The following is a 72089-nucleotide window of genomic DNA, read 5'->3' as shown; positions in this document are numbered from 1 at the left end:
GAGGGAACCATGCGGCCTGGCAGAGTGGGGACCCCCACAGCTTTAGAAGGAGGAACCACCACCTGGTTTTAGCAGAGATCCCGGCGACTCAGCTGAGGGTGCCGGGAACCCAGGGAGGTCTCCCAGTCGAGATGGAGTACTAACTGTGAAGAACCAGAGGACTACCTAAGCTATGGACTTCTATTTCCTTTCTTGAGATACGGTACTCTGGACTGGGCAAAGGGGGAAGGAAGGAAGGACTGTGTGTTTGTGGGTGTTTTTAGGGACTTTAGGATTATTTTGGTGAAGACATTAGGTCACTACTTTAAGTTAGTATAGCATTAAATAAACATTTCCTTTCCTTTTCACGAATCTCTGGCATTGAGAGACGTCTTTCCTAGGGTGGCGGACATAACGGACCCGGGGCCTTCTTTAATAATAGTATATCATCCCAGGCCCCCCTTGTTGTGTTCTGTAACATAAGCACTAAGTATTAGCTCAGTTAGTCCTTTTGACTTTATGAGATACATGCCATTATTACCTGGCTGTGTATGTGTGTGCTCAGACCCTCAGCTTGCTTCACCTCTTCATCTTCTTTCTAACAAGCTTTCTCAGAATCTTTATTCCCTCCTAACTTGTCACACATATGGCTCCTTAGTGGCCACTCAGTGGCCACCACTGCCCTCCCCCTCAACCCCCCACCCCTGCTCACAGACTAGAACCTGCAATGTCCCTTTGTGTCCCACCTGCCATCAAATTCTGCTCCCTGTGATAATCCTCTTCTCTCTTCTCCATCACTCCCCAACTCATTAACGACCTTACCCCTGGTTCACTGCCTTTCTCTATACTCAGTACTTCTAGACTCTATACTGAGTACATCACTATACTCCACATCCCTCCTGGTCCCTTCAATGTCTCTTAGATGACCTTTCCAACACTCTGCCTCCCCATTCATTAATCTACTAACTACCTTTCCCTTCCTTCCCAACTCAGCCACCTACTTCCAACATCTTATCCTAGATCATCTCACCCACATCAACTGACCCTATTTAAAACTCTCTATTTCAAGTAGCTCTCTCTGACCACTACCTAAAATCAATCTGCTTCCCATTCCTACATTTGTTCATCCCCTCAGGGACCTCTCTTCCATTCAGTGGTTGTCGAGTCCCTTTATCATCCCTCTAGACCATCACCTCCCTCCCTTCTCAGCTTAAAGCCAATAGTCCATCACAATAAACATACCTGCATATACTCTTATCATTTGTAATAATGTTAAAATATGTCCATGAATTCTTTGACATCTGTATTAGTCGTTTGGGGCTGCCATAAAATATCATACAGTGGGTGGCTTAAACAACAGGAATTTATTTTCTTGCTCTTCTAGAGGCTAGAAGACTAAGATCAAGATTCTGGCTCATTCAGTTTCTGGTAGGGGTTTCTTGGTTTGAGATGGTCACCTTCTTGCTATTCCTCCTTGTGTGTGCATGAAAAGAGAGCAAGCGAGCAAGCTCTGTGTGTCTCTTCTTATAAAGATGCTAATCCTATTGGATCAGGGCCACATTTTCATAAACTCATTTACCTTTGAACTTCCTTAAAGACCCCATCTCCAAATACAGCCACACTGGTGGTTAGAGCTTTGATATATGGTTTTTGTATTGTTTATAATGAACCATAACCATAACCATCCAGTCAATAACAAAACTTTTCCCTTCAAAAGGTGGAGTCCAATTACCCTCCACTTGAACATGGACTGGACTGACTTGCTTCTAACAAATAGAATGTGGCAAAAGTAATACAGTGTGACATGAGTTGAGGTCATGAAAGGATAGCTTCTGCTTGGTTCCCCCTCTAAGATCGCTGCTCTGCGATAGGCCATCTGTTACGTTGTAAGGACATTCAAGCAGCCTGTGAAGAGGTTTCACATGGACAGGAACTGAGTGTTTGCCAACAGCTGCCTCTGGTTTGCCAGTCATGGAGTGTACCACCTCGGAAGCAGATTCTCCAGCCTGGTCAAGCTCTCAGATGACTGCAGCCCAGCTAACGTCTTAACTGTAAACCCATGGCAGATGCCAACCCAGAACTGTTCCTCCAAGCTGCTCACAAATTATAAGTTCTGTCTCACAGAAGCTATAAGATAATGAATGTTTGTTGTTTGAAGCCACTAAGTATTGGGATAATTTGTTCGGCAACAATAGATAATACAAGCATTTTGACCTTCATTGCTTCCCATCAATGGACCTAGCAAAACCCCAAGTCTGTCTAATCTATCTTTCAGCTCTTCTATGACTGTATTCCAGCTGCTGATTGTGACTAGAAAAAAATATGTGACTGTTCTGAAAGCTCAGCCTTTAAACCCATAATCTTTGACCTCAGGAGCACCACCATATTGTTGCCCAGCAATCCTCCAATCTCACCCTGGGGTGAGAATTGATAGGGTGATAGATCACACTTCTATCTTCTCAGGTCTTCACACAACTCCCCCTTCTTCTCATTTTCAGCCAATGGTGTAGTTTTTTCCCCACTGAGAAAACAGAAATCAGAAAAAAAAAATTCCTCTTCTCCCACCACCCAAAATATCATCCTCTAGTATTCAGGCTCTTACACGCCTCCTTCCTTCCTCTTATGATGAATGGACTGTCCGTGTGTCTGTCTGAGGCCAGCCCTCCCACCCCCCTGCTTGTACACTGGATCTCTTCCCTTCTTATTAAAAGCCATGACTCCAGCAATTATCTGCTCTCTCCTCCACATGGTCAAATTTTCTCTCTCTATTGGACCATTCCTATTAGCATACTAATGGAATATAACTCTCATCTTAAAAAAAAAATCTTGACCCTACCTTCCCCCTCAGTTATTTCATCATTTGTTTGTTAACCATTCATAGCAGAACTTAAAAAAAAAATTGCCCATATGTTTCTGTTTCTTCCTATTCTGTCACACACACTCCAGTCAGGGTTGTGCCCCTCCCATGAGTGTGAAACCACATTTATCAAGGTTCCCAGTGATTTCTATGCTGACATAGTCAATGGTCAATTCTCTGTTCTTATATGACCCATCAGCAGCAGTCAAAGTCACCTGATCACTCCCTTCTTGAACATTTTCTTCGGTTGCTTCTAGACACCAGAGTACACCAATCTTCCTTTTACTACACCAGCTGTTCCTTTTCTGTTTCCCTTTTCACGAGCTTTGAGATTAGAATGCTCTAGGACTTAATTCTTGAATTGCCTCTCCTCTTCTTGCACTTCCCTTCTTCTTGCTTCCTCCTGGGGTGGCCTTATCTTGCCCTATGGCTTTAAACATCATACCTGTGCTGCAAGCCCCCTTGTTTATATCTCTAATACAGAGCCTCTCCCAGAATGAATGAAAGCAAACTATGTCTTCAAATTTCTCCCTTTTTTGGGCACATTTCTCCCCACCTCTCTATGGGTTCTCTTCTCCTGATATCCAAATTTTTCATACTCAAGGGTAACTGATAGGATTAAAACATTAGCTAGTGCTCAGCTAGCCTTGCATATAATAGAAATATTAATCAAATGTAATGAAATGATTTCTTTCAAGGAACAATATTTACATTTGGCCTACAGGCAGGGTTATGCCTCTCTACTGATGAAATTTCAGCTATGGGCATATAGGATTTCATTCTAATTAGGCCTGGCATAGAAAAGAGGATGTATGTGGATTGTTGAGGGTGAGAAACTGTTTCAGAATCCCTCAAATGTTGATCACTGACTCAGTCTTGCTGTAGAATGTACTTGTGCTTATCTTTTTTGGTCTTGTAGTAAAGATCAGCAGAGCCCCACCCTAAGTTTTAGTGGTTCCTGCCTTGCTGTGGTAGTGCCATAATTAGGTCATGGTAGTAACAATTTGTGGATTCATTTTCACTTAGTTTTTCAGATACACTATTCTTAAGCTACTAATTAAACCTTTTACTTGGCCCACAATGGTGATATTCAGTCTAAAGGTGCAAATTAGACATTTGCATCTGAATCATTTTCAAAAGTTTCACATTAGAATTTCCATAAATAAGAATGTAATTTTACTTCCCTCCATTTTACAATGATAAGACGAGACTCAATGAAGTGACGACAGTGTGGAAGTCAGGGGCATTGAATCAGTCCAGGTCCTGTCACTCCAGACAGTGAGAGAGTTGCATGAGGGGGCTGTTTACAGGGTTTAGGTAGGCAACAAAGGTGAGGAAGCAATGGAATGTAGTAACAAGTTCCAGAGACCAGCAACAACAGAGACTTTTTATCACCTCTGGGCTCAAGGGACAAATGTGGAGTAGTGACCAGATCCCAGGGGCAGCTGTAGCTAGAGAGGGTTTTGGACAGCAGCCTTAACCAACCATCAGCCCAACAGGGATGGAGCTGGCAGAATAAACATCCTGACCTCCTCCTCCTTCCCTTCTCTCATCATGCCTCCCATTGGCCAAACTCAACCAGAAACCAGGGGGCAAGGTAGCCTTTTGGTATATAGACCATATAGATCAGCCTCCTGGATCTCAGAGCAGGGTGGAGAAGGCTGGAGAGTAGAGCTGGGAGAGCCAATGGAGAATATCTTACAGACTTGTTCTGAATAACAACTTCAGGAGACAAAGCTATTAGAAGCCAATATTCTCAAGATGGATAGTTCATGACCCCTGTCCACACTAGCAAAAACAACTAAAGCTGATGGTCTACTTCAAGGTGAAATATGTGATGGTTAAATTTATGTGTTAACCTGACTGGGCTAAGGAATGCCCAGAGAGCTGGTAAAACATTATTTCTGGTGTGTCTGTAAGGATGTTTCTGGAAGAGATTAGCATTTGAATCATCAGACTAGGTAAAGAAGATTGCCCTCCCCAATGCAACTGGTGTCAATCAGCCAACCTCTGAGTGCCCGGATAGAACAAAAAGATGGAGGAAGGGTGAAATCTCCCTCTCTCTTCTTGAGCTGGGATGTCCATCCTCTCCTGCCTTCAGCCATAGAAACTCCTGGTTCTAGGGCCTTTGGACCCCATGACTTATACCAGTGGATCCCTGGGTTCTCAGGCCTTTGAGCTTAGACTGAAGGATACCACTGGCTTTCCTGTTTCTCCACCTTGCAGATGGCAGATCATGGGACTTCTTGGCTTTCATAATCATGTGAGCCAATTCCTATTACATATATATATATATATATATATATATATATATATATATATATAGTTTCTCTGAAGAATCCTGATTAACATATAGTATTAGAACAATCTCTATGTATATAAGACTGGAAGTCTGTTCCCCAGCCTTGCTTATGTGACAGGGACAAGATTTATTGAAGTGTGAGTATTCTAGGCAGAGTTCTGGCTTAATAACTGTGATGTTTAGATCTTCTGGGATATAGAATTAGGAGAATGAGTGGAAAGAGAGACTGGAGGAAACAGGAAAGGACTGGATACAAGAGGCTAAATTACCCTCCATAACAAAGAGCTCAGAAAGAGGGGAGACATTTGGGTGCTGGAGAAAAGATAGGAGGTCTTTACAAGACCATGACTTATAAAGGGCCTTGAGTAACTCTGGATATGAAAGAATTAGGGAGGAGAAAAGAGGTTTTTAGGAAAACCTTGCAGTGTTTATATCTCTTCAAAAGGTATGAATAAATACTGGAATTTCTTTTAAAATGGCTTTCAGTTGCTGGGCCGTGTTTCTTTATGTGATCTCCAAATGCGCCAAGGCCATGTGGGACCCATTCCTTTATTGGAGTTACACTAAAAGGCCTGTGGACTGTTTTGGCAATTGAGGTCTGGCCAGAAACTACTCTACACACCATCCGGTCCATCCTCTGCACAGGACACAAGTACAGGATCTTCTGAGGACTCAGCTTCCTTCCAGGCTGTGGTACCTTACATAGGATCGCTGTGAAGTGGGAGGGATAACCATTTCACACAGAGGCCAGAGAGGATAAACAAGTCATTCATGACCATCCACCAGGCTGCCTAAAGGAGAAAGGAGGCATAAAACCCCCAGGTCTCCCACTCTGTGTGGCCTGCCTCCTACTGAGCTGAGACTGGCTGTAGATTCTGTTTCCTTCCTTTCTAGAAAGTGAAGAGCCATCTCCTCTTTCTTTCCAGAGAAGGCTCAGGCTTTTGCCAAGGGCCTGTGTGGGACAAGACTAGAGCCTGATCATTTACAAAATCGTTTCTTTTGAATCTTTCATTCCTTTCATGAAAGCAGTTTAAATTGCACCAGAGTGAGATGCCAAGCCCAAGGACCAGGACTTGGGGGTCTGAGCGTTAAGGTATGCCACCTATACCATATTCTGAACTTGGTATGAAGGCTGTGATTGGGATGGGATGTTTCCCAATGTGGGCTAATGAAATGTGGGGAGACAAGGACTGACGGGTCCTGGTAAGAGGCTTCCACTTTCTTTCACAGGAACTATCAAACTTTCATTCCCATGAGGGGGAATGAAAGTGCACACAGCTTTGACTGCTGCTGGTGACCAGGTTGCAACCTTGAAGGCTGAGTCTTAGGATGAAGTTGACACCTTGGAGGAGGGTGGAGAGACAAAACAAACAAATGAACAAACGAACCAACAAACACACACAGAGTCGATAGATCAGACCTTGCAGAAAGCCCACCTACCTCGAACTTTTCTATTGTCATGGAATGATAGCTTCCTTTTATTGTTTAAGCCAGTTTGAGCTGTGTTTTCTGTTATCGCAATAAAAATCATCCATCTTCCTGATGCTTTATGGCAGCTCAGACTCTGTGCTGCAGGCTCCAAAATGCGAAGGCACAGTCTGGTCTGGGGAGATTCTGGCCTGACATAGGTGATGTGTCACTGCATCACTGGATTTTAATCCTTTTGGGGAGCGACGGGAGGTCAGGCAAGCTCATCTTGAAGCTTAAGGGGAGGGAGTGACGAGTCCAGTCATTCAGCAAAGCCACAACTGAAAGCATACCTCCTGTGCTCGAACGTGACCCTCTGGGAGCTCAGAGGGCATGGGCTGCTAGAGCCAGGTCAGCCATGTGTTCTTTGCCTGGGGTTCCTAGGGATCCATGGAAAGGTATAAGGAAGTCCATGAAACCCTGACAGTGTATGAGGAATTTTGTGTGTGTACATTTTTGTTTAAATGGTATAAAGTCCTCTACATCCAACTGCTTAGGTTCCCCCTTGTCATAACCCCTCTTCCTTCTTACTCCCCAGAACGGATGAACTTCTGAAAGATCATAGATGGCAGATAAACCCATTAGACAGAAAAAATATTTTTTAAGTTACTGGGGACTTTGCCAAGCTACTGGAAGAGGAGAGCAGGGGACATGTCCTGAAGTGAAAAAGTCCATCAGGAAGTGAAAACAACCACAAGCTTAGTTGAAGAAGAATAATGAAGATTAGACCTGCCCTCTGGGTAGAAAATCCAGGTGCATGGATGCACATGAACATGTACCCATGTATGCTACATACCCCATGTAAGTATGGGGTAACAATTAATACTTGCATTGTGTGATGGTTTTCAATGGGCATTTCCATCACTCTGCCTCCTGTGGGCCATGGCCACTAGATCTCGTGTTTTCCCCAGGTTCACAAAGTGCAGTGCCCAGGGTCCCTCAATAAATGGTGACACTATAACTCAAGGTCAGGTATTCTGACTCTTTTGGTGCTCTAACCTCTACATCAGCCGTTTATAAACCCTGCTGATTATCAGCATCACCTGGATGTTTCCCTACAATGTAGAGTCTTAGGCTTGGCTCCAGCCCTAGAAACTCTGATTCAGTCTGATTCATATCCAGGGCCTGGATATCTGCATTTTGGGAAGCACCCCAGGTGAATCAGAGCATCATTTTGGTTTTTGGAACAACTATATAAAGAGCACTGTGTGTGTATGTGTGTGTATATGTACTCCCCCAGGCAGGCTTAGAAAACCTGTAGAACAGGTAACCCGTCTTGGATGCCTCTCATTCCTCTTTTAGGGCTCTTCTGCCCTTTGGCCATCCTTCCTGATGCCTCATGGTTCTTTTCCTAACCTCTTATCAGATGGTAGCTTAGTCACATTTAGGGTGTGGTACATTGTCACAGTGGAATATTAGGGATGAACAATCATTCAAGTTCAAAAGTAGTAAATCTCTAATGGTAGGATTTTAGGCTTTGGGACAGACAAATTGGATGCGGGAGATGTTGTAGGGAGGGGAGCCATCTGACCACACTGTGTAGTGATTGTGCATTTGCCATGACAGCTCTCCCTCACAGAACTCCCACGTGTATATCACATGCTTGTATGCATACTATACAAACACAATACCCACAAAACAGAATGAATAGTAAACACACAACGAGCAGGTGGGTTTTCAGAGCATGCAACCATTTTCAGGGGGAAAAAATGATGAAAGCATTTTAGTGTCAAGTCTCACCAAGAGGCATGCTCTTGAAGCTGGAAAGAGAAGCCTGCAGAAATACAAATTTGTCACGGAAACGCTGACAGGGCTTCATCTGAGGGATGCTCGCAGGTGCAGCCCGGAATGGTGCAGCCTCTTGTGGCTTATTTACATCCTGGCCCACTGGATGAATTCTCTTTTCCTGTTTCCGGGCTCTTGGAAAGTCAGCTGGCCTTCCAGGGAACTGGGGGGTTCTTACTAGGGGGTGGTTGTGTCTCTCTTGGTGGTGGTTTTCAGATTTCTGAAGCAGGGTATAGTGGGGGGGTGGTCTTAGGATCAGTTTCATACCTAGGAGGAGCAGAGAAAGGAAGGAAGGAGGGAGAGAAGGAAGGAAGGGAGGGAGGGAGGGAGGAAGGGAAACACTGACTCTAAGTGGCAGGCACAACCCTAGAAACACACAGACGTCATCTTCATGTCTTTACCACCATTGCTGTAACCCACTGAATTCTAAAAGGTAATGTCTATGTGGCAGAAAAAGAAACAGGTTGGCAACACCCAGAGTGGGAGCTTACAACTGCATCAGGTGGCTGAGTAGTATAAGGATTGGGAAGCTGTCCTCGAACCCACCACTTTTGTTGATGCCAAGTCCTCAAGCAGGGCCCAAAGGCCCTCCCGTGACAAGCAGTGAGAAAGATAGAAAGGGAGTTCCTTCTGGGAGAGGATGCATAGTCACCACTCTCAGTCCTGTTAAGGAGTAGATGACTGGCCACAGACCCTGTGCCATGGACAGTCCCAAGGGTGGCCACTGGGTCCCTAAAGATATGGATTCTCTCTTTTTCCAAATGAGGCCCCAGGAGTCCTGGCAGGAGCCAGAGAAGGGTGTCAGCTGCTTTATGGAGCAAATGGGCAGGGCCTGAGGAGTCTGGGGAAAGGAAAAGGTAGTTTCTGTCTGTGGGAAGTTTCCATTTGGTGGGGAAATTGGGGTTGCAATAGGGGCTCCCAGTCCAATCTGACAAGGGAGGCAAGAGCTCTGCACATGAGAAGTCCAAGAAAGATAGAAGACAGAAGGCACAGCCCATGCATTCCAAGGCTCACAGTCTAGAGAGAGAAGATTTATTTCTTCAACCCTGGCCCCCAACCAACCAATTCAGAAACTGAAGCCACCAACCTTGCCCTGGGCCATGGCAAGAGCTAGGATGAGACAGACCCCGTAGACCTCTCCTCTGTGCCTGCCTGGTCTCAAAGCTTCCTCTGCAGCCCTTTCCATCAGAGCTGTCTGCTCCTGGGAGACCTGCGGCTTTGGCCAGGCCCAGAGGCTCTGCTGGGAGGCTGGTTTGCAATCAGGGCTGTTGTGATCAAGCCCACCTTTCCTTTCCCACCAGGAGCTTCAGGAGCTTGGGAGACATCCCAGGACTGGCTCTGACATGAATTTGCTGTTCAGCGTGCCAGGCGATCAGAGCTGACTCCTCTCCCTTCTCCCTTGGAGGTGTTGATAGTAACAGCAGAGACGAGCTGCCAAGTTGGCAGGAGAACAGAGAACAACAGAGCGACTGTGCACTGCGGATTGAGGGGGGCAGGGAGCAGTAAGCCAGCTGAGGGCTGGGCCAGAGTAGCAGTTTGTTTATCCTGAGATCTGAATCGAAAGGGTTCCTCCAGTCTGGGCAGCCAGCATCTTGTAGAGGGGGGTGAGACTATGGGGAAGGAGGTATCTCCAGGGGAGGCCAGGAACAGTGGTACAGGATGAGAACACTAGTAGGCTCAAGATCTGGGTGCTGTGCGAGTTGGTGGGAAGGGCCTCTGGCTGGGCCCAAAGCCACCAGCCAGCCTGGACCCTAGAGGCATTCTAAGCCTCAGAGGCAGGATAGAGATTCACCTTTGTTCCTGCTGTTGATGAAGCAGCTGTGGAGTTTCCAAATAGAAATGGATGGGCGGTGGGGAAGGGGAAGTGGGGGAGCTGTGAGTCTGAAGCTGCTTGCTCTGAAGAGAGCCTTAAGAAGACACCCATGTTGTCAATCATTTGACCTCATTGAGCCTCAGAGATTAATATCAACTTCAGAGCTTTGTGTGAGGATTCAATAAAGTAGTGATAGCAACAACTTACCTGCTGCTCACTCCATGGTAGACACTGTTCTAAGAGCTTTATGTATATGAATACACTTAATCTTCAAATGACTTTATCAGCTGGGTACTATTATTTCCATTTTATTAATAAGACAACTGAGGCACAGAGAGATTAAGTAATTTATCCAAGGTCACAGAGCTCTCACCATGACTCCCCCAAAACAGTTGTAAACAGGAGACCCAAGCTCTGACCTCCTCCTCAGGGACTCCATGAGGCCCTGGCGTTGTCTTCCCTGCCATCTTTGGTCCTCACTACCTCGCTTATCCTAGGAGCTGGAATCCTTTCTCCTTTGAGAATCCCTGGCCTTCCCTGTTCCTCTCCTCCTCCCCATCCCCATCCTCCTGCCTGAGACAGAGCAGAGGAATTCTCAGCTTCCTCTAGTTACCCTCAGCCTGCAAAGAAAACAATCTGCTGTGTCTGCTGCTAGTTCTTCTCTCGTGACAGCAACACGCCATTTGCTTGGTGCCACCCCCAACCTGTGCTGTAGGTAGAGCTGGGAGCCTAGGGCTGGTCCCCACTGTCCTGCATGAGACTCTGGGCCAGTCACCTTAAGGCCAGGCCCTGGTGGACACTGAAAGGGAGAGGCCTGGGCCAAATAATTTCTTGAAGACCTTTTCGGCTCTAAGAGCTATAACTGAAGGTTGATGTACTGCATTCACAACTTCTTCCTTGGGTAGAAAGCCCAGTAGATAGACATGTTCCCTGTATTTTGGGGGACTTCATGAATGTAGTCTTGTCAATTAGTAACAAGCTTTACAAGTCCACTGAACTCTGCTACTGGCCACCTTTGCCTCTTAGGAGGTACCTTTGCCGCTTTCTGGGCAGCCAGCCAGAGCTACCTCCTGTCAGCTGGGAGAGAGCCAAACCAGAGCCAGGAGCCTGGATTATTGACTGCTTCCTAGGCCCGAGTTCCTCCCTGGGACGATGAAACCCTAATTGTCAATACACTGTATAGATGTCTGAGAACAATTCTGTTTTGTCTGCGTGGGTACGCTGGCTACAGACTCACCTTCCTAGTTGTTCCTTTAGGTAACGATGAGGACAGGAGGAGACCAGGTGGGGTTGGGAAGCTGGGGTGGAAACTCTGCTATGGATAACTCAGAAGGAACTGGAACGTTCTAGATTTTATACTTGGAGAACAGAGAAAGCAGGGATATGGTACAGTCTAGTCAGAAACTTGTAATTAAAAGAATGTTCAATACCCAGGAATCAGCTGGAGCGTGGTGGTCACTAATTCTTTCATAGCCCAACAATGCTTTTCTCCCTGCTCACTGCCCAAGCAGTGCCTAGGAGCCCCCAGGCATGGGAGTGTCCTTTGTCTGGGCCTGGGAGCTGGAGGGAAGAGTGAGGCATCTAAGCAGAGGAAAGGTCCTGACACATTTCAAGACACACCTAGAGGTAGTTGCCCATCACCACACAGAGCTGACCACCATCCATCTTGGTCTTTAGGGTCCAAAATATTGAACTTGCTTTATTGGAGATTTGCTTTTGCCTATTAGAAAAACATCTCCATTGTTGTAATAGAAGTCAGAGGAAATCAACTTGCTGGCATACATCTGTTCTGGAAGTTACAAGAGTCTTTTTTTATTGCTTCCAGAAATGCATTTACTCTTCCAGACAGACCCTGAAGGGCTCACTGCTGATCAATGACAAGGAGTCCGAGGGGTAGGTACAGAGGGAGACTGCAGGGGGTGGGGAGCAGCTCCTTTCCTCCTGCTACTGATTCTGTTTAGCACCAAGCAGTGGTCAGAAGAAAAGTGTGAAATCAGGAGAGGTGAGAAGCAAAGAGCCAGAGCTGAAAGGACAGGGAAAGTTTATCAGGGGAAAGAAGATGAAAGTAAAGAGCCAGAGCTCACAGTGAGAGAACCTCAATGGAGGGGGGAAGGGAAACTGCAGGACAGAGAGGGCCTTGGTGGGGACAGGGAAGAAAAGACCCACCCGAGTCCTTGACCTTCTAGGATGGCGTGCATGGCAGGCCAGCCCAGAGGCAGGGTGATGCCTAAGATGACCTGTAAGAGTGTCTTCCCTCTGGAGACCTCTCTAGAAATCCAGAATGGGTGAGTCAGAAGTGGGTCAAGGTTCAGTTTTCCTAAAGAAGCCCTGAGCCGGAGACAGGATGCATTGACTCCTTATTTATTTATGAGGCTATCGATTATAATGCAGCTTTTCCACAGGATCCTGAGGTAGCTGGAGTTGGGAGAAGACACCTTTTACCAGTTAGCTTCCTTTGTCCTGGAGATGGCAGATGCTGTCCCCTTCCCTCCCCTTGTTTTTCCTCCTCTCCCCACCTCTTCTACAGGCTTGACCCCTGTGCACCCTGATGACTGGGGGCTCAGGACAGCCCCTCTAGTTTCCTCTTCTCCCAGGTCTGGCTGTTCTGGGTTTTCCTCAATATTTAGGACATACTCCAACACCCCACATCCTAACAACAGGGCATTGCTTAACTCGAGTACAGAGCTGTAAAAGCATCTGGGATCCTCGTGGCAAAACCCTTATGTTTTACTGAGAAGAAACAGAGGCCAAGGGGAAGGGATTTTTTCCCAAAGTCTACAAGGAGAGACATAACCTGGACAAGAACCCTGGTCCCCTCTGCAGTCTGCCAGCAGGGCCTCTCCTTAGTTCGTTTTGCACTTGATGAAATCTTTGCTCTCAGTCAGCCCTACTCCAAAATAGGGCTGAAGGAGGTTCTGTATTACCCCAGAGGAAAAGAGGCTAGAGATAAACTAAGGCTGATCAGCCTTACTTGGCTTTTCTGCCCTCCTGCCACCTTTCCTGAGGCCTCTCCCAGCCTTGACATCCCAACACCAGTCCTCTGGTGGGCAGAGATGCCCATGAACACTGGTCCTTGTGAAAGAAAATGGCTCATCTCCCTCAGTCCCAATTCTTGGGCTCCATCTGACAAGAGGCAGGGATAAGCCTTTCCTGGTGGGTGGAATCCAGGAGACAGGCCAACACACTGCACCAAGCTCTGAAGGCTGGCTCCTCCTCATCTTTGGAGACCCTGAAGTTTAGTTCACCAGAATGTGGCTCTATAGATGAGGACCATTGCTTGGGGCTAGGTGAGCAATCTGCTCTATCAAAGTTGTCTGTGCCATTGTATGTCTCCTTAAGTTCATTTTGGCACTGTGTGTTCCAGAAGTTAACTCCAACCCAATTTACCGGCTTCACTTCTTTCTTCCTTTCTAATAGGCTATGCTGTATTCAACTGGAATTCTATAAAAATACCACATTTTTTTTTCTGTGCCCTGCCTTCTAGAATGCCCTACCCTCATGCTCCACATATACAGAAAACTCATATTCTGCATTACGTTCCCTGATTGACATCCATTGAGCTCTACCATGTGTTGGACACTATACTTTTCTCCATAACCTCAAAATTGTCCCCATTTCTCCATTGGATTAGACAGTTATCATTAAGGGGCAAAGTTGGGATCTGAGCCCAGGCCTGTGTCTCCAGAGTCTGCCTCAGCCACTATACTACATTACCTCTCAAGAAATAGCCACCATTTCCCACATTATCTCTCTCTTATCTAGGATCTTATCTTCATTTCTTTATTATGCATCACTTTTTGATTTTTTCCTTTTATCTACTTTTATACCTTAACTTCCTTACTAGACTGGGAGCTCTTCAAAAGTAGGGCATGGGTCATATTTGGTGTGTCACCAATGCCAGACCCGGCACTAGCACATAGTAGGGGGCCATTAAATGTGTCCTGGATGAAGGAATGAACACATGACTGAATGGATCTGAATTATGGTGAGATCTACCACGTGCCCTTGGTGGAACAAGGATTTGGAACTCACTTTTCTGAAGAGCCCAGCTTCACATTTCATTTTCTAAGGCACCATGGGACATGAAGGGAATGGAAGCGTTTCATAGATGAGTAAGAACAGCAAGGCAAACCCCTGCCTGTCTGTAATTACGGAGCCTCTTTGAGCTGGTTGCTGTTGGCAGCATGCTGGGGAATGTGTTTTCGATTCTCTAGGTTGGGAACTGCAGGTACTACGGATTGCTTTGTGAGATCTGACCTGGCTGTGAAAGGAAAAGAGAACGGAGAATAATAAAAGCTGTGAGCAATGGTGTCGTCAGCTGTGGGGTCTTCTCCAGGAGGGAGGGGCTCCAGTGGGCATCCCACCTTTAAGACCCACCTGTGTAGGGCAGAGGGGAATCTAGCCACCCTTTCTGTGATGGTCTCTTTTGGGATCAGGAACTCCACACAGAGCTGCCCACGGCAGGGTGGTCTCTAGCTGGGTTAAGGGCAGTGTCAATCCACTGGGAGTACTTCCAACTTGAGAAGGGATAACAAGAAACTCTAAGGTGGTGTGAGGGCATCAGCTACAGAGGGTGTGTGTGTGTGTTCATGTTCACCCGAGTGTGTCAGGAGCAGTGAGGGGTCCCAAAATGGGATTGTACTTCTTTCAGGATCTTGAAGTTCCTGCCTGGGCTCACTTTCTCTAAGACTCTGTTGAAGACTCAGCTTTCTGGTCCAAGTTTAGAACAGGAAGACTCAGCTTTTCTGGTCCAAGTTTAGAACAGAAAGATCAGGTTCCCAGCCGGTCTCACTTTCTCCAAGGCTCTGTTCAAGACTCAGCTTTTCTAGTCCAAGTTTAGAATAGGAAAATCATGGCTAGGAGAATGGTTTCCAGCTTTACCACTTTCATTGCGAGAAAGTGAGCTCCCACCCACCACTCCCAGCTGCATTTCCACAACTGTATGTTCATCTCTTGCCCACACAGAACAATAGTCTAAAAACTTTGCCTTTGCATGGTACTTTTACCATGGTACTTGTATTTTTCAAAGCCCATTTATATCCACTGTTGCCTTCCATGCTTACAACAGCCCCTCCAGAGGTGCAGACAGCTGATTCTTTTGATTATAAATGAGGAACTAGGTCCCAGAGAAGCTATGTGACTTGGGTCACACAGCAAGTTAGCAATGGAGCCCCAGGGAACCCTTCTCTGGCTTCCTGACTCCAAGTTCTTTCCTGTCTTCAGCTGATTCCCCACTCCCTCATCTCCACCTCCTGTCTCCTGAAAGGAAATCTCCATAGAGAGGCTCACATGCCATTAGCAACACATGCATCAATTCTCCTGGTGCTAGGTAAATAGCAACTCAAAACAGGCACCCTCCTCACCTCCTCCCTGCCCACCCCGCCCTACCAACCAGGAGAAAGTTCACATCATTACACTCTTTCTGAAATGGTTGGGGCACATGCCAGGGAGCTTTTCTGGGAGGATAGTCAGGACTGAAGACTGGGCAATGTGTGTTCCCTTTTTCTCACCTCCCGAACTGGGAACCTAATGGTCACTGGGTGGCCATTTCTTTGAGACTTAGAGTTCTCTAGTCTGACTTTACCCTCCATCTGAAACTCTGTTTATCTGGCTTTAGGGTGAGTCATTCATTGATTCAGCAAATACTTGTTGACTACTGACCATGTGCCAGCCTTTGCTCATGGTGAGATACCATTGTGAACATGACAGGCAAGATTTCTACCAGTCTGGGGAAGGACACTGTTCACTGGCACACTATTATATGGGGTTGGAGTGGTGTGAGGTCAGCATAGAAAAGTAATGGGAGCTCAGAAAAGCAGGATAGCTAGGAAGGCCTCCTAGGGAAGAGACATGTCTAAGATGAGGCTGGAAAGATGAGTGGAGCATTAAGTCACCCAAGACAGGAGAGTGTTCCAAGCACAGGGAATAGCATTGGTGAAGGCCCAGAGGCTAGAGAGCAGCTGGTGCATGTAAGAAGCTGAGAGAAGTGTGTAGGGCTGAAGCATACTGTGCAAGGGGCAGGTGAAGGGAGGAGGTGGTGAAAGATAAGGCTGGAGGCAGAGTCTGGGTTTGAGTCACTGAGGGTTTGAAAACCATATTGAGTAGAATGAACTTTATCCTAAAGACAATGATAAGTCGCTGAAAGCTTTTAAGAAGATGTGTGACATGTTCAGATTTGTGTTTTAGAAAGATCCTTTTTGCTTTTGTAGGGAGCCATGCTGTTCAATGGAAATACAATGAGAGCCACAAACATGAGCTACATGTGCAGTTTGAAATTTTCTAGTAGCCACATAAAAATGTAGAAAGAGACTTCCAGATAAGATGGCAGCCTAGGCAGACAGGGCTCGCCTCTTTGCACAACCACATCAAAATTACAACTAAAATATAGAACAACCATTACTCAGAACCAACAGAAATCGAGTTGAATGGAAGTCTGACAACTGTGGAATTAAAGAAACCATATCCATCCAGACTGGTAGGAGGGGCACAGAGGTGGAACAGGCTGGTCCCTCATCCACGTGTGTTGGATAAAAATTCAGGAGGGAGGCCCTGGCTGGGGTGGCCCAGTGGATTGAGTGCCAGCCTGCAAACCAAAGGGTGTCTGGATTGATTCCCAGTCGGGGCACATGCCTGGGTTGAGGGCCAGGTCCCCAGTGGGGGGGCATGCAAGAGGCAACATACATTGATGTTTCTCTCCCTCTCTTTCTCCCTCCCCCCATCTATAAAAATAAATAAATGAAATATTAAAAAAAGAAAGAAACAATATATTGGACCATGTCATCTAGACCACACACCGAGCATTTAATTAAAACAAAAAATTCTGGAGGGATATCTCAGGAACGAGGAGTCCCAGACCCACACTAGGCCCCACAGCCAGGGTTCCAGTGCCAGAAAGATAAGTCCCCATAAGTTATGGCTTCAAAAACCAGCAGGAATTGAGTCAGTGGAAGAAATGGTTGGAAGGGACCTACAACCAAGATTGCCCTGTCCAGGAAAGCTATCATTTAGAATTGAAGGGCAGATAAAGAGCTTTCCAGACAGGAAAAAATTAAAGGAGTTCACCATCACCAAACCATTATTATATAAAATCTTAAAGGGACTTATTTAAAACTATGAACAACAAAATGGCAAAAATACCTATCAATCAACAACTGAATCTGAAAAACAAACTAAGAAAACAAGAACAGCGACAGAATCATGGATATGGAGAGCGCTTTGATGGTTGCCAGATGGGAGTGGGGTGTGAGGGAATGAGTGAAGAGGTGAAGGAATTAAGAAGTACAAATAGGTAATTACAGAATAGCCAGGGGGATATAAGGTACAGTATAGGAATTGGAGTAGCCAAAGAACTTATAGGTATGACCCATGGACATGAACAATGGTGAGGGTATTGTTTGAGGGAGTGGGGGTTGCTGAATGGGTGGGCAAATGGGGAAAAATCAGGACAACTGTAATAGCATAATCAATTAAATTTAAAAAATATAGAAAGAAACAGGTAAAATTAACTTTAAATAATACATTTTATTGAATTCAACATATCAAAAATATTACCATTTAACATATAATCAGTAGAGAAATCTTAATAAGTTTACTTTTTCATATTAAGCCCCCAAAGTCCAGTGTGTATTTTATACTTACAGCACATATTAATTTAACTGGCCACCTTTTCAGTGCTCAGTGGCCACATTGTTTAAGTGGCTCCCATGGTGGACAGTATAGATACAGAGAATTCACTTGAGCGGAGCGAGAATGACAAAGGTTTTGCAGTTGACCTAGAGGAGGATGGTAGCTCGGGGATAGAGACAAAGGGACAGATTTCAGAGATATGACTCCCAGGTTGTCATCCCAGGCCTGGACTTAATATCTCTGGACTCCTTTTATCTAAAAGAGAAATGAACTCCTGCCTTGTTTGGGCCATTTAACTTGGGGTTTTCCTTCTACTCACGGCTGGACCTAATTTTAATGAAGATAGCACCTAAATGGAGATGTCCAATGGACAGTTAGAACCAATGGGTCTAAATAGAAAGATCTGAGAAAGCTATATATAAATTTGGGAGTTCCCAATCCATAGCTGGTCACTGAAGCAATGGCAACATGTGAGATCTCCAAGGGAGAACTGTCTAGTGGACAAAGAAAAGGATCTAGAACAGAACTCTGAGGAACACCAACATTTAGGATGAGCAGAGGAAGAGGAGCCTGCTCAGGCAGCCAGAGAGGTAGAAAGGAAGTCAGGGAAGTGCTATGCCATGGAACCTTAGGGAAGAGACAGTCCCAAGGAGGGGTGATCAATAATGGTAAAGGCAGCTGTCTCTGCTGTTTCCATGGGTGTGGATGGCACCATAGCACCTGAATAAAACAGCATAGGTTTCTGTTGCAGCCCACATTTCTACATAGGCTTGTCATGTCATCCTCTAGCTCATGCCCCTCAGTGGGTCCCAAATTTCCTTCTTTTTCTTTTTTTAAAATCCTCACCCAAAGATATAGTCATTGATTTTAGAGGGAGAGGAAGGGGGAGAGAGACACACACACGCACACACATACACACACACAGAAATATCTCAATGTGAGAGAGACACTTCGGTCAGTCACCTACCCTATGCACCCTGACGGGGGTCTGAACCCACAACCTATGCATGTGCCCTGATTGGGAGTGGAACCCATGACCTTTCAGTGTACAAGACAATGTCTAACCAATGAGCACGTAGGCCAGGGTCCCAAGATTCTTAAGGGTAATGTTCTAACTCCTTAGCACACTATTTAGACCCCTCCAAAGATTGGCCCTAGCTTTTCTGTCCAGCCTGTTCCCTTCCCCAGCACACTCTGTCCTTGCCAGGCCTGGCTTCCTACCTTGCCTACCTTGGCTTGTGTGCTTCTCTCTGACTGAAGAACTTCCCCTCCCTCCATCGTCTTTTTTCCCTTGAATCCTACCATGCTTTAAAAGACACACTTCAAGTGCCAACTCTTCTGTTCCCTAACTCTTCCAGACAGATTAACTGCCTCCCAACCCCATGCCCCCCATAAGTGTTTTGCTCACAGTCAATCACAGCCCTCATTGTAGTCTGTCCTGTGTTAAAGTTGGTTTTACATGTGCATCTCCCCAACTAGACTGTGGGCTTAGGAAAGTCTGTGGATGATTCTGGCTACTCGTCCCTGCCCCCTTGGTGTCGTCTTCACAGCTGGTTAATGGTTAAGAAGTGTTTATGGATCTAATGGAACAGCTGTTCCTCACAGCTCCCAAGTAATAGTGTAGTCTCTATTTTCTTCATCATATCACTCTAGGAGTCATGGGGATGAGGGAGACACTTAAGTAAAACCCTATTTAGAGTGAAATAGACAAGCAGTTGAGTTTGAATCCTGCTGCTCAAGAAATAGTCCCAGTCTGAATGAATGTCCCCTCACCCAAGTAGCTTATATCACCCTATTAACAGAAAAGCAGTAAAAAAAATTAATAAAATGAAAAGTTGGTTCTTTGAAGAGATGAACAAAATTGACATATCTTCAGCTAGACTGACCAAGAAAAAAAAGAGAAGACTCAAGTTACTAAAATGAGGAATGAAATAAGGGCTATTACTACAGACCTTAGAGAAATAAAAAGGGTTAAAAAGGAATACTATGAACAAGTATATTATTTAATACTATCAAATTAGATAACCTAGAAAACATGGACAAATTATTAGATACAAAACTACCGAAACTACCTCAAAAAACAGGTGGTCTGAATAAACCTAAAAAAAGAGATTGTGTTAGTATTTTTAAAACTTCCCACAAAGATGCCCTGGCTGGTGTGGCTCAGTGGACTGAGTGCCAGACTGCAAACAAAAGGGTTGCTGATTATATTCCCAGTCTAGGGTATATGCCTGGGTTGCGGGCCAGGTCCCCAGTTGGGGATGTGTGACAGGCAACCACACGTTGATGTTTCTCTCCCTCTCTTTCCCCTTCCTTCCCCTCTCTCTAAAAATAAATAAATAAAATCTTAAAAAATAAAACGTCTCACAAAGAAACATCGGCAGTAAAATTTCAGATAGCCCATGCAGCAATATTTTCACCAATACATCCTCTAGTACACAGGAAATAAAGGAAAGAATAAACAAATGGGGCCACACAAAATTAAAAAGCTTCTGTACAACTAAAGAAAGCATCATCAAAATGAAAAGGGAACCAACCATATGGGAAAATGCATTTGCCAATGATGATACCTCGGACAAGGGTTTGATCTCCAAAATATATAAAGAACTCATATGGCTCAATGCTAGGAAGACAAACAATCCAATTAAAAAATGGGCAAAGTACCTGAACAGACACTTCTCCAGGGAGGACATACAGAGGGCCCAGAGGAATATGAAAAGATGCTCAACATCACTAGACATCAGAGAGATGCAAATTAAAACCACAATGAGATGCCACCTCAAACCAGTCAGAATGGCCATTATTAACAGGTCAACAAACAAGTGCTGATGATAAGGAGAAAAAGGAACCTTAGTGCACTGTTGGTGGGAATGCAGACTGGTGCAGCCACTGTGGAAAACAGTATGGAATTTCCTCAGAGAACTAAAAATCGAACTGCCTTTTGACCCAGCAATTCCACTGCTGGAACTGTACCTTAAGAATCCTGAAACACCAGTTCAAAAGAACCTATGCACCCCAATGTTTGTAGCACCACTATTTATAATATCCAAGTGCTAGAAACAGCCTAAGTGCCCACCAGTAAATGAGTGGATCAAAAAATTGTGGTGCATTACACAATGGAATACTACACAGCAGAAAGAAGGAACTCCTACCTTTTGTGACAGCATAGATGGAACTGGAGAGTATTATGCTAAGTGAAATAAGTCAGGTGGTGAAAGACAAATATCATATGATCTCACCTATAACAGGAACCTAATGAACAAAACAAACGAGCAAAATAGAACCAGAGGCATGGAAACAAGGAACAAACAGGGACAAGAAGGGAGGAGGGAGGGGGATAAAGGAGGAAAGAAGAGGAAGGGCCTAGTTAAAGAACAAGTATAAATGACCCATGGACATGGACAACAGGGTGGGGACTGACTGTGGGGGGGGAGGAGGTGGGTGAGGCAGGGGAGAGCAAAAGGGGAAAATTGTGACAACTGTAATAGAGCAAGAACAACAACAATAATAATAAAAGAACTCCAAAGCAAAACAAAAAAACTTCCCACAAAGAAAATTCCAGGCCCAGATGTCTTCACTAGTGAATTTTACCAAATGTTTAAAGGATTAATGGTAATATTTCACACTCCTCCAAAAAAAAAAAAAAAAGAATAGGAGGGAACACTTTTCAACTCATCCCATGAGTCCAGTATTACTCAGATATCAAAACCAGACAAAGATATCACAAGAAAAATATGTATCAACATCACTTAGATGCAAAACACAGATGTAAAAATCCTCAACAGAATACTAGCAAAATGAACCCAGCAACATATAAAAACACTGGGATTTATCATAGGAATGCAAGATTGGTTTACTATTTGGAAACCAATATAATATACCATATTAACAAAATAATGGGCCAAAACCACACCATCATTTCAACAGATGCAGAACAAGTATTTGAAAAAATTCAATACATTTTCATTATAAAAACACTAAAAAAATTAGGAGTAGAAGTGCATTTTTTCAACTTGATAAAGAGCATATACAAATCCCCCACATCTAACATTAGACTTAGAAGTGAAGGACTGAAAACTTTCCCCCTAAGATCAAGAACAAGATGAGGATGTCCGCTCTCACCAATTCTATTCATCATATACTGAAGGTTCTAGGCAGGACCATTAGGCAAGAAAAAAACAAAAGGCACCCAGATCAAACAGGAAGAAGCAGAACTATCTCTATTCATATATGATATGATTTTGTATATAGAAAATTCTAAACAATACACACACACACACACACACACAATTAGAAATTAATTAATGAGATCAGCAAGATTGCAGAATACAAACTACAATATACAAAAATCAATTGTATTTCTATAGACCAGCAATGAACAATATGAATATAAAATTAAGAAAATAATTCCATTTACAATAACAACAAAAAATGAAATATTTAGGAATGTATTTAGCAAAAGAATGATAAGATATGTACACTGAAAGTTGTAAAATTTTCAATAAAAAAATTTATGTACAACTTTCAGTGTACATACAAAATTTTCACGATTGAAAAAAATTAAAGAAGCCCCAAATAAAAGGCAAGAAATCTATGTTCATAGTCAGAAAACTTAATATTGTTAAGATAGCAATACTCCTCAAATTGCCTACGATTCAACATAATCTCCATCAACATAATAGCTGACTTTTTAATTAAAAATTAGTAAGCTGGTCCTAAAAGTCACATGGAAATAAATGTGAAGGACTGAGATTTGACAAATAATCCTGAAAGAGAAGAGCCAAGTTGTAGGAGTCAACACTTCCAGGTTTCACAACTTACTACTAAGCTATGATGAGCATGTGGTACTGGCATAAGAATACATAAATCAATGGAACAGAATTAGGAGTCCAGATATAAACTCCTATATTTATGGTCAATTGATTTTTGATAAGGATGCCAAGACAATTTAGTGATGAAAGAATAGTTTTTTCAACTAAAGATGTGGGACAATTGAATATCCACATGCAAAACAATGAGGTTAGATTCCACTTCACATTATACATAAAAATTACCTCAAAATAGATCATTTAGCAAGAGCTAAAACTCTTGGAAGAAAATATAGGAGTAAATCTTTGTGATCTTGGGTTAGGCAGTGAATTCTTGGATATGACATCAAAAGCACAAGGGACAAAAAGAAAAATAGACAAATTTGTATACTTACCTAGAAGGGGAGATACATGATCAAGAAGGTGGTTTTCCCAGGGCGAGGCTCACCCATTGCACTCCGGATGTGCTGACCCCTGAGATTTCCCCAAATGTGGGAAACTCGACTGCATAATTTGTGCTAGTGGGGGGTTGCATTCATGCTCTCCCCCTAAAAGAAAAAGAAAGAAAAATTACTTTTCTGCTTCAAAGTTTCTACAATCTTCAGAAAGGGAGAAATTGTAAACTATATCTCTAATGAGAGTCTAGTATCCAGAATATACTACACTTCAATAATAAAAAGATAATAACCTATACAATTTGAACAAAGGATCTGAATATTTTTCCCTAAAGAAAATATACAAGTTTCTGATAAGCACATGAAAAGCTGCTCAACATCATTAGCTACCAAGAAAATGCAAATCAAAACCACAGTGAGAGATTTCTGGGCAAGATGGAAGCATAGTCCTCCTTGCACAACCAAAAAAAGGACAACAAATTTAAAAACCGAAAACAACCAGAACTGCCAGAAAATCAAACTGTATGAAAGTATGACAACCAAGGAGCTCAAGAAGAAATATTCATTCAGACCAGTAGGAAGGGCAGAAACAGGTAGCCAGACTGGAGAGGACTCGAGGCAAAACCACAGATGGTGGACAGGGCAAAGTGGTGGCTGCTGGACTGGGAAGTCCCACATTTGCATGTGGGTAAACTGGGAGTAACAAATGGGGAGTGAGACAGATCAAGCAACCCAGGGTTCCAGTATGGGGAAATAAAGCCTCAAAACCTCTAACTTAAAAAACCTGTGGGAGTTGAAGAAGCAGGAGAAACATCCAGCCTCATAGGAGAGTTTGTTGGAGAGGCCCACGGGGACCTAAAACTACACAAACCCACCCACCTGGGAATCAGCACCAGAAGGGCCCAATTTGCTTGGGGGTGGTGGAGGAAGTGACTGAAAGCCTGCCCAGACCTGAGCAAGTGGCATTGTTCCCTCTTGCACCCCTGCCCCACATACAACGCCACAACACAGTGATGTGGGTTGCCCCGCTCTGGCGAATACCTAAGGCTCCACTCCTTACTAATAACCACACACTGAGGAAAAAAAAATAAGGCCCAAATGAAAGAACAGATCAAAGTCCCAGAAAAAATACAACTAAGTGACAAAGAAATAGCTAGCCTATCAGATGCACAGTTCAAAACACTGGTCATCAGGATGCTCACAGAATTGATTGAGGATGATCACAAAATAGAGGAAAAAATGAAGGCTATGAAAAGTGAAATAAAGGAAAATGTATGAGAAGTAACAGTGATGGGAAGGGAACTAGGACTCAAATCAATGGTTTGCACCAGAAGGAAGAAATAAACATTCAACCAGAACAGAGTGAAGAAACAAGAATTCAGAAAAAATGAGGAGAAGCTTAGGAACCTCCAGGACAACTTTAAACGTTCCAACAGCCAAATCATAGGACTGCCAGAAGGAGAAGAGCAAGAAATTGAAAACTTATTGGAAAAAATAATGAAGAAAAATTTCCCCAATCTGGCAAAGGAAATAGACTTCCAGGAAGTCCAGGAAGCTCTGAGAGTCCCAAAGAAGTTGGACCCAAGGAAGCACACACCAAAGTACATAATTACATTAGCCAAGATTAAAGATAGGGAGAGAATCTTAAAAGCAGCAAGAGAAAAGGACATGGGAGTGCCCATAAGACTGTCAGCTGATTTCTAAAAAAAACCCAAACAAACCAAAAAAACTTGCAGGAAAGAAGGGTCTGGAAAGAAGTATTCAAAGTCATGAAAGGCAAGGACCTACATCCAAGATTACTCTATCCAGCAAAGCTTTCATTTAGAATGGAAGGGCAGATAAAGTGCTTCCCAGAAAAGGTGAAGTTAAAGGAGTTCATCATCACCAAGCCCTTATTATATGAAATGTTAAAGGAACTTATCTAAGAAAAATAAGATAATCAAAAATAGAAGCAGTAAAATGACAACAAATTTACAACCATCAAAACTGAATCTAAAACAAAACAAAACAAAAATAAACTAAGCAAACAACTAGAACAGGAACAGAATCACAGAAATGGAGATCACATGGAGGGTTATCAGTAGGGAAGAGGGGGGAATGAGGGAAAAGATACAAGGAATAAGTAGCATAAATGATAGGTAGAAAATAGACAGGGGGAGGTTAAGAATGGTATAGGAAATGTAGAAGCCCAAGAACTTATGTAAGATACATGGACATGAACTAACTGTGTGGGGGGGTGGGCAGGGAGGAGTCCAGGTGGGAGGGAGTGCAGGGCAGAGGGGAATAAAGGGGGGGGATGGGACAACTGTATAGCATAATCAATAAAATATATTTAAAAAAACACAGTAAAGTATCCTTTGACATGAACTACAGTGGCTATAACCAAAAAAGACAGACAACAGTCATTGCTGAGGATGTATCATACACCGCTGGTGGGAATGTAAAAAGGGAGAGCTGCTTTGGAAAACAGTCTGACCCTTCCTCAAGAGGTTAAGCACAGTGTTACCATAAAACCCCTCAATTCCACACCTAGGCTGTATATCCACTGTATATCCAAGAGAATCAAAAGCACATATCCACACAAAAACTTGTACCTGAATGTTTCTAGAGACATTATTCCCAACTGCTAAAAAGTGGAAACAGCACAAATGATTCATGATAAACACAAAAGTGTACGTTCACAAAATAAAATATTAACCATGGCCATAAAAATGAATGAAGTATAGATTCATGGGTAACATAGATGAACTTTGAAAACATTATACTAAGTGAAATAAGACAGGCACAACAGCCCATATATTCCATTCATACAAAATATCCAGCACAGGCAAATCCATGGAGACAGAAAGTAAATTACTGGAGATTAGGGGGAAACAGGGGAGTGGCTGACAGTGAGTATGGGGTTTCTTTTGGGGGGTGAGGAAAATGTTCTAAAATTAGATAGTGGTGCTGGTTTCACAATTCTGTAAATATTCCAAAAGTCACTGATACACAGTTAACTGTACACTTTGAAAAGGTGAATTTTATGGTATGTGAACTATATTTCAATAAGGCTGTTATATATATAAATAGAATTACCTTATCATGTGAAATGTAAAGGGGACCTCCATTTCCCAGTGAGAAGATTAAAAAAACAAATTGGAATATATTGCAGCATGCCTGACAAGGCAAAGTTTTCCTCCAAAATTGTCCTAAAGTGGAAGGCAAAGTTGTGCAGACCTCATTTTTTAGGGCTCGCCTAACCATTCCCCACCTCACTCTAAGGGATGGAGAGCGAAAGAACACAGCCTATGTTTTTATGACAGCAGAGATAAGGATCTCCCATGCTGATAATCTCGTCTCCCACTCCTGAGACTCTCCAAGAGCAAGTGATGGTTTCTGCCTGCCCCGGGCCCATTCTCTTGCTTCTTGTAACTGCCTGCGATTTCCCTCCCATCGACTATTTCCCTCCTCAATCTCATAAGGCCTGTCAGTCAGGATGCCCTTCACTTCCATGAGCAAAAGGTGGACTTGTGACTCAATTTGTCCACTCAGATGCCCTTCTTTGGGAATCCAAATCAACAGTAGGGTGGTGACTCAAGGAAAATGCCAGTGATTTGCCCCATGGGAATGCCCCAAGGAAGCTGCTCCATGGTTCTTGTGTCCTGGAGTCAGGGGCAGCTATTCTGGTCCTGTTTTTCCCTTCAGAAGTTTCTTGCAGCCAAGAATCCTAACTTGATCATTTGGATGTTCAAAGGCTGACAAATTCCACAGGACTATCATGGTTCTCCCATGGCAGGGGCAGGGTTCCTTGGGATTGTCCAGACAATGAAGGAGGAAGACCCCTAACTCAGGAGATGTCATGACCTAGAAACCACTACTATACTTCCACCTTCTCTTTGGTTCCTTATTGGTGACCTTAACTATGTCATGGTACTTCATTACTTTGAGGGAGTACAAAGATGAACAAAATGATATCCCAGTTTTGGAGGGTGGTGTGGGAGTGTAGAGAAATGCTCTCTGACTTCTGAGTTTATCAGATCAGAAAAAAAGAGGGCATTTAATCTTGGCTAGAGGTACAGAAATTTCTCTGACCCTCAGGGAAGGTACCATTCATGAGTAGGGCATTGAAATCGGAGAATCAGAGACTTTGGGGCTGACAGGGACCTGATAGATTATCTGGTCCTACATTGTCTAGATGAGGAAATCCAGATTCTGAGAGGTGAAATGACTAGAGTCACACTGGGCTTAGGATTTCTCCTCTGACTCCCAGGCCAGTGTTTATCTCACTAGCTCCCAGTCACATGGTTAACCTTGGCTGGCTCCTCCAGGTTTCAGGGAACTTGGGCGAAAAGGGCAATATTTGGGGCTTGGTAAATGGTTGTCTAGGGAAGTATATTTTCAAGGCCACCCCAGAAATCAGCTAGGAAATGGGGCAGATTCCGTGTTGCTTTCTTCCTTAGGTTTTCCCACTGGGGACTTGGCAGAGGGGACTGGCACCATGGTTTGTACTGCAATGGGAGTATCAGCGTGTGTGCTCCCACCCTTCTCCATCCTCCTGGAGCCCCAGAAGCAAGTAATGGCTAAACAGCTTGGTGAAGTGACCTGTGACTGGATGGCTTCTTTTTTCTGGGTGACCCAGTCAGCTGGGGTGGGTGAGCCCTTGATTGTCTTTACCTCTGAGGTGTCGATTTACCCAACAGAGAGTGTGAGGAGGAACTCAATTTAAAAATCAGGCCTACAGAAACAAAAGAGCCTGGCCATGGCTCTTTGGGTAAGAGACAGTGTGTCCTTCCAAGCTGTATTTTTCAGCCATTAATGAGCACGACCAGTTTAACTAATACTTACAGAGAACATCTCATGTTCCAGGAACCGTGCTAGGTTCTGCAGCCCACACATAATCCCTGTTTGCAAGGACCTATCGACAACCATAAAACTGACAAATTTAATAGAATGTGGTTAGAGATAAGCCCTGGATGGACCAAAGCAAAGAAGAGGAATATGCACCCCACCTGGGATTCAGGGAAGGCATTGCAGAGGACACTCAAACAAAGGAATTAGTCAAGAAAGAAAGCCACAACCTCATAGGCAAGAGAATCACATGGACAAAGGTGTGGAATCTGGGTGTGAGGGAAAACACAGGCAGTTGATGGTGTTGCTAGATTGAAGAAGGAGGTGGGAAGTGTGGGGAGATAAGGCAGAGAGGCCATGTGTGTGATGTCTGGGAGGTTTGCATTTTAGACATCACTGCAGTGTGGATTTGGGGGGGAGGTACCAAGAAATGGGGGCAGGAAACCAATTGGAAGAGATGATGAGCACCTGATGTAGGGTATTCGTAATGAGAATGAGGCACTTATAATGAAAGGAGGTATGCATTGGGGAAATATCTCAGAAGTGAGTAATGATGGAGATGTGGTCGTAAGGAAAAAACACTAATCTAGGTGGTTTGCAGGTTTCCGACTTGGTGTCTGGGTGGATAATGGGGCCATGAACTGAGGTAAGAAAGACAGGGAAGGAAAACAAGTCTGGAAGAGAGATGCTGAGAGTGGCTAACATTTATTAATCACTTATACAGACCAGGCATTGTGCTAAGAGTTTTTCATGCATTTTCTCATAACACTATGAGGTAGGTATTATTATTCTCAATTTACAGATGAGGAAAAAGAAACTGAGATGTTGAATAGCTTGGCCAGATCTGCACAGCTGAAAGAGTGGTGGAAGGCAGTGAGAATTTAGGCATTCTGGCTCCAGGGCCAATGCTCTTAACAACCAGTATTTATATGTACGTATGTGAAGAGTCTATAGAGCCTGAGGGATACTCACAGTGGAGAGGTCTGGGACATAGTGGGGCTATCAGGGCCTAGATCATGGTAAAAACCAAACCATGCACATAGATGAAACTACTCAAGTGACTGAAGCCTTGGGAAACCCCTAAGTTAAAGAAGTAGCCAGAAGGTAAGGGGCCCACAGATGAGACAAATAACAAAAATCCCCTCTGATTTTCAAGTTTGAAGACATGGCCCTGCTATTTGGGCTGAGAAAACTGGGCAATCACAAAGGTGTAGTGGCATCAAATAAAAACATGACCAAGTTAAGCCAACATTAATTATAACAGTTACTATGTTGTACAGTTATTATCATAAACAGTAAGCATTTTACATAAATGACAGTAATTAGTACAGTACACATTTCCCAAACTGTGTCCTATGGAATAGTTCTTGAAGATGTTAACAAATGTTTGGATGAAAAAGGGCTTTGGAGTCAGATAAGTTCAGGAAATTTAGTTAGATAGAGCATTGAACTCCTGGTTTACACTTTTTTTTTCTCTGTTAGGAGCTAGAAGAGTTGAGTGGTTGAATATAGATACTGGGAGCAGACAGCCTGGGGTTGAATCTCTGGGTAATCTTGGGCAAGTTAGTGAACTCTGTAGAGGGGAATAGTAATGTACTCACCATGATTCTTCCAGAGATTGAATGCAATAATATATGCATTCAAAACACTTAGAATTGAGCCTGGCACACAGTGAAGACTCTACAAATACTAACTCTTAACTGTAAACCATATTGTTATTAACAAATCTTCCCGATATTCTTAGAGTTTAGTTCTTGTCACACACACAGGCTGACGCTCATATTTCTTAAAAGTCAAAAGTCTTGGTTCTGACCCCTGTTAGTTAAAGTTCTCTGTGTCCCAACCTCCAACCCACCACAGCCCAGGACTGGAAGCGACCAAACTCTTGTTCTCTTCTAATCTATGGAAGGGGACCAGAGAGGGAGAGGATTTCTACTCTGGCTGTGTGGCCTTGCAAGGGCCACTGCTAGTTCATAGTCACCTTTATGCCCACTTGAAAAAGGTATGCATCTTTTGGGTGGATGCTGGCCTGTACCAGGCACACAGCAAGTGGAGCACAGGCTGTCTTTTAGCCCCCATTTACTTCTTAGGCTGAATGTCATTGTACAATGAACAATCAGCACAACCATATATGGCAGTTCTGACCCTCAGACCAGAGAAGAGGCTGGAAGCTAATCGTGTTGGAGAAAGAGGGTATGAGTTCTCCTCCCAGTAGCCCATGAGGTTAACTCTTCACAAACCCTCAGAGGATAAAGCATCCTTCTCCTCCCTCCCTCCCTCCCTCCGCACATATGCCCCATCCCCCATTCATTCAGAGGCTGACATCAGAATACCTTTAGTGTTAGGGGATACCTCAGGCCTTGCCTATTTCTCTGAAATCCAGATTGAGTTTGGCAGATGACTGAGCTGTGGAAAGCAGAAGTGGGAGGGGATGACTTTCCATGTTTGCCCTGACACATAATGAACACTAAGTAATGATGTTCCAAACCATGGTAGGCCATGGCCAAAGCGAGTCTGACGTTCCCACTATGGTTTGGGATACTGAAGGGAACATGATGGGAATGGAAGCTTTTTAATCCTCACTGGGTGGGCCAAATGCTTGGCTCCCAATACTCTCACCACTTTTTTAGGTAGACACTTCCTTTATGAAACAAAGGGGAAGAAAAAGCAGGCATTTCCTGTTCTTCTCTAGAGCTGGGTGGGGTGGAGTGGAGTGGAGGGCAGGCACTCTCCCAATGTGCCCATGAGTTTACACATACTCCCACAGCCTCTTCAGCTACCAGAGAGGCTCCCGCCCAGAAGCATCACTTTTCAGCCTAGAATTCACATCCAGGCCTGACCTGTGGTGCCCTGGCAAGAGAACGCTCCTCTCTGTACCTTGGTTCTCTCCTTTATAAGGTGAGCAATTTGGAGGGGGTGAAGTTTACCGCTCTCCCAGCTCTGACTTGCCCCAGTGCCCACCTCTAAGGGTTTCTCCCCCTCAGGTCCTGTCTAACCAGACAGGTAGGGACTATCTATCACAGGGGCCTGTGTACCAAAGACAAACCTCCCTCCTTATAGTTGTGCTTTAGGGTCTGCCTCTATTGCTTTTGAAGATAAACAGCAGCTGGGGCCCGTGCTGGGAGTTTAGGTGCAGTGGCCTGGAGACTCAGGAACAAAGACTGAGCTGGATGGGCTTAGGGACCTTTCCTGGATGTGAGGGGAAGGGAGCCCTGGGGCTGTTGATGACTTTACCTCTCCGTAGGGCTGGTTGTTCTTCTCCTTCCCACAGATTTAGGGGGGAGGGAAGGGGTCCTGTCTTTCCCGCTGATCCCGTTGACTTCGTCCCTTTCCCCTTCCTCTCCCTAAGGTTAGGATCTCCTACCTCTTCCCCGTCAAGCTCCCTGGGTCTGAAAACTCCGTCACCCTCTCTTTATCCTTCATGGGGTTGAGGTCTTTAGCCCCTCCCTCTCCCTTCTCCCTCTCCTTGAGCCTCGCCTCTTTATTCCTTTTTAGGCCTGGCCTCTCCAGCCCTTGGTAAAGGGGTCTGCACTCTTTTTTTCTCTCATTGCCACATCGCCCTCCCCCACCCTTTCAAGCTCCCCCCTCCCCACCCCCTCTCCCCGCCCCGAAGCATTGTGGGAGGAAACAAGATGTGGGGCGAGAGCGGCGCGGGGAGAAGCCCGCAGTGCGGGGCCTGGCGAGCGCAGCCAATGGGGAGCGCGGACGGCGGCGCGCGCGGCGGGAGGGGGGCGGGGGCGGGGCGCTATTTCAGTGGGGGCCGAGCGTTGGTCGCTCTCGGCGGCGGAGCTGATCGGAGCTGCGAGGCGTCTGCGCGGAGCAGGCAGGCGGGCCGGCCGCAGCGAGGAGGCGTGAGAGCGGCCGGGGAAGCTCGAAGGGCGGACGGCGGCGGCGAGCGCTCGGCCCGGTGCTGCGGAAGCCGGAGACCGCCCCGGCGGCGGCTGCTGCAGGAGTAGCCGAGGGGACACCGCCCCTGCCCGCGCCCTGCCTCAGGCCATCGCTGCTCCCCCGGGGCTCCGCACGGACTCGCCTGCGTGAAGGTAAGCGGTGGGTGGGGGCGTCCCCGGGGCGGTAGACCGCGCCGGTCGAGTGCGGCTCTACGCGCGGTGCCCCTCGGGCCTCCTCTCCCCACGAGGGGCCCGGAGAAGGGCTGACTTCGGCGTGACGCCCCCGGCGTCCCTCGCTTCCGGAGCTGCGCCACCCGGTGCTCTCGTGACCTCTCGGGACGGGCCTGGAGGCCCTGGGTGCGGGGGTGCGGTTCTTGTCTACCCCGGGAGTCTCCCTGCGCTGCGTGGAGGCTTCTAGTGTTTGGGGCCGAGGGGGTGGGGTGGGGAGGGCTCGGGCGTGACGCGGCTCCTCCTGCCGTCGCCGCCACCACCGCCACCACCGCTACCACCGCCACCCTCTGGGGCGTCCTTCCTGCGGCGAGGACGCCCAGTCACTCCGGCGCTGCTCCAGGCCGGACGGGGGAGGGCGGCTGACCTGCTGGGCGGAGGTGGGGTGGCGGGTGCTTTCTCATTCACCTGGTGCTGGCCTTCTGGGGGGTGGGGTGGTGGAGGGATATATGTATATATATATTTTTTTCATTTTTGGTCGCAAAGCCGAGGACAGAGGATGGGGTCTGTGCTGAATGGCCTCTTCTCTCTTCAAAGGAGCTCCTGGCTCGTGACTGAGGCAGCTGGCCAGGGGCCCTCCGGTCATCCTTTTCTGGAGGCCCAGGTGCCTCGCTCTTTTTCCCAGGAGGGAGGGGCTAGGTCGGGCACCTCCCAATCCTTTTCTCACTGGCACCTTGGATTGGGGAGATTGGGGCTAGGCCTCACCTCTCAGACGCCTAGGGGGCCGGGGGTGAAGAATCGTGGCATTGTAGTCACAAGACCAACGTTATGTAACTGCAGGCTCCCTCCTGGAGAGTAAGGTGGCTTTTAATTACTGTGATAAAGTTGTTCCTTTGCACTTTGGGGATGAGGCAGTGCAGCAAGGTGAGCTTGTTGGGAAAGGGTGCTAGTGTCTGTAACCCGGCCCCACCTCCACCCTGGGTTGATAAACAGGGTCCCCTTCTGAGTGGGGAGCTGGTGTAGACCAAGTGACACTAGTTTTTTTCACGTGTAAAGAGCGTTATAATAACACATTCTCCCTGTGCCGCTCTGGTACCGTTGCCTAAATTCACACAAGTTGCCTCATTTACCTTATTTTAAAAAAAACGTTGGTTTTTAAAAAGATGTTGATTTGCCCAAGGTCATATAGGTAGTCAGGCTGTGAACAGGGTTCCCGGGACCTTTCCTCAGCACCAGGCAACGCTCACAGACTCCTTGAGGCTCTGACTTTCCCCTCAGGATGTGGGGGCAGAGGGTGCTGGTCCACTAATCCCGGGCTCTGCCAGCCTCTGCGGAAGTAGAACCAGCTCTGCTTAGGTTGGCAGTGCCAGACACAGGTGCTTTGGATTCAGTCAAGGGCTGCCTGACTGGCAGCTGGCTTGCATGCATTTTTTTGTCTCTGGTACAGGCTAAAGGGGTAGTTAGTTATATATGTATGAGTTCTGTTTCCCTTTCAGCCCACCCAGTCTGCAGGCTGGTGTGGACTCAGATCAAGATGGCCTGGAAGGATACCAAGGAACTCTCCTTGATTGTGCATAATCCTGTGTAGCCTTTCATCAGACAGGGCTGGAGTGACAGCATTTTTGTCCACTGTGCTGGGCCACACAGTTGTATTTTGGGGGATGGGGGATGGATTGTTACTGTTCTGTGTGACAGGACTGTGGTCAAGGACAGAGGATAGGATTTTGCAGCTCATCTTCTCTATTCCTGCAAAGTGCCCTCACATGCTAAAGATTGCCAGGCAGGTTCTGGCCAGCCCTCCTGAGATTCCTGTCATCCTAGGAAGGGACCATGCAAAGTCTACCCCAGAAGTCTGTAGGTTGTTATAGGATGAATACCTTAGTTTAGATGGCAGAGTTATGAAAAAGGGAAGTTAAAATAGTAATTCTTCACTTTTTGTTATCTCTGTCACCACTGAGCATTGGTTAGCCTAGGTGTTGGCAACATTTTCTCTGAAAGTCGAAATAGCAAACATTGTAGGCTTTTTAGTAAACATTGCAGTTACTAAACTCCGCCATTGTAAAGTGTTCCTCTAAAACTTTATTTGCAAAAACAGGTGGCAGGCTGAATCTAGCCAATGGGACAGATCGCTGTATAGACTGTCCTTGTTTGCAGATATTCTTGTATACTTTTAATTCTTATAACACCCTCTGATAGAAAGCTACCCTCGTTGTTAAAATGGAAGTAATCAAATGCAGAAAAACTAAGTGACTTGTCCAAACCCTAAGAGTTCATTGTCAGGTCTGGTGATTCCTACTCTGTCTTCTTTCCACTATGATACCAGTGATGTAATAATGGTCATTAAATCAAGCACTTACTATCTTCAGGTGTTAATGCCACCTGGTTTACCCTCAGGATAATCCTGCAGTCCCCTGTTTAAGGTGATGGCATGAAAACAAAGGTTGTTTGCCTAAGGACACAGCTAGCAGGTGATATATTGTAGTATCTTGATTATTGGTGCCATTTAAAATAGCAGAAATAGATTAAATTTAGAGTTAGAAAATCCTCACTTTACATATGATAAAAACTGATGGCTTATTATATTTTTGTTACTGTTTATCTTGTATTTCCCAGGCTTGGGGACCATGTCTTGGTTAAAAGCTTATGCGCTCCCTCTTCTTTTGCCTCTTGTCCTTGTCTTGTGTTGCCTTTACCTCTGATACTCCCCTTTCCCACTGAGGCTCCACACCCAGTTGCTAATGTTCATTGTCCAGTGTCATGGGGTTGTCAGCCTTACCTCTTTGCTTCTTCTGCAGTGTCACAATGTCTGACCGTAAGGCAGTGATCAAGAACGCAGACATGTCTGAGGACATGCAACAGGATGCCGTTGACTGCGCCACGCAGGCTATGGAGAAGTACAACATAGAGAAGGACATTGCTGCCTATATCAAGAAGGTGCACTGGGAGCGCTGTGGCTGGTGACAAGGGTGGGGATAGGCAGCTGAGCTGTACCCCTGGGAGGGCTGAAGCTGAGGACATAGGAAATCAGCTATACCTGCACAAACAAAACCCTAGGAACTTGCAAAGCAGATAGATTAGGGAGTGATTATTAATTGCCAAATAATTTACCTTAGGCATTTTTAATAGGAGCTCTGCTGGTTTGTGTGTATATGTGTGTGTTTACAGATAATTGTGTCACTGCAAGAGATCAAGGAGGGAAGCTTTAGGATTAAATGTAAGCGGCCCAATTCAGAACTATTCAAAATGAACATCAAGGATATTTGAATGGATAATATAAGACCATATACAAATTTTCAGGGAACTTGGTCAGTTAAAGTGATGTATCTATAATAATCCTCATCATGTAGGAGGTTTTCTTGTATTTCTCTTAAAAAGGACTTGGGGGGGAAAACATAAACACAAACAATAAAAAGGATTCAGGTATTGCATCATGCCCCTAAACCCATTGTTCATCCCCTACCTTCTTAAGAAAAGGGTGGGCCTAAATATATAATTTTTAAAAAATGGATGAGCAATATTGGAGCGACGGGTTTAGTCCCTGAGAAATTCCTAAGTGAATGGGTGAATAGATATGATAAACATGGTTAGGCATCACCTGAGCTGGAAGTGAGAAGTACACAGGGCCCCTGATCCCGAGTCAGGATCCATGTCCGTTGGAGGCATAGTCCTAGTCTTCAATATTCTCACTCTGACACCCCAAGAAGGATGCTTAAGTAGTTGTATTCTGGTTTATAGAGGTGGTAGGGTGTCGCCGAGTTTAACAGAACTCTGCTTTCCTACCCAAATGGGTGGGGTGAGAAGAGGAGACTCTGGAGTTCTGCAAGATTGTCCGAGTACAGAGGCAGCAAGGCTCCTGGGCATGCCAGCTCCTTGTTGAGTGATCACCTTGCTGTCCTGTCTAGGGAGAGAATCATGGACTCTCAGGATCAGAAAAGTCCTTGGATTATACATAGTCCAGCTTTCTTGTGTTGCTGTTGGGACAAATGAGACCTAGAGAAGTGACTGTGGCTCTCCTATACTATGGAGTCTTGAGTCAGGATTAAAGCTGGGTTAGGTAATGCATGCCTTTTCTACTGTTCCTTAGTACTTTTTGGAGTCGTGCTGTGGGAATTATGAGGAGGCCAAACAAGTTGTATGTTGAGCCTCAGGGTAGGCAGCATTGCTGGGCCTATGTAGTCTGTTGCCCTTTCACAGCTATGGCAGGATGCAACTAGAACTGAGCCATAGATTTCCTACTGCATCCACAGGGTGACAGGGAGCTGCCTGTTGGATTACGTCACAAAGATTTCCTAGGTGACTTTGATGCTGTACTTTTGCCCCTGAGAGAGGAGGGAATTGCCTTGATCTCGTGTCTAAGGTCCTTGTTCTGGTGCTCATAGCCCACACATTGCCCGGCACACAAGAATACCTTTAATATTGATTTACAGAATTGCTTCCTGGTACTCCTGATGTTTGGTCCCTGTTCTGCTCTGGTGTCTTGGCCCCTTCCTGCTCTAGTGCCTTGGCATTTGGAAATACTGGTAGTAATATGGCAGATGGTGGCTAGTCAGTGAGGCTGCCCCTGCTCTCTTTTACTCATGCTTTGTGACACTGGATTGGTTGACTCTTCTCTGATGCCCCTGCTGAAGAGTCACAGGGTGGGCTGTTGAATAGAGTAGCTAGAGGGAGGAGAGATGATCAGGGTGTAAAGTGCTAGAGAGAAATAGTGGAGCCTTTGCGGTGGTACATTATTAATGAGGGAAGGAGTGTCCTAGCCAGCCTTAGAACCTGAGCTCCTGAGGTTCGGGGAGCTAGGGGCTGGGCTGGGGGCAATAACTAAACGGACCAGACTCCCATTCTGATTTCTCATCCTCTGGCTGTCCTAATCACCTTTCTTCTCTCCCTTTTATCTTTCTTTCAGGAATTTGACAAGAAATACAACCCTACCTGGCATTGTATCGTGGGCCGAAATTTTGGCAGCTACGTTACACACGAGACAAAGCACTTCATCTATTTTTACTTGGGTCAAGTTGCAATCCTCCTCTTCAAGTCAGGCTAGGTGGCTGCAGGGAAGGTGTCAGTGGCGGCGGCAGCGATGGCAAGCAGATGACGTTGCTGGGACTATTTTGCACTGGGGCCAGCATCAGGATGTCCTCACCAATGGCTGTGCTACTGCATGGACTGTATACTCGATTTCATGTGTATGTCGCAGTAAACAAAACCAAACTTCTTTCTGTTTAGTTGCCTGGGGAAGAAGGCTGCTTTACATTTATTTTTCAAAACTTAAAACAAATTTTTTTTGGTTGTATTGCACTAGGAAATCTCTTCCACCCTTCCCTTTTCCCTTTCTCTCTCTATATAAAAATAAACCTGGGGGGGGGGGGGGGAAGCCAGTAAGACCAGGAAGGCTAGGGAAAAGAAATCGGTTTCCGGAGGTGGAACTAAAACTGTGCAGCTGTCTCTTCTGCTTTGAGGGGGCCAGGGAGGCTGCAGGGGGACAGTGTTAGGATCAACAAGGAGAGAGGGGATAGGAAGGAGGGCAGGGGGATTGATCTAGTACCAGGGAGACTATTCCACTGAACTGTGATTCCAGGGCTTGGGGTAGAAAGGTGGGGTTGGAGGGGTGGATTCTTTAAGGGGCCCTGAGACGTGTTTGTCTGTGGTGTGTGGGAGTGGGGAGCAGATTTGTCTTGCTGTCTTTGTCAGAAGAGTTTCTAAGTAAGGGCTTTGTCTTTGTGGATTATCTTTTATTCTTCCTGCCAATGTTCCGTGCTAGGAGGATGTTGGAGGTTAGGGTTAGCTTGATGATTCTTTCTTCTCTACTTCTCTCTGCTCCCTGCTTAGTCCTTGGTTTTCTCATTCCTCTGGAATTCTCTTAGAGCAGCCTCTGTTAGCTGGCTGACAAGAGAATATCTGGTGACTGTAGTTTCTTAGGTCTTAGCAATCAAACCAAATCAATGTCTCCCTGATTGTTCTCTGTGTACATGTGTGTATGTCTTGGTTTGGGGTAGAGGGGAGGGAGGGGCAAGACAGTATGGAATCTCTAGGATATATGGGTAGATAGGGTGCACAATTAGTTCTAAATGGGCCTTTATGTTAAAAAATGTGGGTGAAGACAGGTTTGCCCCCCTCAGCCATCTTGCCCGGACACTCTGCATGACCTATGGCTGTTTGCCCCCAGGAAGGTTTTAGGAGAATAGCCCACAGTGATATGGTCATGTTGCCTGCCATCTGCTCTGGAGTTGGCTCTCAGTGGAGAGGGAAAGTGACTTTGTAGTTGATAAGGGTGGAAGTGATAAAGGGCTGTGAGGGGCTTGGGAGGAAGTCTTGCAGTGAGGAAGCCAGGTATCAGGAGATGAAGCAGGGCCACTAGTAGGAGGAGATTTCCAAGAGGAGTGCTGGGCAAATCTTGTCTGTTGATCAAATAGGGATGGATGGGGTGGTGGTGGGGTGGGGGGAGTTATTGTTGATTGAGCTGTTGATTCTTGTAAATTGCATTTAAAATAAAACTAGTGTATGGTTGACACCAGGGAGGGGAGGGTTGGGATCTAGCTCATTCTTTTTTTCCAACTCCATCCTTGGGGCTGGTGGGGAGGCAGGAAAATGTCCCCACCCCAAGCCTTTAGCGTGTGCTGAGCTTTCTTTCTGTCGCTGACAGGGGAGGGTGGGGACTGGGATGATGAGTGAGTTCCCTGTATCAAACCCTTTTATGAATGTCCAAATCTGTGTTTCCCCGGCCCTCCCAGACTTGCGTGGCCAGTCGGAAATGTCTGGTGTGTGTTCGTCTCTCCCTCATTTCTGGAGCTGGGGCTGAGACCCCACCACATCTCCTGTGCTCTGCATCCATGCCTCTTTTGGACATTAAAGGTTGATTGATGCATTTCTGAGCTGTTTGGGTTTCTTTTGGGGGTAAAGGGGTTGGTCAGGTGGCAGTGGTGCCACACATGGGTGGGGTGGAGGGTATCTAGGGTGGAGTAGAATGGGGGTTGAAGAGATAAGACCAGGCAGAGAGATACTGATGGGCCTGAATCAGGTTTTAATTGTAGGGCTTAGGGTTGGGTCCCTTATGTGGCAGAAAACTAACCAGAAGTACTCATCCACAAGGTTTCTTAGGTCCCTGGGTAGAGATGGCAAAGTGAGCCACATTTTGGGTTTTTAAATACAATAAATGCTGTCTTCCCAGTTTATAGGTCCAGTTTCTAGGTTCAGGATGGCAGTTTGCTGTTGCTATACTGGACCTATAGGAGCTGGCGTAGAACCTTCAGGCAGAGCTCATAGCCCTCATTCTCATTTGAGGCTTCCTTGAGGCCTGGAGACTGTCTACTAGCTAAGTCCTGCTCTAGCCACTCAGAAATGGAAAAGCTGGGGGTCTTCAGAAAGATGGAAACTTTTGGTGGAACCTAGTGGTTCTTTGACTCCTGGGCTACCCTGGTTGTCCCACCTGGGGCATACCTGGAGAAGTCAGTAGTACTGAGGCACTTCTGAGAGTGTCTGCCCATTCCTGACCCTAAGCTCTTGGTGTCTGGGCTTATGGCCACATCTTTGCGGAGTTGTTAGAGAGCAGAGGTGATTTGTGCTCATTTCTATTGTCAGTCACTCAAAAACCTTTTACTGAGTTCTTAGGTACTTGGGCCTAGGATGCTGTTCACACAAGAGAATAAGATAGGCAAGTTCTTTGCTTCCATGGCATGCATGTTCTAATTGTTAGAGCAGACATATACATTGATAAGCTTTCTCCGGTAGTGATAACTATACTGTCAAGGAGATAAACTGGGCAATGAGCTTCTGATTTTTGGAAGTAGGTCTGTAGAGCTCCTTCACACAGGAAGTTGGTGGGCTGGATCCTGGGGAGAAGGCTCTGGTTCTAGGGTGACAAGGTCCTAAGGGAGGAAGATGGGCTCTAGAACCCCAACTTCTTTCCTGCCTTTGCTGGTGTGAGTCATTTGACAGAGCTGGAACCTTGGAGTGTGAGGCCAACATTTTGTCTGTGATGGGTGTCTAGGGCTAAAACTCATCTTCTTGATGCCTTAATGGGAAAGGCAGTCTGGGTGGCTTCTAGGGTCCATACATCCCTGCGTAAGTAGTGTGTGGTGCTTATCTGGAAGGCTAATTCTGCAAGGCTTGCTGGAGAAGATGAGTTCTGACCCTGAGGGGCCCAGGGTCGGGGCAGGATGGGAGCATGGGTTACAGAGGGGCTGTGGAAGGCAGACGAATTGTGGCATAGGGGAGTGCAGCAACTGTCAGAACTGTGGCCAGACCAAGAGTGGAGTGTCAATGTCCCACCTCTCTTTCACCCTGTTCTCCAGTCTTCTGGGGGATCCTTTTGGCTGAACTGAACTGAAAGGTAGATGGTAAGGCTAACTCAGGGCTGCAGTCTGTAGGGGTTGGCTCCCCTATGCCTAGGGGACAGAGAAGGGTGGAGAATGAATCTAAGGGGTCCAACCAAACCAGTGTGGTAGGGAATTGTCTCTGTTGCTGTGGGCAATGTGCCTGTGTCTCTCCAGGACTTCAGAGTCCTCCAGCCTAGACCCAAGGTGTTGCTGTGCCCTAAATTATCACCTTGCTTCCTTGAGGTCTTTACTCAAACATCTTTATCAGAGGGGTCTGCGGACATTCTATACGAAGTAGTGCTTCTCACCATCATTTTAACTTTACCCAGCTTGACTCAGCACAGCACCTGCCAATGCCTGACTTATTTGTTGATTACTTGGTCTCCCACAAGTAGAATATGAGCTCTGTGAAAGAACTGTTTTCCCTTTTCTTCACTGCTTTGGTCAATTAAAAGAGTGGAAGCCAGCATGGGCAGCCCCTCTGCTTCAGGGAAGCTTGGCCTTTCCTGAAGAGACTTCTGCTTTTGCCCTCACTCCCCCTTGCTGCCCCCAGCCCTGTGTATTTGGGCAGCAGGAGTGAGTTGGTCCCCCCCCCCGCCCCGCCCTGCCCACAAGTGTGTGCAAGCCTCAGCCTCACTTCCTTGCCAACTATGGAAGAATGAAAGAATGTTCATAAAGGACATTCTATTTTTAAAGCATTTCAGTTGGCTTATGTCTCTGAACCTTCTGAGTACCCCTTTGAGCTAGACCCAGCAGCCATTAGCCAGATTTCTGGATAAACAAGGTGAGCTGTGTGCCAAAGCCCATGTACTGGGTAGCACTGCTGGAGCCAGGCACTGCACTGGGTTTGACAGCAGCAGTCTTTCTTGAGATTTAGGCCCAGCCCTCTGAGCTTAGGACCGGATCCCTGGTCTCACTGATGTTCCCTTTCCTGGGCTCTGCTTCAGCAAGGGTAAGGATAATTCTCTGTCCCTCCCTCCCTTCTCACTCCTGTCTCCTAAGGATCCAGGAGCTGCCCCTTCCTCCTTGAGGCCTCATGAGAGGGAGGTATAATGAGTCTTCTGAACTTAGAAGAGAGCAGACTCCTAGAGTTGTAACCTCTTATGCTTCCCCATAACTAAAGGTACAGCCTCCTTACCACCCTGGTAACAAGGAGTGACAGCGCCTGTTGAAGAGCTCAAGTGTGCTTATATGTATATCTTTGGGATGCGATGGGCTTGGTGTCCACACCAGTGTACATGCATACTCCTATGCACAGACTAGTGCTGTGCCAATGTAGAGAGGTTCAGAAGAAGAGATCAAAGAGGACCCAAGTCCCTACGCCTCTCCTTCCTTGCTTTGTCAAAACAAAGGTGTACACTGGTGACACTGCCAGACATTGCTGTTTTGGGCTTTCTGGAAAGAGTCCAACCATGCAAAAATTGTGTGGTGGTGCAGGTAGAACAGGATCTAGAATCAGAAGACCTGAGGTTGAGTCCCAGCTCCAACACCCACTGTATGAATGTAGAAAAGTCATTTGACCTCTCTGAGGCTCAATTTTCTTATTTGTAAAGTGGGGTTAATACCTATCTACCCTGAATGGCTGTTACGAGGATCAAATGACATCGTGTGTGAAAGTGCTTTGAAATTGGAAAATGATGATGAAGACACTGGAAGAATAATTCTGGGAGGCCAGGCTCCCTAAATTACCCCACTTCATAGAGAAGGAAATTAAGAACCAAGCAGGGAAAGAAACATACTTAAGGTCACGTGGATGTTTGAGTCAACTGGGATATAGAACTTGGTCTCTCAACTCACACACCAGGTCTGATCCTGGTTCAAGGTGATGAAGAGGACCAATTCATTACTAGGTGCTGAGCCCCTACCGAATTGTGGAATATCTTGTACTTGGCGCTGGTGTACAGTTCAGTGGTTTTTAGTATATTCAGAGTTGTGCAACCACTACCACTACCTAATTCCAGAACATTTCACTCCCAAAGAAACCTTGTACTCATTTGCAATCAGTTTCCATTCCTCCCTTTCTCTAGCACCTGGAAACCACTAATCTACTGTGTCTCTATGAATTTGCCTATTCTAGGCATTTCATATAAATTGAATTACAATATGTGGCCTTTTATGTCTGGCTCCTTTCATTTAGCATGATGTTTTCAAGGTTCATCTGTGTTGTGCATTTATCACTACTTCATTCTGTTTTTAGGCCAACTAACATCCCATTGCATGTGTATTTCACATTTTATTTATTCATCAGGTGAGTGACGTTTGGGTTGGGTTGTTTACACTATTTAGCTATTGTGAATAGCAAAACACACGTGCACACAAAAACTTACATGTGAACCTTCACGTGTAAATTTTTGTGTGGATGTATGTTTTCAATTTTTCCTGCATTTTTGCTGACTTTTTGAGTCAGTTTCTATTTTTTTAAATATAGATTGAAACGGGTGATTTTTTTCTGTAAAGGGTCAAATAGTAAATATGTTAGGCTTTGTGGGCCGTATGCCCTAGCAAGTGCTGAACTGCAGTTGTAACATGAAAGCCACCATAGACATTATGTAAACAAGTAACTGTGGATATGCTTCAGTGAAACTTGAAGCAGGCATTGGGCCATGTTTGGACTGTGACCTATAGTTTGTCAACCTCTAATCTAGATGATTTTTCACATAATTTGATACTCCACAACTACAAAATGTGAAAATTCTTCCTCCTACTTCTGTCCTCCCACCGCAAGTTTCCCTCCTTTGAAGCAATTCATGTTGTGAAATTTTGCATCTCCTTTCAGAGACAGTTGATAAACAGCACATTTTTAAGTGGCTGTGTAAAGTTCCAATGTGTTGTAGATAGGTTCATCAACATGCAACAACTAATATATCTGAAGGCATACCCTGAAAGACAGCACTATTTCCAGAGTGTTGCTCTGACCTGCCCAATTGACTCCTCCATCAGAATAATCTTTGGAACTCATGGGATTTTCCCAGGAATTTTGGGGACTATGTCTAATGAATATATTGGTTGATCCCTTTTGGATCAAAAACAAGCTCTGATTCTCAAGGGACACAGGTTTTTCTTGGATAGTTTTTGTCCTAGTCAGAGTTCCACTAGAGAAACACAACTAGTAGGGTATACTTTATCTATCATCTTTTATCTATTTATCATCTATCATCTTTCATCTATGCATCCATCTAGATTTGTGGCGAGAAATTGGCTTACCTGGCTGTGGGGCTAGGTGGGCAAGTCTGGAATCCGTACTGCAGGCTGTAAAGAAGGTCAGGCTGGAAACTTTTAGGAGCCGACTGCAGTCCACAGGTGGAATTTCTTCTTCAGGGAAGCCTCAGGCCTCTCAGCGAGTGGGATCAGGTTGATCTGTGTTAATCGGGAAAATCTCCTTTACATGAAGTTAACTGATTGTAGATGTTAATCATATCTACAAAATACCTTCACAGCAACATCTAGATTAGTGTTTGATTAGGTATCAGAGCCTAGTCAACACACAGAATTGATCCCAGTTCACACCTAATCAATCTGGCACCCATACATGTCTCCTTATACCATACTTAGGCTCCATAAAACCAATAACAAAGCCATACTTCCACTTAACATGGTACAGTTACCCTGCATACAACTGAAAACATGCTAACTCTTCTTTGCCTTTTGATTCAGAGGTATGAGGAGCCCAAAATGACCAGGTGGCAGTCTAACTTCCAATTCAGTGGAATCAGTGTTGTGTTTCCTGGTGAGACCATTCCTCCCTTTGCAATGAAGACCTGTAGACCAGCAGAGCGTAAGGTTGCAAGGATGGGAAGCAAAAAGTTTGCTAATGGATACTAGTGAGACGTACCATTTCATTTCCTCTTCTTCATTACTGGAACCATGGACCCTGGCTGGGGGAGAAACCACACCATACATGGGATGTTGATTTAGAGCACATACAGTCTCCCGAAGGGTATTGCCCCAACCCTGCATGGTGTTGCCACCTAGTTGGTGCTGTAACTGGATCTTCAAAAGGCTATTCAACCCTTCTATCAAGTCAGCTACTTCAGGATAATGGGAAACATGGTAAGACCAGTAAATTCTGTGAACATGGGCCCTTTGCTGCACCTCATTTGCCATGAAGTGAGTTCCTTTATTAGAAGCGATGCTGTGTGAAATACCATGATGGTGGATAAGGTATTCTGGAAGTCCACAAATGGTAGTTTTGGCCTAAGTGCTACATGTAGGGAAAGCAAATCCATATCCAGGGTGAGTTATTTTAGTGAGAACAAAGCACTGCCCCTTCCATGATGGAAGTAGTCCAATGTAATCAACCTGCCACGAGATAGCTGGCTGATCACCCCAGGGAATGGTGTCGGGTCTCAGTGTTAGTCTCTGTTGCAGGCAGATAGGGTTCTCAGCAGTGGCTTAGCCAGCTTGGCTTTGGTGAGTAGAAGTCCATGTTGCTGAGCCCATCAATAAGCTCCATCCCTGCCACCTGGCTACCTTGTTCATAAGCCAATGGGCAATGACAAGCATGGCTGGGAAGAGGCTGACTGGTATCCACGGGACAGGTCATCCTATCCACTTGATTATTAAAATCCTCCAATGCAGAGGGCACATGGGACACAAACATCTTCACATTCCTTGCCCATTTAGAGAGACCCACATCCTAGATTCCGTGTTGCCAATTTTGTGGTCCTGTTCCTATCAAGTCCCTGACTGTCCAGCCAAACCACTGACCGTAGCTCATGAATCAACATAGTTTATGCTTCTGGCCATTTCTTTTCTAAGCACAATAAATAATCAGGTGCCCTGCTGCAAGTTCTGTCCACTGGGAAGGTTTGCCTTCGCCTCTGTCCTGCACGGATATCCTAGAAAGGGGCTGTCCCTGCCACAGCTGCCCACTTTTGGGTGGCACCTGTAGCCAGTCCTGAGTTTTCTCTTCCTTAGTCAACTGGTCACAGGGAACTCCCATGACACCATGGGTGCAGGCTGGGAGAGAGAAGGTAATATAACAGGAATAGGGACTGTGGGCATTTGAGTTACTTCATCATCCCAGAGAAAGACTGAACCAGCAGAAGATATATATCTCCTATCCAGAATCACCAGCAATATATAATATACATACATGCACATATATAAAACTATTGATAATTATGATTAATGGGTATCAAAATATGATCCTAAAGATATATTAGGACCATATACCATACTTAGGCTCCCTGAGATTACATATATAATCCCTGAGAGAGAGAGACAGACAGAACTATTTATTGCAAGCACTTGGCCCTGTGCTTGTGTGGGCTGGCTAGGCAAGTTTGAAATCTGTAAACTAGCAGGTTGGGACTCTCTGGCAGGGGCTGAAGCTGCAGTCCACAGGCAGAATTTCTTCTTCCTCAGGGATACCTCAGTTCTGTTCCTAATGACTTTCAACTGATTGGATTAGGCCCACCCATATTATCCAGGATAATCTCCTTTCCTTAACATCAACTGATTGTAGATATCTACAGTCAGCACAGCAACACCTAGATTAGTGTGTGATCGAATAAGTGGGTTTCATAGCCTAGACAAGTTGACACCTAAGACTGACCGTTACAGACTGTAAACTGAGACAGTTATAACTTCTTACAGAGGAGTCCAAACATGTTCAGAGGCAAGTCATTTTTAAAAGCAGCCTTATTGAAGTGTAATTGACATACAATATTTAAAGTGTACAATTTGATTTTTTAATAGTTTAATGTATTTTAATAGCAAACTTACAGGAGCAGCACAGAAGACAGACAACATTAAAAACATACTTGCATGTAGGACAACCCAGAGAAGTATAGGGAATGGATGGAATCTGTATGATAAAAATGCTACAAATGGCCATTTAGTTGCCATCAATAAGAAATTTACCAGTTTTAAAAAAGTCCAAATACTGGCATTGTCCAGAAAAATTTAATAGGTTTATTTATATTGTTATAAAGTTGAGTTGCTGAAACTCGTTCATTGAAACATCTTGACTCGCATTAATGCTTTATGTCCCTGCATTTATATTAAAAAATTCACACACAAATAAAAACAGAAAAACTGCCAGTGCCTGATTTCTGTCCCCTATTTTCCACTTGCAATCATATACTTAGGTGTCTTTTGACCCTGGGGGAGGGGAAAATATCTAACATTCAGAACTACCAATAACAGGAAGAAAAGAATTTTTTAAAAAGAATGAAATGTTTCCCATCAGAGTGGATTCTTAAGCACATTTTCCATGTATGTGGCATGCTAGCTGGATGTCTTTTGGCATAATTGTTACACGTTTGGCATGGATAGTACAGCGGTTGGTGTCTTCAAAAAGGCCAACCAGATAGGCTTCACTTGCCTCCTGTGAAGCACCAATAGCTGCACTCTGGAAGCGCAGACCTGTTTTGAAGTCCTGAGCAATTTTCTTGCACCAGCCACCGGAAGGGAAGTTTGTGGATCAGAAGTTCGGTGAACTTCTGCTAATATTTAATTTCATGAAGTGCCACAGGACCAGGCCTGTAATGATGAAGTTTCTTCACCCCTCCAGTAGATGGTACACTCCTGCCAGTGGCTTTGGTAGCTAGTTGTTTCCTTGGTGCTTTACCACTGGTCGATTAGGAGGCAGTCTGCTTTGTTTGAGCCACGGTATATAGAGGCCTCTTTACTTATCCCCCTTCTCCTTCAGCTGGAGCTCCGCAAGCTGGATGAGGCGCGGGTGTTAGACAATGACGGCGGCTGGTCAATTTGATGTTTTGACACATGTCTACACCAATAAGATTACCACCACAATCAATATCAAACATTCTCATCATACCCACAAGTCTCATGACCCTCTGTAACTCCCCACCCCTTTTCCCTTCCTTGCCTCCTTCTCAGGCCCCAGACCTAGACAGCCACTGATCTACTTTTTGACACTACAGATTATATTAATATAACATTTCTGAGATAGTACTCAACAATAAAAACTAATAAATTAAGATGCACAGAACAACATAGGTGAATCTCACAATAATTATGCTGAGTGAAAGAAACCAGATCCCAAAAGAATACATATTGTATGATCTGATTTTTTTAAAATTCTAGAAAATGCAAAAACTAAATACAACTAAAAAAGAAAATCTGACAACTCTAGGAAATGCAATTTTCTAGAAATATGACAATTCTAGAAATTGTATTTAGTTTGTATTTAGTATTTAGTATTAGTAGTAGTAGTATTTAGTATTACTAATTGTATTTAGTATTTAGAATTGTCAGATTTTCTTTTTTAGTTGTATTTAGTTTTTGCATTTTCTAGAATTTTTAAAATTTGAGATCATACAATATGTATTCTTTTGGGGTCTGGTTTCTTTCACTCAGCATAATTATTGTGAGATTCACCTATGTTGTTCTGTGCATCTTAATTTATTAGTTTTTATTGTTGAGTACTATTTCAGAAAATGAATATACTACTCAAGTGTCTTCATTCCCCAGGTGAGGGACATTTGGGCTTCCATTTTGGCAATTATGAATAAAGCTGATATAAATGTTTGAGTACAGTATTTGTGTTAATGTAGGTTTTTATTTGGGCCGACAAGTAGGAGTGGGATTGCTGGGTTTTATGGTAAGTGTATGTTTAGTCTTAAAAGAAACTGCCAAACTGTTTACCAGAGTAGCCACACCATTTTACATCCCCAGCAGCAGTGCATGAGACTTTCAGTGGCTCCCCATTTTCTCAACACTTCCTTTTGTCAGATTTTCTTTTTTAGTTGTAACTTTTCAAATAGGCATATAGTGGTATCTCACTGTGATTTTAATTTCCACTTCTCAAATGACTAATGACATTGAACATCTCAAATACTTGTATAGTTAGCTGCATTCTTTGTTTATCTTTTTTATTGGGTTGTTTGTTTTCTCATTGTTGAGTTTTAACAATTATATGTTCTAGATACAAGTCCATTCTCAAGTATATAATTTGCAAATATTGTCTGTCAATCTGTGACTTGTCTTTCTACTCTCTTAGTTGTCTTTTACAGAACATTTAAAACATTTTGATGAAGTCTAATTTATTCTTTTTCTTTTTCACATTGTGTTTTTGGTGTATCTAAAAACACTTTGCATACCCCAAGGAAAGAAAGGTTTTCTCCTATTTTTCCATGCCTATTTTTACATTTTACACTTAGATCTATGATGTATTTGGAGTTAATTTTTGTATATGATGTGAGGTATGGATTGTGATTTATTTCTTTTCTCTCTTCTTGCCTCTTCCTCCTGCCCATCCTCCCACCTTCCCTCTCTCCCCCTCCTTTCCCCCCTTTCCTCTTCTCCCCTTCCTCTGCCCCTTTGCATATTGTCTTCCCTTCCAATTGTTTCAACATCATGTTTAAAAATACTTCATTTCCCATGAAATTGCCTTTACATCTGTGTAAAAATTCAGATGACCCTATCTGTGTATTTCTGGATTTTCTATTCTGTTCCATCAAACTATGAGTCTAGTCTTTTGTCAATACTGTACTGTAGCTTTATAGTAAGTCTTGAATTTGTGAATCCTCCAAGTTTATTCTTTTTCAAAATTATTTTGTCTATTCCAGTTTCTTTGCCTTTGTATATAAATTTAAGAATCATTTATATCTACAAAATATCTTTCTGGGATTTTGCATTGAATTTATAGATCAATTTGGAGACAACTGACAGCTTAACAATATCATTTGCTGGTATATGAACATAATATTTCTTTTCTGCCTTATTTGATTTTTCCCATGACCCTTTCCATAATTTTTAGCATACAGATTCTTCACATATTTTGTTAGATTTGTATCTAAGTACTTAATTTTTCTGTGCTATTGTAATAGTAGTATTTTTAAACACTTATGTTTCTAGTTGTCCAATGTTAGTATAGAGAAACATGATTGGTTTTGTAATCTGTGATCTTACTAAATTCACTTAAGTTCTAAGACCTTATTTGTAAATTCCATGGCATTTTCTATATACACAATCATGTTATCTGTGAATGGAAAGTTTTCTTTATTTATTTCCTTTCTGTGTGCTTTTCTATTTCTTTTCTGCTTTTGCTGGGGCTTCCAGTATATACTGAGTAGGAGTGGTTGAGAGTGAACATCTTGTTGCTTCTGCATCTTAGGGAGAAAGCATTCCATCTTTTACCATGAGGTATATTAGCTATAGGATTATTATTTTTTTAAAGATTTTATTTATTTATTTTTAGAGAGAGAAGGGAGGGAGAAAGAGAGAGAGAAACATCAATGTGTATTTGCTGGGGGCCATGGTCTGCAACCCAGGCATGTGCCCTGACTGGTAATTGAACCTGCGACACTTTGGTTCTCAGCCCATGCTCAATCCACTGAGCTACACCAGCCAAGGTGGACTATTATTATTTTTTAATAGATGACCTTTATCAGGTTAAGGAAGTTCACTTTTATTCCTAGTTTTTGAGAGTTTTAACTTGAATAGATGTTGAAGTTTGCCCAAGTGCTTTTTCTGTACCTATTGAGTTAACCATATAGTTGTCTTTTTTACTCTATTAATATGGGAAATTACACTGATTGATTTTTGAATGTTTAACTGAACTTGCATTACTAGAATAAATCCCACTTGGTCATGAGGATTATCCTTTTAATACTGGTGAATTTTATTTGCCAAAATTTTGTTAAGAAGGTTTGCCCTATTTTCAGGAGGAATATTGGTTAGTAGTTTTATTTCCTCGTGATGTCTTTGGTTGTGTCGTCAGTGATATTAGTCCCATAGAATGAGTTGGGAATGATTCTCTCCTCTTTAATTTTCTGCATGTGTTTGTGGAGAATATTTATTATTTCTTTTTTTAAAATAGTATTTCAGATTTCTTTTTTTAAAAAAATTTTTAAAAGATTTTATTTATTTATTTTTAGAGAGGGAAGGGAGGGAGATAGAGAAAGAGAGAGAGAAACATCAATGTGCGGTTGCTGGGGGTCATGGCCTGCAACACAGGCATGTGCCCTGACTGGGAATCAAACCTGTGACACTTATTATTTCTTTCTTAAATGTTTGATTGAATTCACCAGTGAATCCATTTGTGTCTTTAGTTTTCTTGTGCAAAGATTTTTAGCTGCAAATTCAGTTTCTTTGATTTAGGGCCATTTGGGTTACCCATGTCTTCTTGAGTAAGCTTTGGTGTTTGTGTCTTTGAAGTTATTTCTACATATCATCTACTGTACAATATGCTGGCATAAAGTTGTCAACATATTTCCTTATTGTTTTTTCAGTATTGAAGAATCTATGGCAATGTCATCATTCCAACTCTAATATTGCTAATTTGTGTCTTCCCTCTTTTTCCCTGATCAGTCCTGCTGGAAGTTTATCCACAGTATTGATCTTCTCAAGGAACTAGATTTTGGTTTCATTTATTTTCTTAATTTTTATGTTTTCTATTTTTATTAATGTCCACCCACTCTTTCTTATTTCCTTTCTCCTGCTTACTTTAGGTTTAAAGTGCTCTTCTTTTTCTGCTGGAAACTGAAGTCATTGACTTGAGATCTTTCACCTTTTCTAATAAAGGTGTTTAGTGCTTAAATTTTCCTCTAAGCTTTAGCTGCACCCCACAAATTTTGATATGTTGTATTTTTATTTTTATTTAGTTCAAATTACTTTTTAATTTTAATTTTTTTCTCCTTGAACCACGGATTATTTAAAAGTAAATTACTGAGTTTCCAAATATTTGGGGATTTCCAGTTATCTGTTACTGATTTTTTAAATCTAATTTCACTGTAGTTACAGAACATATTTTGTATGATTTGAATCCTGTTAAATTTATTTAGATTTGTTTTATGGTCTAGAATATGGTTAATCATGGTACATTTTCAATACACACTTAAAAATAATGCATATCCTACTGCTACTGGTGGGGTGTTTTATAAAAGTTATTTGGGCCAATGGTTGATAATATTCTATATCCTTACTGGTCTCTGTCTATTCTCTAAATTATTGAGAAGAGTGTTGAAATTTCCAACTATAATTTTGGATTTATCCATTTTTCCTTGAATTTCTAGCATTTTTTTTCATGTATTCTGAAGCTCCTCATAAAGATTTAAGATTGTTATATACCTTTGATGAACTGATTTATTTATTACTATGAAATGACCCTCTTTATCCTTGTTAATGTTCTTTGAAAGCTCTGAAATCAGCTTTCTTTTGGTTAATATTAGCATGACATATCTTTCCCCCACCTTTTTACATTTAACCTAGTTCTGTTTTTATAGTTAAGTGTCTTTTTAAAAATATATTTTATTGATTATGCTATTAGAGTTGTCCCATTTTCCCCCCTTCACTCCCCTCCACCCTGCACACCCCCTCCCACCCACATTCCCCCCTTTAGTTCATGTCCATGGGTCATACATATAAGTTCTTTGGCTTCTACATTTCCAACACTATTCTTATCCTCCCCCTGTCTATTTTCTACCTACCATCTATGTTACTTACTCTCTGTACCTTTTTTCCCTCTTTCCCCCTCCCACTCCCTTGTTGATAACCTGCTATGTGATCTCCTTTTCTGTGATTCTGTTCCTGTTCTAGTTGTTTGCTTAGTCTGTTTTTGTTTTTGTTTTATGTATGGTTGTTAAGAATTGTGAGTTTGCTGTCATTTTACTGTTTTTTATCTCATTTTTCTTAGATAAATCCCTTTGACATTTCATATAATAAGGGCTTGGTGATGATGAACTCCTTTAACTTGACCTTATCTAAGAAGCACTTTATCTCCCTTTCCATTCTAAATGAAAGCTTTGCTGGATCGAGCAATCTTGGATGTAGGTCCTTGCCTTTCATGCCTTGAAATACTTATTAGCCCCTTCTTGCCCATAAGGTCTCTTTTGAGAAGTCAGCTGACAGTCTTATGGGAACTCCTTTGTAGGTAACTGTCTCCTTTTCTCTTGCTGCTTCTAGGATTCTATCCTTCATTTTTACCTTGGCTAATGTAATTAGGATGTGCCTTGGTGTGTTCCTCCTTAGGAACTCTCAGAGCTTCCTGGACTTCCCGGAAGCTTTGCCAAATTGGGGAAGTTCTTCTTTATTATTTGTTCAAACAACTTTTCCACTTGTTGCTCTTCCTTTTCTCCTTCTGGTACCCCTATAATTTGGATGTTGGAATGTTTAAAGATATCCTGGAGGTTCCTAATCCTCTCCTCATTTTTTTGAATTCCTGTTTCTTCATGCTTCTCTGACTGGATGTGTCTTTCTTCCTTCTGGTCCACACCATTGATTTGAGTCCCAGTTTCCTTCCCATCACTATTGGTTCCCTGTACATTTTTCTTTATTTCACTTAGCGTAGCTGTTAGGATGGGTGGGGTAAGACAAAATGGCAGCTGGACTACAATCAAAATGGCAGCTGAACTATAACCCAGAAGAGATGGCTGATGTCAAACCAGGGCGCGAGGGAAACAACCAATGATGTGTTGCCACTTTGTTTACAAGGGACCAATCCCCAGCTCCCATGGAGAGCCAACCCAAAATAAAACCCTGACATTTTCCCTGCTCAGCGTGGTGTTTCTCGGCCCCCACTGTGCGGATGGGGGGCAGGGGGGGAATGTCGCCTGGGTGCACAAACCCCAATAAAGCTCTATACTGCCCAATTTTGTGGCTAATTAGCATTTATTTCTCCGTGGAGTGTAAGAAAACCTTTCATTTGGTGCCGAAACCCGGGAGGAGTCGTTGTCTACTGAAGACCGCTCCTCTCCCGACTCCCCAAAGAGGCCTTGTGGCCACCCCACTAGTCCGAGCACTGAATCAGGGTAAGTGCCACCGTCCCTCAACTTCTTGGTCCTTGGACTCCAACTCCGGGTCCCTGTCTGCCAGAGAGGCTGCTCTCCTACCGAAAATCGTAGTGCTACGTCAGGGGTAGCCCTTCCAGGAGAAACTGTTCTCCCTCTGGGATTCAAGAACGGGTGGAGATGTCCCCTGGCCTTGAACTCCATTTCTGTCTGACTTGGTCGGTGACTTGAGTTGCGGGATGCCAATTCTTGGTCTTGATCTTCCATCCTTGGGACCAGGAATGGGGGGTTAGGGGTCCAAACCAGACCCTAAGTCATCTCTAGGGTGCCTGGCCTCAAGCAAAAAACAGCTGAGTTTTCTGTCCACTACGGCCTGGCCGTTATATCAGCTCAATAAACATGAAACCTGGCCTCCTGAAGGCACTTTCGATTTTGTTACCCTTAATGACCTAAATAATTTTTGCAGATGGACTGGCAAATGGTCTGAGGTCCCCTACATTTGGGGCTTCTGGGCTTTGCACTCCCACCCGGACTTGTGCACCCAGTGTTCCATGGCTCAGGTCCTCTTGGCTCGGGGAAATTCTGAGCCTGCACAATCTCCAAAACCAACTGCTCCAGAGCCTCCTTCCTCTTTTTCTGACTCTCCTGAAAATCTTGCTTCTCCACCCCACCATACCAACCCCCACCAGACTCAGACCCTTCCTCTTCCCCTCCCTCTCCCCCTAGGGACCTCTCCTCCCCCGTTAGCTTGCATACCTGCTCCCGCCAACTCTCACTAACTGACCTCTCATTGTTTAAAAAACGCCTAGGCTCCTTTTCCACTAACCCTACTAATTTTATCAAAGAATTCCAATACCTCGTTCAAGCCTATGATCCTACATGGCATAACTTACATATCATATTAACTTCCACCCTAACCCCGGACTGCAGATAGGACTCATGCAGACCAAACCCATGATACAAACCCTACTATGCCAGTAAAAGCCGAGGCTGTGCCAGAAGCTGACCCAGGTTGGGATTATCAGACGGGACAGGCAGGCAGATGGCGCCATAACCAAATTGTTGAGTGCCTGTTAGCAGGAATGCGACAGTCAGCTCAGAAGGCAGTTAACTATGACAAACTCAGAGAAATTACCCAAGGCCCAGAAAAAAACTCAGCCCTGTTCTTTAACCACCTCACTGAGGCTATAGCTCTCCATACTCACTTAAATCCTACATCCAATGCAGGAGACACTGTGCTGCCCACCCACTTTACCTCTCAGTCAGCCCCAGACATTCGAAAAAAACTAAAAAAGGCAGAGGATGGTCCTCAAACCCCCATCTGAAATCTGGTAAACATGGCATTTAAGGTTTTTAACAACTGGGACAAAAATGCTAAGGCTGCTCGCCAAGTGCGCCTGCAGCAGAAGGTAGCCCTGCAGACCCAGGCTATAGTAGCAGCCCTGAGGCCAGCCGAAGACCCAAGATGTCACAGCCCAGGGGCCAAGTCAAAGTCCGGGCCACCAAAAAGAATGCTGCCGGGAGCCTGCTTCAAATGTGGTAAGGAAGGACATTGGTCCCGCCAATGTCCAAACCCTCAACCGCCCACCAAACCATGCTCCGACTGCTGGCGGTTCGGCCATTGGAGAGATGCCTGTCCCCTTAAAGGCTCGTTCCTGGCACCTCCAAGCAGGAGACCAGCCAGCCAAGGTGAGGACTCCTCTCTGGCCTTAGAGCTCCTCAGCTTCATGGGCAACTGACGTGTCCAGACTCGAAGACCCTCATCACCCTCACCAAGCCCAGGGTAGCACTACAGATAGTGGGTAAGTCCATCTCATTCCTAGTGGACATGGGAGCTACCTATTCAGTTTTGCCATCACATTCTGATCCCCTTCCCCCTTCCCCGATCTCGGTCATGGGGGTTGATAGAACTCCATCACGCCCCCTTCGTACCTTTCCTTTAAACTGCAGCCTTGATAATATCCCTTTCATATACTCCTTCTTGGTCATACCCTCCTGCCTCGTTCCACTTCTAGGAAGAGACATCTTGCAGCTCCTAGGGGCCTCCTTACAGATCACAGTGAGCCTAAACCCCTCCTCTCACCTTCTCCTTCCTCTGCTCAAAAACCCTAACCTGTTAACCCAACTTCCAATCTCACCTACCCTAGTCAACTCTCAGGTATGGGACACCTCCAAGCCTGTTGGCCCCTCCTACCATCCAGTTACTTACCTCTCTAAGCAGCTGGATCCAACCTTATGGGGGAGGCAGCCATGTCTCCATGCCCTGGGTAGTGCTGCAGAGTTAGGCAAGGAGGCCCTCAAGTTGACTCTCTGCCAGTCAGTGGTCATTTTCTTGCCCCACCGCCTTACTGATCTGCTCTCACATGGGGCCCTCTCACTACTGAGCCCTTCACGCCTCTAAGAGCTGCACCTTCTGTTTATAGAGAGTACCGCTTTATCCCTTTGCCTCTCCCCTCAGCTCAACGCAGTCACCCTCTTACCAGTGCCTACCATCGATTCTGAACCCACTCACTCTTGTCCTGAAGTTCTTGACTTTCTTGGGCAGTCCCTAGACAGGGTGTCTGACATTCCACTCCCCAATGCTGACCTCACTCTGTTTGTTGGAGGCAGTTCTGTTGTAGGGGCTGACGGAAGGCAGGGGGTGGCCTATGCGGAAGCCCTTGCTTCCACCCTAGAAGCACAACCGCTGCCTGAGGGCACCACCTCACAAAAAAATAAACTTATCGCTCTCACCCGAGCTCTCTCTCTGGCAAAAAACAAGTAACCATCTACACAGACTCCAAATACGCCTTTCTCATTGTTCACAGCCACTCTACTCTCTGAAAGGAACATGGGTTTCTCACATCTAAAGGCTCTCCCATCGTTAATACATCTCTAATCTCTGAACTCCTCCAAGCTTTAAAATTACCTGCAGAAGTAACTGTTGCTCACTGCAAGGGGCATCAAACCTCATGAAACCCGATCTCCCAGGTCAATGCCTGGGCTGATGCTGCAGCGCGAAAATTGACCACTGGAGCTTCTCCCTCCCCCGTACTCTTCCTGTCCACCCCTGTACCTCCTTCCTATACTCCTCAGGAATGCTCTTCCCTGTATGCCCGGGGTGGCCACATTGGCATTGGAGGTTGGATCTTCCTCAGTAGAAAAATTGCCATTTTCCAGCAGCAGGCTGTTCCCCTCCTCTCAGAAATCCACCAGTCACTGCACATTGGCCCCAAGGCTCTATTCAAGTTCCTAGATCCCTTCTTTCCCTTCCCAAATCTCCAGTCCATCAAGCAGGTGCATGCTGAATGCTTGATCTGCTCTAAAACATCAACCCAGGGAAACCTTAAACCCCAGTTTCCAACTCGCCACATAAAAGGACATCTCCCTGGCCAGGACTGACAAATTGACTTCACCCACATACCTCCCCACAAAAAATTCCACTACCTTTTAACTTTTGTTGACACGTTTTCAGCTTGGATTGAGGCCCAAACCTACTTGCCCCTCCCTGACGAATGAGAAACGGCCGCCCTCTAGCCCCTCCCCTCTATGCCCCCTGACAGCAGGAAATAACCAGATCGAACACGGTGCCCCTTATCCTATCAAAAAGGTCGGAATGTCAGGATGGGTGGGGTAGGACAAAATGGCGGCTGGACTACAATCAAAATGGCGGCTGGACTACAACCCGGAAGAGATGGCTGACGTCAAACCAGGGTGTGAGGGAAACCACCAATGATATGTTGCCACTTTGTTCACAAGGGACCAATCTCCAGCTCCCATGGAGAGCCAAGAGCCAACCCAAAATAAAACCCCGTCAATTTTCCCTGTTCAGTGTGGTGTTTCTCGGCCCCCCACTGTTACGTCACCTGGGCACACAAACCCTAATAAAGCTCTATACTGCCTAATTTTGTGGCTAATTAGCATTTATTCCTTGGCGGAGTCTAAGAAAACCTTTCAGTAGCCTTCATTTTTTCATCTAATTTGTGACCAAATTCAATCAATTCTGTGAGCATCCTGATTACCAGTGTTTTGAACTATGTGTGCATCTGATAGGTTGGCTATCTCTTGGTTGCTTAGTTGTATTTTTCTGGAGCATTTGGGACATTTTTTTTGTCTTGACGTGCCCGTTACGTAGTGAGGGGTGAACCCTTAGGTGTTCACCAGGGTGGGGCAACCCATGTCGCTGGTTTGTGATGTTGTATGTGGGGAAGGGATCCAAGAGGGAACAATGGCCCTTGCTCTGCTCTCTGTTGAATTTCAGTCACTTCACCCACTTCCCACAAACAAACTAGGCTCTTCTGGTGCTGATTCCTGTGTGGGTGGGCTTGTGTTCATTCTAGGACCCTGTGGGTGTCTCCAACAAACTCTCCTGTGAGGCTGGGAGTTTCTCCCAGCTCCTCAACCCTCACAGGTATTTTCAATCAGTGGTTTGAGGCTTTATTTCCCTACGCTGGGGCCCTGGTTTGCACAGTCTGTCTCACTCTGCAGTTTTGCCTGGTTTATCTACGTGTGAATGTGGGACCGCCTGGTCCTCTAGCCGCCTTGCGCACTGTACCCCTCCACAATCCGCTGCCTCATTGGGTCCACCAGCCACCCCTTTGCTGTGAGCCCTCTCCACCCCACTGTCCGTCTCTGCCCCTCCTACCGGTCTGGATGAGTGTGTCTTCTTTAACTCTTTTGTTGTTGGAATTCCATACAGTTTGATTTTCTGTCACTTCTGATTGTTTTTTGTTTTTAAATTGTTGTTGTCCTTCTTTCGGTTGTTCAAGGAGACACAGTGTGTCTACCCACGCCTCCATCTTGGCCGGAAGTTCCTAAGAGGCTTTCTTGTAAGCAGCATATAATTGGGTCTTGCTTTTCTTTTCTTTTTTTTTTTAAATTAAGGTATAATTGACATAACCTTGTGTAAGCTTGAGGTGTATACTATGTTGGTTTATCTATACATTTGTATATTGAATTATGATTACCACTGTAGCATTAGTTAACACTACTATCTCCTCATATCATTATCATTCCTTTTTTTGTGGTGAGAACATTTAAGATCTAGCTAGTCTCTTAGCAACTTTGAAGTTTATAATACAGTAGTCTTGACTATAATCACTATGCTGTGCACTAAATCTCCAGAAATTATTTATCTACTAGTTGCATTCTGTGTTTTTATTTGCTAAACACAGCAACCCTAGGTGGAGAGGAACTGATGTCTCCTTCCGACTGCCAGTGCTGACTCTGTGTCCATGTGAACGAGACACTTGGGAGGTGCCACTCAAGCCTTCTGATGACTGTGACCTCAGGAGAGAACCTGAGTCAGAACCCAACATTTTGGGGGTTCTGACCTCTCCAGAACTTCTGATTCTCAGAGCCTGCATGAAATAGTAAATGTTGTTTCAGGCTACTAAGATTTAGAGTGATTTGTTACGCAACAACAGATAACTAATACAGGTACATATACACTTAAATACATGCACAAAGAGAGGTTTAGATAAACTTTAATCCTCTGGGGAGGAAACTGACTGCGGGGGGCTGGAGTTTAAGGCAAAGGAATGGAGCACTGATTCATGCTCATGTCATGGATGAAGTGTGAGAACATGATGCTCAGTGAAAGAAGCCAACACAGTAGGCCATATAAAACCTGTGAGATAATAAATACTTATTGTTTGAGGGCACTAAGCCTTGGAGTAAGTTGTTACATGGTAATAGATAAATGAATGCAGTGGGTTTGCAAGGATTAACATGAATAAAGAAATATATATGAAATATCTGATACACAGAAGACCACTGTAATAAACGGTGGTCAGCACAAGTGGGAAAAATGTCCTCCAGTTCCAGAAGGTTGTCTCTTGTGAGTGACCTGGGATGAGAAGCATGGGTCCAGAGGCAGAACCTCAAAATTTTCCTCAGCTGGACACTCATGCCCTCCCATAAGGATAGACAGTCCTTGACCATTACATTTAATGCTGCAGTAACCATCCTTGGACATGCGACTCCCCTACAGCTCCTTTTGGATGGATCCCTAGAAGTAAGATAGGTAAGTATATGTGGGACATTCTTTCTGAGTTCAAAAGCTACTTCCTATCATTCAAGTGCTCTTTTCACAGATGCGCATTGAGCATCTGCTGTGGGCAGGGCGCTGTGTTGGAGGTACAGAAGTAAGCAAGATGAGATGAGGCTTTGCCTTCCAGGTGTGTAAATACTAAAGAGTTATTTATATATTAGTTACATAAATAATGATCAATTATATACTATTACATATTGGATAATTAGTACTTATTGGATAACTCTATTCAACCAACAAAGTAATGGTGCCCCAGAAAGGTAGATGTAGATTAAGGGGTGAGGGAGTGTGTGTGTATCCATGTCCTCTTCCTCTAGGCTAAGTGTTCTGTAGCTCTTCAGAAAGAATGATGTGAGGGTCTCTCCACTGACCTGAAAGGTGAGATGACGTTAGAGACGCATGTGGTATGATCCTATACTGTCGAAAACACAGTGACCAAACACCGTCTAAAGAAGAAATGTTGTATGGACATGGCTGCGTGAGTACGGAGACCGGGTGAGAGCTGCATCCAAGCTGCTGGTACTGATGGGGGCAGGAAGAGAGTACTTTTTTTTTTTTGGTATCCAGTTTTTTAATTGGATGTAACGAGCATTTTACCTTTGTAATGTTTGAAGAGTTTAGTAAAATTCTAAAGGAAACTGATGGAAATCTTGGGCCTAATTGTCACCACCCCCAGTTGCCCAGACATAGATCCTGGGTATTCTGTTAGCGAGTCAGGTGAGGGGAAGGTAGGCCCATTTCACCCTCAGTTTTGAGCTCCCCCACTCTCTTGACTTCCTCACTTAACCTGGTGAGAGTCGCCCATCTTCTGCAGGGAACCACCTCTTAGCTTCAAAGCAGTTAGCTGTTCACCCCCAGACCCATGGGGAAGGATTGAGAATGGGAAAGAACTGCCCTTCTCCTGCCCCATGTCTGTCCTGGGGATGAACTCTTCCTTATTCTGTATGGAGAGGCCTCCTTCCCATCCAGAGGGAAAAAAAGTCTGTGTTTCTTTCACCTGACTTGTGCACAGTCCTTTTAAAGGGAAAATAAATTCCCAGGGACTCCCTGTGTTAACAAATTAATTTCACTGTAATATTACTTATGTATGTATAAACATAAAATTGGTATAAATGTAGCTTTATAGCTCTTATGTGGCTATGAAACCAAAGGCAAATTCACAAATTAAATATGAGCAAAATTACAAAACCTGTAAAACTCAAATGAACAATGCTAATTCATTTTTTCTTCTTTCTGTATCAAAGTCACACCTCCCACCAAGAACAAGTACCTGCCAGCTACCACCCAGGTTCTTCTGCCTGAGTGTGCTATACTGGGGTGTGCCAGGTGGATTGCTCCTGTGTCCTCACATGCTTCAATATGAACCCCTATGAGTCTCCCCTTTAACCATCTCGGGAAGGTTTGACTTTCATACAGTATAAGTGTATCATTTAGATACCAGGTCTATCCCTGTTTTGGTTCTTGTCATCTTATTGGCTCTGAATAATTAAAGTGGCCAAAGCAACCAATAAGCACAAACAGGGACACTGAAACTGGGAGGCCATCCAATTTTAAAGTGGCCATCCAGACTTCATTAAAAAAAAGGCTACCATTGCGACAACATTGATGGCCTTGAGGACGTTATGCTAGATGAAGCAAGTCAGAGAGAGACAAATACTGTATGATCTCACTTATGTGTGGAGTCTAAAAACATTGAACTCACAAAACAGAGTGGAATGGTGGTTGCCAGGGGCTGAGAGGTGGGGGGCAATGAGGAGATGCCTGTCAAATGTCAAACATCCAGCTGAAGATGGGTGAGTTTCAAGGATGCAATGTAGCGCTCAGTAGTTAGCAGTACTGTATTGTGAACTTGAGAGCTGCTGAGATGGTCAAGCTTCCTTAATATTCTCACTGCAGCAGCAACAACAAAATAGTAACTATGCCGGGTGAAGGATGTGTTAACCCTTTTTTGTTGGCAAATATTTCAAAATATATATATGTATCAAATAAACTTAGATGATAATCACATGTCAATTATATCTCAGTAAAACTGGGGAAAGTTAGCAAATGAAAATGCAAGGTGAAAAATTTTTCCAGAGATGTCTTGTATTCCCAAGAACACTCAGTTAAAGTTAAACGGATGTTGGGGAAGAAGAGCGCATTCAGAGGCTGTGGCCCTCATCTTTTGATCCACCCCTTAACAATTAAGTTTGCATGGGCAGACAATCTTGCTAGCTTCCACTTTCTTATCTGAAAAATAGGGATAATACTACTACCCCTCAGGGTTCTTAACGTTGATTAAAATAAATGAAAAAGTGGGAACAAAAGTGCTTGACAACCTGCCAAGAAGGATACAAACTATAAACTGTTATTCTCAGGGGCACAGTGTAATGTGCTTCAAAATCACCTTGTGACTTGGCTGGTTCCCTTGTGGCACCCTCAGGGGCAGCGTCTGCAATGTGGGGGTAAAAACTGTCACCTCATGGAGTAAGTGACCATGTAGGCAAAAGCATTTGATCACTTTAGTAGATGTTTGGGGAACACCTGCTTTGTGTTAGGCACATAGTGTTTATTCTCATCTCTCTCTGAACCTTGTTTTTCATCTAGAAATTGTAATGTTTGAACTGAATGCTTTATTTAGTCCCAACACTCTGGCTTAGACTTTGGGTCTCTATCTGCAATTGTAAATCAATCAATCAATACAGACTTATTGATCAACAACCAAGTGCCCTGTGCTGTGAGGCTACAAAGAAGTAGAAATCAAACCATCATTTACCAAGTACGTATTTCATACTTTTATCATCTCTGAGCACTAGAGCACCCAGTTTTTAAAAGAAGGGTTGTAAAGCAGCTGGCATAGTGCCTAGCACTTTCTGATATTTAGTTTCTTTCCAGAAAAGTCCCAATTCCCTTCTAATTTTATATTATCTTTGGTTGCTTGTGACTCGACTGTAAGGTCCTGCAAACAAAGGGCTATACTGTAAAACCCTTTGAATTCATTCTGTACCTGTGACGTTTTGTGCACACAGAAGAAACACAGTTGAACGCACACGAAGAAGCAGCACCATCTTCTGGCCAAAGTGGGGAATGCTGCACTGGAGCGGGAGAGAGGAAATCTAAGCGCAAGAAACCTGTCAGACCTCAACAAAGAGGCTCCCTGTGTGTGTGTGCGCGCGCACGCACGCACGCATGCACGCACACAAACTGTAGTAGGTACCACTTTGCTTTTCCAACTCTGCCATCCTCCACAACCAGAATACTAACCTGAGGATGGTTTAGGCATCCTGGCCTCTTGAAGGTGAGGGTTGCTTTGAGGAAGTCTGACTGAACCACCTCTTTCACCCTATGCTGCAGATGGGTGGGTCAGGCTCAGAGAGGGGAAGGCTGGGGTCGAGGTAACTGTGCAAGGCAGTGGCAGTGCCAGGACTGGAAGTAGCACTCCTGACTCTTCATTCGGGATGTTTCCCAGGATCCCAGCCAGAGGACACTTTCCTCCTGCAGGCTGAAGTCCGTGGCTTTTGAAAGCCATCATCTCTTTGAAGTGGATGTGCAATTTGGGAAAAGTCATTTGGTTGTTGATGGTTGCACGCAGGGAGTCAGGGTGGGGAGTTGAGGGAAATACACTATTTACTGAACATGTGATGTGCTGGGCACTTCATATGTATCATCTTAGACTTTATCATTGGTACAATGGAGATAATAGTTGCAGCTATTTCAAGGAGTTATTATAAAGTAATATAACTATAGTAATATATGCAAATGTTGACATATATGTAAAGTTGCCAGAGTATAGTTAGTAAGCAATCCATAAGTTTTGGTTTTGTATCAGATTTTCTGGGATGCAGTGAGGTTACTTAGAAAGAGTCTGAGCGTTTCAGAGCTTGCTTTTATGAGGCAGGTCTGGAGGCGTGTTCTGTCCAGGACTAAGTATCCCCCACTCCTGACACATGACCTTCCTGACTATTCTACTCAATGTCCATGAATTATGAATTTTTACCATCTGGCTGATGGCAGCAGGCACCATCGCTGGCTCTGCGCAAGTGTCAGGCACTGTTCTCTCATCTGTTCAGATGGTTCTTTCCTGGCTTTGGAGTTTTCTCACACACGTGAACTGATTAGTACTCTGCTGAATCCTTGAGGGGGACCCTCTGCATGTCTCTGTGGTTCTCTCCCCTCTCCAGCTCTCTGTCCTAAGAACTCTACCCACCTGGGTCTCCCCAGACCCTCAGTTAGGTCTCCTCAGCTCAGGAGTTCCCCAGGACTTCTCTGGGTCTCCCCTTGTGCACTGCAGCCTGGAAACTTCCTAGGCAGTAAGCAGGGTGATCTCAGGGTTCACATCACTTCTTTCCCTGTCTCTTGGGGATCACCACCCTCCATTACCCATTCAATTGTCCAGAGTCTTGCTTGGCTATTTTGGTTGTGTCAGGCAGGAAGATAAATCTGACCCCTGCTACTTTATCTTTGGGGGGATATGTCTCAGGACATACAAGGAACACATGTCTATCTCTTAGATTTTGCTGCATAACACTGACCCTAAGTGTAGTAACTTAAAACAACTATTTGTTTGTGTTTGGGCAGGTTGGCAGTGTGGACTGGGCACTGCTGCTGGTCTTGGCTGGGCTAACTCCTGCACCTGCAGTCAGCTGTGAGCCAGCTAGGGGGCTCTGCTTCCAGGGCACATGCTGGCTGTTGGCTGGAGGGAGGGAGGCAACTGGGCCATGTGTCTCTCATCATCCAGCAGGCTAGCCTGGCCTTGTTCACAGGGTGGCTATGTTCTAAGAGCACAAGAGAATGAGCCCAATGATGAACAATATTCAAGTCTATTCCACCACCACTTTGCTATTGTCCCTTTGGCCAAAGCAAGTCATGAACTGAGATTCAAGGGGTTGATAAATAGACTCCACCTCTTGATGAGAGGAACTACAAGGCCACACAGAATATAGGAGGGCAAGAATGTGTAGTCATTTTTAAGGCCTAGTCTACCATAACTATCATTTCACTTCAATCCCCACAATAAACCAGGTGGTAGATCTTATCATCAACCTTTTCCAGATGAAAAAAAAAAAAAAAAAAACAACTGAGGTTCAGGAGGGTGAAAGGGTTACATAAGATCTCACACTAGTGAAAGGCAGGGCCAGGACTTGACCCAGGGTCTGCCTGACTAGGAGCCCTTGCTGTAGTCTCTGCATTGTGTACTTGGTCTGGTGTATACACATGGGGTATGAGTGATTCTGATTAGGTGCATCTGTGTTCAGCACTATCAACTGTTCATCCCCACCCTGGTCCATGCTGCCCCCAGAACTGCCCATTCCCTGGATCCTTCCTGACACTCTGCCACCATCCATTTCCCAAACAGAGGCCCTGTGGGGCCAAGGAATGCTTAGCCAGAGACATCTGTGTGCTGGGGTCCATGTGTAGGGGAGCTCACAGGCGCTAATAATCTTGGTCTGCACCGGGCTGTTTCTCATTTGGTTGATCATCAGCCCCTTCTTCTTGTTGCTGCTCTGAAAGCCTCTCTGCCTCCAAGGTCTTTCTTGTTCCCATTTCTCCATCAAGTTGAAGACAGATGGGCCCTTGAGAGGCCCAGGTGGGATGACACCACTCTACTGCCTTAGGCCTTCAGGGGCTTCTGAATTTGGGGGCGGGCACTGGATGCAAGCTAAATGTATTTTCCTGGCACCTATGCCTTCATGATCTCCCCCTAACCCATGTTCCCACCCTGTTTCTCTCTGCCCATCTCCACTGCCTCCATAATTTAGCCAAGGGCACCATGGCTTTGCCCCTCTGGGCCCTGACCTCGGATTGTCCTTTTCTAGCTCCTGCTCCCTTGTAGCTACTCCCTCTCTTTCTACAGTTTGTGTGTTATGTCTAATCATTCCATTCAGGTTGTAACTTCCTGAGGGAGCAGATCCTGGCTCATTTGTGTTTGGCCAATCACAGAGCCTGCTGTGGTGCTTGATCCCTGACTGGTGTTCAGTGAGGTGCTCCAAAGATGGACAAGTGGAGAGGCACCACCTTACTCTCCTCCCCAGGAGGCCCTGAGATTGAGTTCTGAGAGATATACCTGTGTCCTCACAGTAAATGTCTCCTCTCTGACCAAGGTAACCTATATGAGTTCCTGTGAATGGAAATCAAGAGATTCTTGGTTAGGACAGGAAGAATGAGTGGTGTCTTAGCTTTCCTGGATAATACAATAGTATTTACTGGGATCTTAGGAGACTTAAACACAGGATGGTCTGTAATGGTGGAAACCTCAGTAGGTAGAGACAGTCAATAGGACAAGGTACTATTTGGGGATTTGAAGGCTGTGCTTTGCTGCTCAGATCCTGGAGGAACCAGTAGGGCGAGGGCTGGGAGCTTGTGTGACTTTCAGAGACTTGTGTTACTGTCCGTGGTGCTGAACGGTCATTGTTGATCTTTGCCTTATGACTGATTCTTCTAATCGAGGGACAGCAGTGACTTCTGTGTCACATCTCTTAGAGCTCCTGAACTATGTAAGAAATCAAAAGGTGAAGGAAAATAGAAGGTGATGAGGAAGCAGAAAATACGGGGGGTTGGGAGGAGAGGAGATGCTGTTAGAAAGGGTGTTTTGATTTTAAAACATTTGTTTTCACCATGAAAGAAACGACCCTAGACACAGACTATGGCCCAAATACTGAAAAACTGAAGGATGTGGAGAAATCTGAGCACTAAGCTAAGCAAATGTGCGTGAGTGTTGATAAGATTGGGAAATCAATATCAAGATCGTTCAAGTGAAATGATATCAGTTATATTAAAGAGCCCATAATATTTATTTTTTACATATTTATTGTAAAATTATACCATATGAAAGTTACATTAGTTATGTAACATGCATATTTATAATATTACACATATTATAAATGTTTTATGTGCATTACATAAATGTATAATATACTGTAAAATATATTATACATAATATAGCATTATAATATGTAATGCTATATTATGCATAATACATAATTATAATATACATTACATGTAATATCTGTGATACTTATTATTATATATTCACTATAAAATTAAGCCATATGAGAAACTTTAAAGAAGAAAGCAATGAGCAGTCCTGTTCTGCCACTTGGAAATACCACATTTAAAAAAAAAGAAATACCATATTTCATAAAATCTAGGTTTTGATTCTAAGACAAATAATTTCTTGTATCACTAAAAAAAAATTCTGCCAATTAAACCATGACACGGTACTTTTTATCACTTGGAATTTTTACTGAAAGAGCTCTTAGACTTACTTAAATATATATTTTATAATATGTTATTCTCATGCAAACATAAAAAGGAAAATATAAATGAAATAAATAGTGCATTATAGTCTTAAACCATTTTACATTTAGAGTTCAACTTCTCTGAATCACTTTTTTTTGGTTGTCAAATAATCTTTATTTGAAATATTTCCCTTTGTAGTTCTCTCTTTTTTAAAGATTTTATGTGCTTATATTTAGAGAGGGGAAGAGAGGGAGAAAGAGGGGAAGAGAAACATCAATGTGTGGTTGCCTATCATGCGCTCCCCACTGGGGACCTGACCTGCAACCCATGCACATGCTGGGACTGTGAATCAAACCTATGTCCCTTTAGTTGGCAGGCCAGCACTCAATCCACTAAGGCACCCCAGCCAGAGCTCCCTTTGTAGTTCTTAATTAGTGGGGCATTCCACTGCACCACTGTTGACATCATCTGTGATGTCATGAGTGTGGCGTCCATCAACATTGCAGCCCACAGCCCGGGCCACCCCTAGGATCTCTTTCATGCTTCCAGAGAGTTCTCTAGCTAAAGACTGGTGTTGCATCTGTCTGGCAATGTTGACAATCTCATCAAAAGTGATATTTCCACTGTGCTTAATGTTTTTTGCTTCTTTCTGTCTCGCAGCAGTTCTCCAAGGGCTTTGATGATCATGGCAGGGGCAGAAGGCACTGCCTCAATCTGGGCCTGTCTGTCCTGAATGGCCAGTTTCACTGTGATTCTCAGTCCCTTACAACACGTGTTGCTTTGGCGATGTCATCACAAACCTTTTTTCGAGACAGGCCCAGGGGGCCGGTCTTGGGGGCCAGGGCAGACGTGGCACCGACTTTCCGCCTGTGCACCTCAGGTGTACGACTTTGATCTCTTTGGGGTCGAACTGCAGTGGCTCTGTGGAAGCGGCTGGTGTCAGATGAACCCGGATTCAGGACGACCAGAGAAAGTTGCACCTTTGCCTCCTTCAATCAGAAAGCCGAAACAGTTTTTGAGCCCAGGTCGTGTGTGTGACTAACAACATAATTCTTTGTGTTCAAGGGTATCGGGAGATGCAGCATCTGTTAAAAAAGAGTGTTCTGAACTCTTCTTCCAAATTATTGGTGCCCACCTGAAAATTCTTTTTTTTTTTTTAATATATATTTTATTGATTATGCTATTACAGTTGTCCCATTTCCCCCCTTCTCTCCCCTCCACCCTGTACCCCCCTCCCACCCACCTTTCCCCCTTTAGTTCATGTCCATGTGTCATACTTAAGAGTTCTTTAGTTTCTACATTTCCCGTACTATTCTTGCCCTCCCCCTATCTATTTTCAACCTACATTCTACGCTACTTATTCTCTATACCTTTTCCCCCTCTCTCCTCCTCCCACCCCCCTGCTGCTAACACGCCATGTGCCCTCCATTTCTGTGGTTCTGTTCCTGTTCTAATTGTTTACTTAGTTTCTTTTGGTTTTGCTGTAGGTGTGGTTGTTAATATTTGTGAGTTTGCTGTCCTTTTACTATACATGTCTTTTCTTTATCGTCTTTTCTTAGATAAGTCCCTTTAACATTTCATAAAATAAGGGCTTGGTGATGATGAACTCCTTTAACTTGACCTTATCTGAGAAGCACTTTATCTGCCCTTCCATTTTAAATGAGAGCTTTGCTGGATAGAGCAATCTGGGATGTAGGTCCTTGTCTTTCATGACTTGGAATATTTCTTTCCAGCCCCTTCTTGCCTGTAAGGTCTCTTTGGAGAAATCAGCTGACAGTCTGATGGGAACTCCTTTGTAGGTTACCGTCCCCTTACGTCTTGCTGCTTCTAGGATTCTCTCCTTCGTTTTTACCTTGGCTAATGTAATTATGATGTGCCTTGGTGTGTTTCTTCTTGGGTCCAACTTCTTTGGGGCTCTCTGAGCTTCTTGGATTTCTTGGAAGACTGTTCCCTTTGCCAGATTGGGGAAGTTCTCCTTTATTATTTGTTCAAGTACGTGCTCAATCTGTTGCTTTTCCCCTTCCGATTCTGGTACCCCTATAATTCGGATATTGGAACGTTTAAAGGTGTCTTGGATGTTCTTAATCTTTTCCTCAATTTTTTGAATTCTTATTTCATCATGCTTTCCTGCTTGGTTGATTCTATCTTCCCTCTGGTCCACTGTATTGTTTTGAGACTCAGATTCCTTCCTTTCACTATTGGCTCTCCTCCGCGTGTCTTCCTGCATCTGTTTTATGGTAATCTGCATTCTTTCATCTAAATTTCGTCCAAAATCAACCAGTTCCGTGAGCTTTCTGATCACCAGTGTTTTGAACTGCGCATCTGATAGATTGGCTAATTCTTGGTCGCTCAAAAGGATGAGTCCTGGGGGACTGATCTGCTCTGTTGAAAACATTTTTTTTTTTCTCCCCTATCTCTCCTTTTTTTTTTTTTTCCCTGGTCTGGTTGCTCTTGTTACGGTGGGGGGCGGAGACTTAGGTGCTCACTGGGGCTGGGCACTCCGGTCGCTAGATTGTGACGTTATCTGTGGGGCGGGGCATGAGCAGGAGCGGGGCGGGAGAAAACAATGGCGGTAGTTCCGTTCCCCTGGACTCAGGCCCTTGTCTGGGCTTCTGGACCGTGAGTTCTGCCCTGGTCCACAATCGCTACCCCTCTGGGTCTGCCAGCCGCAGCTTGCGTACTCCGGGATCACCGCTGCCTTCTTGTGCCCCCGGATGGCTTTTACGCCGATTTCACGCCAAACCTTCCCCCGACCTCCGCGCCGCCGACCTGAGCCAGCCGCGCGCCCGCCCGGCTGGTCTTCTCCTACCAGTCCAGATGAACGCGTCTACTTCAACTTCTTGGCTGTCCGACTTCCATTGAGATAAATCCTCTGCCGGATCTGGGTGTTATTCTGATAGTAAATTATTGTTGTAAATTATTGGTTTTCTAATCTTGGTTGTACGAGGAGGTACGGTGCGTCCACCTATTCCTCCATCTTGCCGGAAGTCAACCACCTGAAAATTCTGATGCTGCACTTCATCTTACCAGGAGGTGTCAGCACTGAGAACTCTTTCACTACTGACTTCGAGCCAACAGCCATTACATGAGTCCCCTAGATTTCCAAGTTGTTTAAATGTGGAAAATAAATCTGCATTCTAGAGTAGATGAAGACAGACACTCTGGCCCTGGCTAGTGTAGCTCAGTGGATTGAGTGCGGGCTGCGAACCAAAATATTGCAGGTTCGATTCCCAGTCAGGGCACTTGCCTAGGTTGCAGGCCACGGCCCCCAGCAACCGCACATTGATGTTTCTTTCTCTCTTTCTCCCTCCCTTTCCTCTCTAAAAGTAAATAAATAAAATCTAAAAAAAAAGAAGACAGAAACTTTGGTACACATTACTTCCAATATCTCTCTATGCTTACATGCAAAAGAATAATGAGTGGATAAGTGAAAGTTCTAGATAAAGTTAGACAGACATGATTTTGTAAAAGTCAATCCCTACTCTACATTTTATCAAAATATAAGATTAATTTTCATCACACTCAACAACAGAAAAAGAAATTAGGTAGGTCTGAAGGAAATGCTGTGCTTTAAACATTTTTCCCATCACAAAATACCTTAATTACTAAAAGATTCCCTCAAGGTTAAAGAAAAATGATTATAAAACCCAGTAAGCCATAAAGACACTAGAGTCATTAATTTTTCAAATCTCATGGTTCAATTTTAGGTAGTATTGTTGATTCCCTGCTACAGAAGATGAGGTTGCTAGCATAGTTCCCCTTCCCTCCCTTTATAAATCACCCACTTTTGTTACTCCTGTGGATTTCCTTTCTCTGGGGTTTATTATATATGTTTTCATTCTGTCCCAATCATAAGTTCAAGATTATATAAGTAAATGTGTCCAAAGCTGACTGTCCAGTCTTTTTACACTGGTTTCTCCATTCTTAAGTTCTTTTGATTTTGTGATTATTTCTTTTAAAAGTACTATATGCACATAACTTTAGAAGTCAAGTTTTACCACCTGGTTCTAAGTGAAAGCTAGCATTTCTTTGCTCCATGTCCTCATCCATCTAACCTCACCACTCTGAAGGTGCAGCGCCACCCCCCACTTCTCCCACCATGCTCTCCTTTGCTAGCACACTCATACCCCAAAGCACTGCCTTCCCGCTGTGGCAGTTGAGACTCCAGATACCTAACTGGGCCCTTTCCCAAAAGCGCATGTGTATACTCAACCTCCTCTCATCCAAAAACAATCATCACCACTTTCCACTGAAGCAGCATCCAGTGCAGGGCATGCCTGCATATGTGACACCTGGATTAGATGATTAAAAAAAAAAGATTTTATTTATTTATTTTTAGAAAGAGGGGAGGGAGGGAGAAAGAGAGAAAGAAACATGGATGTGTGAGAGAAACATTGACTGGCTACCTCTCACAGGCCCCCAACTGGGGATCTATCCTGCAACCCAGGCATGTGCCCCAGGCATGTGACTGGGAATCAAACCAGCAGGCTTTCAGTTTGCAGGCTGGTGCTCAATCCATTGAGCTATACCATCCAGGTTTTGCCTTGTTTACTTTTAGTCTATGGTTTAAAAGCAGGGGTTTGAGGTACCACAGGGTTGGAGACATAAACTGGACCTGAAATGAACTTGAACAATTATTCTGAACCATTAGAAAGTTACTGTCAAAACGATTGCTTGTAGCTGAATCCATGTGTGCTGGAGACCAACGTATAACTGGGAGCTCCTCGAATTAACTTTCATGTAAAAGAAAACATTCATTAAAGGACAAATATTAAAAATGTGTTCATTGAAGCTTGTGAATGTATTTTTAAAGCTCAACAGTAACTTCAAATATTACTTATATATCAAAACAAACAAAATATATTTTGGGAGAGGAGTATTTTTTATCACTGACATTATCTAGAATTGCTAGTGCACAGTGACAATAAAAACCAGACTGACGCCCTGGCTGGCATAGCTCAGTGTATCGAGCACGGGCTGTGAACCAAAGGATAGCAGGTTCGATTCCCAGTCAGGGCACATTCCTGGGTTGTGGACCAGGTCCCCAGTGGGGGCCATGTGAGAGGCAACCACATGTTGATGTTTCTCTCTCTCTCTTTCGCGCTCTCTAGCTCTCTCTCGCTCTCTCTCTCCCTCCCTCTCTCCCCCTCTCTCTCTCTTTCTCCCTCCCCTCCCATCTCTGAAAATAAATAAAACCTTAAAAAAACAGACTGACATCTAGTAAATTTTCTTATTTCTTTGAAGTTATCTGCAGAGAATGTGTCCCTCATTGCGTGCATTTAGGGCAAACTGCTGCCACCATCCTGCCTTTCATATGCCATCGGTTCAGTGTTTTACTACCAAGATAATACAATGAATAGTGAGAGGTGAGCCATATATTGTGCTATAATTACCTCTCAACTTTTTGTATTTTCTGCAGTAAAAATTGCCTCTTTTTTGTTTACTTAGATTTTCTGTGTATTAGTTCATTCTGAAAATTTCCACCAGAATTGAACATTTTGTATAATATGTGAAGTTTTAGGCAAAATTAATTTCTCTGTATATGGATGTCCAATTGCTGTAAAACCATTTGTTGAAAAGAATATCATTTTTTCCTTTGAGTTGTCTTTGCATTTTTTTTGTCAAGAATCAGTTGGCCATATTGTGTAGGTGTATTTCTAGACTCTCTATTCTATTTCATTGATCTGTGTATCTATCCCTTCAGCAATACTACACTGTCTTGATTCATCTAGCTTTATAGTAAGTCTTATAATAACCCTGACAGTTGCAGTTCAGTTGGTTGGGCATCATCTCACAAAGAGAAAGTTTTGATTCCCAGTCACGGCATATGCCTAGGTTGTGGGGTTGGTCCCCAGTTGGGCATGTGGTCAGGTGTGTGTAAGAGGCAGCTGATGGATGTTCTCTCTCACATCAGTG

The 72089-nt window shown here is 44.3% G+C and overlaps 1 protein-coding gene, 1 long non-coding RNA gene, 1 other non-coding gene and 1 pseudogene across 3 annotated transcripts; 3 read left to right on the top strand and 1 right to left on the bottom strand.

The window, feature by feature from the left end:
- Positions 1–20157: 20157 nt before the first annotated feature.
- LOC118502194 lies at positions 20158–45387 on the top strand. Its single transcript, XR_004904889.1, has 3 exons — positions 20158–20190; positions 24887–24891; positions 41883–45387. It is a non-coding gene; the product is annotated as an uncharacterized LOC118502194 (long non-coding RNA).
- LOC114504398 lies at positions 23025–23187 on the top strand. Its single transcript, XR_003685172.1, has one exon. It is a non-coding gene; the product is annotated as a U1 spliceosomal RNA (small nuclear RNA).
- DYNLL2 (dynein light chain LC8-type 2) lies at positions 31685–37267 on the top strand. The gene is made up of 3 exons (XM_028520875.2): positions 31685–31902; positions 34713–34851; positions 36818–37267. The coding sequence occupies exons 2-3, from the start codon at positions 34720–34722 to the stop codon at positions 36953–36955; spliced, it is 270 nt and encodes an 89-aa protein (XP_028376676.1). The 5' UTR covers positions 31685–31902; positions 34713–34719; the 3' UTR covers positions 36956–37267.
- Positions 45388–66559: 21172 nt separating the features above from the next.
- On the bottom strand, positions 66560–67221 carry LOC114503827 (annotated as a pseudogene).
- Positions 67222–72089: the final 4868 nt, after the last annotated feature.

This window comes from Phyllostomus discolor, chromosome 8 (assembly GCF_004126475.2).
Source record: "Phyllostomus discolor isolate MPI-MPIP mPhyDis1 chromosome 8, mPhyDis1.pri.v3, whole genome shotgun sequence".
In the NCBI taxonomy this organism is placed as follows: Eukaryota; Metazoa; Chordata; class Mammalia; order Chiroptera; family Phyllostomidae; genus Phyllostomus; species Phyllostomus discolor.
This window is presented reverse-complemented; position numbering and strand designations above follow the sequence as displayed.

Excerpts from the sequence above, each read along its gene's own strand:
- DYNLL2 (XM_028520875.2), top strand. The coding sequence starts at position 34,720 with ATGTCTGACCGTAAGGCAGTGATCAAGAACGCAGACATGTCTGAGGAC. Across the intron at positions 34,852-36,817 it reads TTGCTGCCTATATCAAGAAG|GAATTTGACAAGAAATACAA; the intron begins GTGCACTGGGAG and ends TCTTTCTTTCAG.